A 72,089-nucleotide genomic window follows, 5' to 3' on the forward strand; every position below is an offset into this window, starting at 1 on the left:
GTGACCATCTGAAGTAGCATAACATAGGTCGTGGACCTGATGGAATTGGTAAATGCTTTAGGGAATGGGAAGTTCTCTTTTTCTTTCTCTTTTTTTATCAGGCCTATGCAAAGTATTTTTTGACTACATCCGCATTCACAGGGTATGGGAAGTTCTCGCCATCCATCGTTGCAAGCATTATGGAACCTCCAGAGAACACTTTATGCACAAAAAAGGGGCCTTCGTATGTCGGAGTCCACTTGCCTCGAGGATCTCCCTGAGGAAGGATTATTCTCTTGAGTACAAGGTCACCTGGCTTGTAGCCTTGGGGTCGCACCCACTTGTCGAAAGATTTTCTCATGTTCTTTTGGTACACTTGACCATGACCAACAACCGCTAGGCGCTTCTCATCAATGAGGTTCAATTGATCCAACCGATTTTGTACACATTCTGACTCATCCAGCTCGACGTCTTTCATAACCCTCAAGGAAGGAATCTCGACTTCAACTGGAAATACCGCTTCCATGCTATAAACAAGTGAGAAAGGGGTTGCCCCAATGGATGTACGCATATATGTGCGATAGCCATGCAAGGCAAAAGGAAACATCTCGTGCCAATATCGGTAAGTCACCACCATTTTCTGCACAATCTTCTTAATATTCTTATTAGCCGCTTCAACGGCGCCATTCATCTTTGAACGATATGGAGAAGAATTATGATGCTTGATCTTGAAGTACTCGCAAAGCTCCTTCATCATCTTGTTATTGAGATTCGATCCATTATTAGTAATGATCTTCTCAGGAATTCCATAACGGGAGATTATATTGTGCTTGATAAAACGAGTAATCACTTGCTTGGTGACGTTCGCATAAGATGCGGCTTCAACCCATTTGGTGAAGTAATCAATGGAAACCAGAATGAAGCGATGTCCATTAGAAGCAGTCGGCTTATAATCTTTGATCATGTCGATTCCCCCACATTGCAAAATTCCACGGAGAAGTCAAGACATTCAAAGGCACAGGTGGGACGTGCACTTTATCAGCATAGATCTGGCACTTGTGACAAATTCTGACATGGTTATGACAATTGGTTTCCATAGTGGACCAATAGTAACTAGCCCTCAAGATCCTTTTAGCCATTGTATGCCCACTGTAATGGGTACCAAACTCGTCTTCATGCATTTCTTCGATGATTTTCGAGGCTTTTTCCTTCACCACACATCAGAGCAACACACCGCCATGATGCCTCTTATACAACACCCCACCGTTAAGGTAGAACTTAGTTGTGAGCCTTCTCAGAAACTTCTTCTCAGTCACCGATACTTCGGGAGGATACTCTTGAGTTTCGAGGAACTTTTTGATATCATGATACCATGGATTATCGTCTAGTTCGACATCAGCCTCAAAGAAAAATGTTGGCTCGTCCAACCTATTGATAGTGATGTTAGGCGCTTCATTAGCCCGCTTCACTTTGAACATGGAAGCTAAGGTAGCTAGAGCATCAGCAAGATTTTTCACTTCTCTGGAAATGTGCTCGAAGGTGATCTCATCGAAATATGGAATGAGCCTCATCACATGCTCCCTGTATGGAATTAGATTCTGATGGCGAGTTTCCCAATCTCCATTGATCTGGCTAATGAAAAGATTGGAATCCCCATAAACTTTCAAGTACTTGATTTGCAAATTAATCGCAACTTTGATACCATAGATGCAAGCTTCATATTGAGCCATGTTATTAGTGCAATCAAAACAAATTCTGGCTGTAAACGGAATATGAAAACCTGATGGAGAAGTAATCACAGCTCCAACACCATTCCCGAGTGCATTAGAGGCACCGTCGAACACAAGCGTCCATCGTGATCCTAGTTCGTGTCCTTCCTCTGGGTCGGGAATGTTACAATCTCTGATGTACAAAACATCCTCATCAGGAATTCAAACTTTCATTCGTTCATAGTCTTCAACCGTCTAATGCGCAAGATAATCAGCTAACAGACTACCTTTGATGGCTTTCTGGGTAGTATATCATATATCATATTCAGTTAGAATCATCTGCCATCTGGCTACTCTTCCAGATAGAGCGGGCTTCTCAAAGACAAACCTAATAGGATCCATCTTGGAAATCAATAAGGTGGTGTGAACCAAGATATACTGCCTCAGCCGGCGAGCATCCCACACTAAAGCACAACAAGTTTTCTCAAGCAGTGAGTATCGGGATTCACAGTCGGTAAACATTTTGCTAAGGTAGTATATTGCATGCTCTTTTCGGCCAAACTCATTATGTTGACCCAACACACATCCCATTGAGTTTTCAAGAACTGTGAGGTACATAATCAAAGGCCTTGCTGGAACTGGAGGCATTAGTATCGGAGGTTCCTGCAGATAATCTTTCACTTTTTCAAATGCTTTTTGACAATCATTATTCCACCCGGCCGTCTGATCTTTTCTTAGCAATTTGAATATTGGTTCACAAGTGGCTGTAAGATGAGAAATGAATCTAGCAATCTAGTTCAACCTCCCTAGGAAACCACAAACCTTTTTTCTGTTCTTGGCCAAGCATCTCTTGTATAGCTTTTATTTTTGTAGGATCAACCTCGATACCTTTTCCGCTAACAACAAAGCCCAATAACTTTCCAGTTCACACCCCAAAAGTGCACTTATTTGGATTCAACCTCGGTCTGAATTCCCGAAGCCTTTCAAATAACTTCTGCAAATGAACCAAGTGCTCTTCTTTAGTGTGAGATTTTGCAATCATGTCGTCGACATACACCTCAATCTGTTTGTGGATCATGTCATAAAAAAGAGTCACCATGGCGCGCTGATATGTTGCCCCTGCATTTTTCAACCCAAAATGAATCACCTTATAGCAAAAAGTTCCCCAAGGTGTGATAAATGTTGTTTTTTCCATGTCTTCTCGTACCATATTGATCTGATTGTACCCGGAGAAGCCATCCATTTAGAAAAACACTTTGAAAGAAGCAGTATTATCCACTAGCACATCAATATGGGGCAGAGAAAAATCGGCTTTTGGACTCGCCCTATTCAAATTTCTGTAATCAACACACATTCTGACCTTTCCATATTTCTTTGGTATAGGGACAATATTTGCAACCCATGGCGGGTAGTTCATGACTTGTAGGAAAACAACGTCAAACTATTTCTCAATCTCTTTCTTAATCTTCTCAAACATATCTAGGAGAGTCCTTCGCATTTTCTACTTGACAGGAGGACTATCTTTCTTGAAGGCAGGCGGTGTACTACAATATTTGTATTAAGACCTGGCATATCTTCATACGACCATGCAAACATATCCGCATACTATTTCAACATAGCAATAAGCTTCTGCTTCACACTATTCTTAAGTGCAGCCCATATTTTGACCTCTCTGACCTGCTCTTTTGTGCCAACATTAACTATCTCAATTGCCTTTTGATGCGGCTGTATCGCTTTCTCTTCTTGTTTCAACAATCTGACCAACTCACTAGGGAGATCACAGTCTTCATAAGCTTCCTCCTCGGCATGGTAGATCGGATTATCAAAGTCATAATGAGCAATAGTAAAGCCGTTACCAATGGAATCCGGGGTGGTGAAACATCTGCATGATTGATGTTTTATTTTCGTTCTTTTTATGTATTATTTGTGCAAGTGTGTGCAAAAGGAAACATTTCCATTTTAAAGGAAAATGTTTAAAAAGAACGACGGGGAACAAAATATTTGAATGCAAAAAACGTCATTTTATTTCATGCATACTTTGAAAATGTGAAATGCATGGCCCTACAAATGATTTACTACGCCTTGGGCAGAGCGTAGGAATTATTGCATGATAAGAAAAGAAAAAACAATAAATTTACTCCTGAGTCTGTGTAACTTGAATGACATCTTTAACTATCGACTTGTTGAGTGCTCTTCCAGGAATACTTGGACGAATCCAACTATCAAAGTCACCATCGCGATCCTCCTCTTCACCATTGACGATGACATTGACCTGACCGTCTTGAATAACACCACCACTCACGAACTTGACCAGAGTCAAACCTGCTGCTGAGGCGCGAGACTTAGCCTACCAGGGCTGAAACCAAGACCATTCTTATTGAATTTGGGGCGCACATCGATCATCTATCCCCATCCTTCATAGTTACCAGTTTCAACAACAACTTGCACATCCTTCAAGGAAGACATAACTGTTTCTGGTTTCTTCATCTCATAAAGAGGAGCTTTCACCATATCTATAGCTTCAAATGCTTAAAACAGAGTTTCGTGTATCTCACCTTCAATCTCAACATACCGCAAAGAAGACAGGTGACTAACAATGTAATCTTCCTCACCACAAATCGTCACCTCCTTACCATCAATTGGATACTTCAACTTCTGGTGGAGAGTGGATGTCATAGCGCCAGCTTTGTGAATCCAGGGTCCCCAACAAGCAACAATAAGCAGGTTGAATATCCATCACATAGAAAGTCGTAGTGAAAACCTGAGGACCAACTTGGATTGGTAAGTCTACCTCTCCAAACACGGATCTCCTTGAACAATCAAAAGCACAAACTACCAGCTCACTGGGTCTCAACTCAACACCAGCATAATCAATTCTCATGAGTGTTGACTTTGGAAGAACATTCAGAGAAGAACCAATATCAACCAAAACACGAGACAAAGTCATCCCCTTACACTCTATGGAGATGTGCAACGCTTTATTGTGGTTTCTACCCTCTAGAGGGAGATCATGATCTGTAAATCCCAAACCATTTTTTGCTGAAATATTATTGGCCACCGCCTCCAACTGATTCACATATATCTCTTGCAGCACATAAGCATTATTCATAATTCTCAATAAAGCATTTTGATGAACTTCTGAACACATCCACAAGTGCAAGATGGAAATCTTTGATTGAGTCTGGCCCAACTGATCGACAATCTTATAATCGGACTTCCTAACAATTCTTAGCACCTCTTCCACATCTTTGGAAGACACAGCGTTATCGGATGCCGCATTCTAGACCGGAGGTTTCTGACTATCTGTCACCACTTGTTTGCCTTTGGCCTTCGCCAAAGCATCTGCATTGTCTTGCACTTGCTGTGGAGAGAACACCCTACCACTATGAGTAATTCTACCAGTACCAGCGAAATTATCATCATTTGCAACTGCGGCATCATCAAATTTATCTTTCAACAGCCCAACCTCTTCTTTCATGCCAAAGTAGTAAACCTCTGAGCCATGGTGACAAGGAACAACCTTCTCACTTTCATACAGAATCGGCCCAGGAACCGTAATAACCAATGGCACTGGCTGTTCCACATATGGAATATCAATAGGTACCTGAACATGCACCTGAATACTAACCGGTATGGATGGTTCATACGAAATATCAATTACACCCACCTCGTCATTCATAAATTTTCTGTTTTGCAACCTTCTGTAGAATTGGAGAGGACCCTCATCAATCAGCCTTTCTACCATGTCCTTCAATTCATCACAGCCCTCAGGTTGACTTTTACAATTCATACAATCAACACCATAACCCGGGAATACACCACTGTTGATAAAGTGTTGCTTCACAGATAGAAGTGGAAATGTCAAACAACCCACATCCGATACTACACTCATTCCTTCATCTTCAATAGCATTCACACCCGAGCCTCCATGAGTAGGCATCGGATTGTTGACAATGTTAGGCGTCGGAGTAAACTGAATGACTTTCTAGTCCAACAAGTCCTGAACCTTATTTTTCAAAGCAATGCATCTCTCAGTATCATGTCCGGCGACACCAGAGTGGAAAGCACAATGCGCATTCGCATTGTAATTCGGTGATTGCCTATCTGGAGCATTCAGAGTGACTCTCTGGGTAATCTTCTCAATCTTGAGCAGGTGTTGCAAAAACTAAGCATACATCATAGGAATTGGATCAATCTTCCTATCCCTTATGTGCCAGTACTGGTTATTCTGATGCCGAGGGCGCTGCCCCTGTTGTTGTTGTTGTGGCATATGGATCATAACAACATTAAATTGAGAATTCCCTTTTCCTTGACCATTTCACCCATACACAACATCCGTATTTCCTTCCTTTCTTCTGGCATAATCCTCTGACGGTTTCTTGCCACCAGGAGTACTAGCAACACCACCCAACTGTATGTTTCCCATTTTGAGTCCCATCTCAACTCGTTCGCCACATATAACCATTTCAGTGAAACTTGCAGCCGTACTATAAGCCAGATAATAGTGTCTTGACAGAGTGCTTGTGAACACATTGATCAGAGGATTTCCAATGCAATGCATGCCCAAGTCCTAATTCTCATGTTAAAGGATGGTGAAAGCGATAAAATGCGAGAAAAGATAAAACGAAACGAGATTAATACCAAACGAATTATGATCTGTAAACTGCAGCAAAATAAGAAGGAAAACCAGAGATCCCGCGAGCGAGCTAGCAAAAGCAATAGGCAAATTATCAGCACAATAATTAATTGCATAAGCCAAACAAGCATCGACGTCGTGAAAATAAATCACGTGTCAACATGTGCGTCGAGCACAATCAAAATACACCTGCAAGAGGAACAAGCAATCCAGACAAACAAGTATAAAGTAAAAACGCACATCTCCATGATGAGAACGCGTCCATGAGGGGATAAGATTGCATCCCGCAAATAAAGCAGAACACAAATGAGATAAGCGCCAACCGGTAGATGCCTTCGAAGTACCACGCATACGGAAACAAAGAAGGATGCAAATTAGAGAGAGTTCTGCAATTGGAGGGCGAATGGAAGAGAATCCGTCGGAATTCCGTGCAGAGAGGGAGCCGGCAACTCGCGGCTGCTCAAGGTGATGATCGCGGCGACAGAGAGAGTTGATCGGAGTGAGGCGCGCTTGCGTGGCTGGCCGTGTGGTGGTGGCGCGATCGAATAGTAGTGAGGGAGAGGGAAATTGATTCAAATTCTTGCTTTGTTCTTGAGTTTGCTATCAATTTGTGATGAAGATTTATGAGTATTGGTGGTTTTGATTCTTGAGAATTGAGAGAAGAGTTTTAATATTTTTGGGAGAATTGAATATATGAGAGAAAAAGAGGAAAAAATTATATATAGTGTGAGCGGTGAAATGTCCGAAATACCCTCAAGTATGTCTTTTTTACTCGTTTTCAGGGAAAAATGATTTGGTGCGAAATTCGGAAACAAAACCAACGTCAACTCGAAGATGACCAAATTTGTGACTCATAGGCGCGAGAATTGTCTCAATCCGACAAACTGTGAAGAAATTATGCGCGTTTGAATGACGGGAAATGTCGGTTCATCTGGCGCGACTGTACAGAATTTCATGAGTACCGCTCAAAGAACGCGATCAAACTTATCCTTCGGCTCGACATCTGAATGAACGCAAGTGATAAAGAATCGTAGCTAACGATATTTCGGAGAGAATGCCACCAAAATGGACTTCATACGATAAAAATCGAAGAAGTTATGAATTTTCAACCTTGCCGGGACACAATTGAAAACCCACTTTTTATTGAAAAATCACGACGTTCTTCAAAATGTTGGGCATTTTAGGTGCATAATTGGTCGACAGTCCAAACATAGGAAATTTCGGGGATAATGGCACGGAGCTGCAGTTGAAATTTCGAGTGAATCGGTCAAGTGGATCATGAGATATGAATTTTGTTTTGTCCGAAAACAACGGTTCAGCACCACCGACTACTCGTAAACCCCAAACTGGACGGCCTTCCTCAAAGAATTGGTCTCTGAGTCAAACACAAAAGTTGTGAAGAACGGTGAAACAGTCCCAGCAACGCGGGAACCAAGCTCATAACACCTTTCGGACAAGACTTGCAAATTTCTTTGTATTTTCCCCGTATAAACCGAATTTCACATCATATTTTCTTGAACCACAAAAACTCTTTATTATTTTTCTTCAATTTTGATTGAGAAGATAAACGTCATCCATAACTTATAAGTCAAATAAAGAGGGCACATTTTGGGGTGCAACAACTTTTGTATGGAAGTTCTGATACTCAGATAATATAAATACTTCCTTGATTGGAGTCTTTGTCTTTAGTTGGAAGTTCTAATAGCTTTTGTATGGAAGTTCTGATGGAGCTTTTAAGAATTCCTTCCAGTAGTTCCTGTTCTTTTCAATTAAATAAAACATTTTTTATGTTATATTAAAATGTTTGAGACTTGGTCCCGGCGAACTGTTATGATTCAAAATATTTTATGTTTCTCCCTCTTTTTGTCAATAATCAAAAAGATACAAAAAGTAGTAAAAAAAACTAAGAGCATAGATAGATAAGAAGCAACTAGTAGCAAAAAGTTTCATTCATTCAGAAGGATAAAACATGCATAACAAGTAAGCAGAAAAAAGACAAAGCATAGTTCAAGTTAGACTAAGATGGAGGGCCAGGTGGAAGTCTTGTGAACAATGCTGCCAAAAGATCTTTAATCTCTTTGCTTGATTCTTCTTGCTTGCCCAACATGCCTTTGATCTCCTTATTGGTTTCATCCTGCTTGTCCAGGCTTTCCCTTACAACTTCATTCTCTTTCTTTAACTCATCCAGAAATTTAAGAACCAGAGAGGATGAAGTGGTTTCAACAAAAGAAGTGGGAAGCTCAGAACCTACTGTCGCTGCTGCTTTCATAGAAGAAGTCTCAACAGACTTGCCTTTGTCTTCAAACACAACCATAGGTTGAGGTTCAGGAGATTTTCTTTAACTTATGTTTCCTGTGGCTCCATCCAGGATTAGTTTTCCAGATGATGAACCAGTTTCCTTTCCCAGAGACTCAAAACTTGGTCTTTGAACGCCTTCAGATGATCAGAGAAATTCTGCTGAGCAATGTCATAGCTGAGTTCCTTCATCTTCAATGATCCAGTGTTGAGTCCAGAGGTAGTCAGAAGCAGCTGGATTCAGATTATCCACACAAGCTTGCTTCAGGGAGTTAGCCCATCCCTGTATTTGTCTCAAATGCCATCAAGGATTTACCAACATCTAATTTGGATGACTTTTGTTTTGGTTTGGGAATGGCTAGTTTCTGAGAAGAGGTGACAAGTTTGTCTCAGACTTCTAGGTCAATGAATGTTCGAAGGTGATTTTCTGAAGTGAAATTCTGGTGCAGCAGACCCAGATGTCCTATAGGATGTCGGGATATCCGGTCTGTCATGAAATACACAGGCAAGGTAAACACAGTTTCACGCAGTACTGAAAGGTAAAGAATACAAGTGATTGTTAATCCAGTTCGGTGACAAACACACATACTTTATGGGCTACCAAGTCAGGAAGAAGATTTCACTATCAATAGTACTATTTTATGTAAACAACCTCCGGTTTACAGATAAACAACATCTGGTTTACCTAATCACTGTCCAATGCAACCTTTATCTTAGAAATCCATTTAAGACAATAGAACCTCCGCTCACTCTCTAGTTATACCTAAGTGTTACAACCATGCAACAGCCCTTAGGCCAGCCCTGATCATGAGATAAAATAAGACTTCAAAAATGAAAAGAAGAACACATACTACCCACCCAAAAGAATGCCAAGAGTGGTCCTTACTAGCCAGACTATTGAAAGCCATACTAATACTCTCTTGAATTTTTTAGTCCTATTTATAAATTTTTAAAAATTTTTAAAATGTATTTTACAGAACTTTAATCATATTAGATCATGGATTAAATATTCTTACACAAACATTAATTATTTTTTAAAACAAATTTCTAAAATTAAAGTAATTATTAAATGTAATATTTAAATAAACTTTCTTGAAGTATATAAATAAATGCTATTGACTTAAAACGAGTGGCACGTTAAGCAGTGTTTGTAGTAAACGCGTTTTTGTCGTCACAACTAGACAAGTCTCTTTCGGCTTTATTGCATTCCTCTGTAGTCAAAGAAACATAAATACATACATTCACCTTTATTTCCTATATGTTTCTCGTTCGGGGGAAAAAGACAGCTCTCCATAATACTCCCTCTAGTTCCATTTATAATAAAAAAATTTCTTTTAATATATATTGAATAAATAATGTATTTGGACCACATACTGTCTAAATATATTATTTATTTAATGTATTAAAAAAGAATTTTTTTCTTATAAATAAGACCGGAAGTAGTAATTATTAGGATTACATATGAGAAACATTCATTAAGAAAAACGCAAAAAAAATATTGGGAAATTTCGGCTTAATCTCTTATTATTTTTAATGAAAATAACAAAGACATAGAAAAGAGATACAACTCAATTGTAGGAATTAAAATGTCCACATAATCACATTGCACTGTCCGAGAGTTATGCCGGGCTTCTCTCTCCGTCTAATCAATTGACTTGACTTTTGAATATAATTTTTAGGAGAATTTCTTTATTGACCCCCTATGGGGTGACCCCCGCGAAAACTCCAATTTGCTTCTGCTTCGGAGATGTATCTCCGAAGTTTTTTTTTTTTAAATTTTCCTAAACTTCGGAAGTGCACTTCCGAAAACATCAAATGAGGGGTGTTTTCGGAGATGCACTTCCGAAAACACCTTTTTTCACATTTTAGGGGGTTTCGGAAATGCACTTCCGAATTATGCAGAAATTGTGTTTTTTTTATGTTTTTCTTAACAGCTCCGTATTTTTAATTAAACGAAAACGCCAAATAAAATAAACGACATATCAACATAAAATATTAATATAATAAATATAATCCGAATACTATATACAAGCCGAGTAATAGAGTGCGAAATATAAGCCGAATACAAGAAAAATAATCTGGAACCCCTACTGTGTATGCCTAACCCTCTCTCCCTGGGAACTCCTCTCGCTCCAACGCGTCCCGCCCAAGCATCTCTATCCGCTGGCATATCGGCAGGAGATCAATGGCATGGTCACCTCAGGCCTGCTGGTTCTCCAAGATCTCCTTGTATGCTGGCCTAGGAGCGCCGGGAGCGTCGGCTGTCATTAGAGGATGTGACACCCGATAGAACCATGTGACGTAGCCCTTTACACAATGTCAGTCCTGGGTGACCTGCATGCGACGATACTCCTCCGGGACCACATGACGCTCCCAGTCTGCAAATATGGAAGTGAGCTCCACTCAGGTAACTGTGTCGGGAGCAGCCTCAAACGGCGACCTCGGTATCATCTGCACATGTCCAAACTGCCGCAAGCACCGCTCAGGGAGATACCTCACCATGGTGTTGGTCCCGCATGCCAACCATCCAGAATATAACGCGATGCGGTCAAAGACGACAACAATAATATAGTCACAGAATGGCCTCCAACTAATGTCATCGTGAGCTGTGCGGTCGAGGTACCCACGATATGGTCCCACTGCATTGTTCCCCCTTTGGAGAACGTATCGGGCGGCCCTGGGCATGGCGTCCTCGTACATAGCATCAATGTGGAAGCCGTGGATGCGGGGGAAGTAGGAGATGATCCAGCCCTGAAACACAAACACAATAATGTATTAAAAATAAATACGAACCATAATAGGTATACCAGAATAGCTGACCCCTAGTTCCATTAGTGATCAGTAGTCAAGTCCATGAAGTAGTGGAGGTAGGTCACGTCGACGTACCTTGCACTCTTGTCCATAAAGAGTGCAGTGCCTACCAAAAACATAAACCAGTACCGGAGAGCGCAGGCACGGTGATACCCCATAAATAGGCCGTTCTCTGCATCCTCGGATTCGGCCGCCGCCACCAAGTGGTGCTCATAATAATCGCTCAATGTGGAGAACTGTATATGAGGCTCATTTGTCGTCCGACACTCAAAATCAGCCATATCTGGGTCCATACCCAAATAGATCGTCATCCAGTCGATCGCATCGACCCTCTAGATCCGGGAATGGTTCAGCAGCATCCCCCTAATCGGCAAATGGAGAAGACACTGCACATCGTGCAAGGTGATCGTCATCTCCCCAACCGGTAAGTGGAAAGAGGACGTCTTCCTATGCCACCTCTCCACAAAGGCCCCTTGCATGCCGTGGCTGATGGTGGTATACCCGGTCATGCACAACCCACCAAACTCGGAAGCAGTCACCGCATCATTAAACCACTGCGCCTCTGGTTTAAAGAGACCAAAAATCTTCCGCGCGTGGTTCACCATTTTTAAAGTCGGCCTTTCCTGTTACAACAAAAACAAAAACAAAAAACATTGTTAATTAGACCGTTAAGAAAATGTGGAATAAAAAGATAAATAAATAACGGTTAAATAATAAAGTCGGATAAATTATAAAAATTACCTCTCCATCCCAGACATGTCGAGCAACATGCTCGTGGTAGGAAATCAGCACGGACGTGTCACTAGGCCCTCCCGGGTAGCCCTCCTCCTCCTTCTCCTCCTCCTCCCTGTGTGGAGGATCAGCATCAGGTATCTCCTCCTCCGCCTCCTGGTATGTCACCACCTCCTCCTCCTCCTGACGGGAAGAAGATATCCTAGCCAGCCGACTCCTCGATTCAGACGAGGAACCAGGCTCATCTGTCTGTACGGGTGCTCGTACTCCACCCCGTCCCCGCGTCGATGCAAGCTGCGCCGTACGCTCGCGTCTAGGCGACGTTGTCTGTGTCTCTCTCCCCTGTCTGATACGTGATGGGTTGCCTACTATATTCCTGAAACAATTGAAATGCATAAGCGAACAGGTTAGAAGGCGAAACAATCAAGAAAAAAAACTTTCTGGGTCAACTTCGGAAGTGCATTTCTGAAACTAGTCAGGGAGGTGTTTTCAGAAATGCACTCCCGAAAACACCTGCGATTCCATTTTTGCAGAAAACCCAAAAGCTTGCCCTAAGTGCATCAAAACCCCAATTTTCCTATCTAAACAACACCAGTGACATGTAATAACTTAAATGAACTACACTATAACACCGCTAATATCAATTTCAATCCTACATTGAAAGTTTAGAAAACTTACAGATTTGAGTGTTGTTGGAGGTGCTTTAGAAGTAGTTTAAGAGCCTTTGGAGTAGTCTTTAATGATCTTTGAATTTGTCTTTGGTGGTTATGCAACTGGTTCAGACGAATTTTTTGAGTTTTGAATGATTTAGGGTAAATGATTTCTGGGGGGGAGGCTGTTTAGTTTAATCTGCAGAACGCGCAGTATTTGGGAAATGCACTTCCGAAATGTTGTTTTCGGAGATGCATTTCCGAAATAAAAAAAAATTTGAAAAAAAAGGTGTTTTCGGAGATGCATCTCCGAAAACAACAGTTTTTTGCACTTCGAAAATGCATTTCCGAAATATAGGGGCGTTTAAGGGTTTTCACCAGGGGTCACCAAGAAGATAGGGAGGTGGATAAAGAATTTTTTTTTATTTCTATCGAGTTAATAAAAATTTAAACACGCATTCAGCGCTAACTCTTCTTGCCACCAGTATTTAAGTGCATATAATTCTTTCTATTCTTCCATAACTATCCAACACAAACAATACTAAATACCATAAATCTCTTTCTTTCCAAACCAAATGAAGTCTGTTTCTCTCTTCTCACCTATACTTTTATACCTTCGTCTGCTTTTTCTGTTTAGCTTAACTTTAATGTCCTTTGGTTCAAACAAAATTGTGGCAGTGGCATTAGAAAACCAAACAGATCATTTGGCATTGCTTAAATTCAAAGAATTAATATCCCATGATCCTTATAAAATTCTTGAATCTTGGAATACTTCCATCCACTTTTGCAAGTGGTATGGAATCACATGCAGCCCCATGCATCAAAGAGTTACTGAGTTGAGCTTAATTGGATATGAGTTACATGGACCTTTGTCTCCCCATCTTGGCAATCTCACTTTTTTGAAAACTCTCAACCTAGGAAACAACAGTTTCTTTGGAGAAATTCCACGGGAGTTGGGTCAATTACTACAATTGCAACAACTTCGTCTCAACAATAACTCATTTGCAGGTGAAATTCCTGCAAACTTGACATATTGCTCCAATCTCAAATACTTGTATTTGGGAAACAACAATCTATCTGGCAAAATACCAATTGAAATTGGCTCTTTGAAAAAGCTTCAATCATTTAGTGTTTGGCGAAACAATTTAACCGGAGAAATCTCTTCATTCATAGGGAATCTTTCAAGCTTAGCGCGTTTTTCATGTGATCATAACAACATACAAGGAGATATTCCACCAGAAATATGTCGCCTCAAAAACTTGTCATTTTTACTTTTGGGATTGAACAAATTTTCTGGTACCATTCCTTCTTGTCTTTACAACATTTCATCACTTAATAAAATTAGCTTAACACTGAATAGCTTTCATGGCTCTCTTCCACTCAACATGTTCAACACCCTCCCCAATCTTCAAACTTTTCATATTGGTGCAAATCAATTTTCTGGTCCAATTCCCGATTCCATAATAAATGCTACCAGTATTACAGTGTTTGATATTAGTGCAAATGATTTTGTAGGACAAGTTCCAAGTCTAGGAAGTTTAAGAAACTTACATCTTCTAAATTTGGAAAACAACAAGTTAGGTAACAATTCAACTAAGGATTTAGTGTTTTTTAAATCACTGACAAATTGTAGTCTATTATATTTGAATTCTATTCATAATAACAATTTTGGAGGCATTCTTCCAAATTCTATTGGCAATTTTTCCACTGAGCTTAAGCAACTATATCTTGGGAGAAATATGATATCAGGACAAATTCCTGCAGAATTAGGATGTCTAGTTGGCTTAATCCTATTGGCCGTGGAACATAACCAATTGGAAGGAAATATTCCAACTACTTTTGGGAATTTCCAAAAGATGCAAGTGTTAGGTTTGAATGAAAACAAGTTGTCAGGAGATATACCATCCTCTATAGGTAATCTTAGTCAATTGTATCTTTTGAATTTAAAGCTTAATATGTTTGAAGGAAACATTCCTCGAAGCATAGGAAATTGTCAAAAATTACAATTTTTAGACCTTTCACTAAATAAGCTTAGAGGAACCATACCATTAGAAGTTTTTAATCTTGTATCTTTAGCAAACTTATTGATCTTATCACATAACTCATTCAGTGGTAGCTTACCAAAAGAAGTGAGTATGCTAAAAAATATTGATTCGCTAGATTTCTCTTACAATCATTTGTCGGGGGAGATTCCGATATCTATCGGTGAATGCACAGTCTTAGAATACATTGATTTGCAAGGGAACTCCTTCAACGGAACAATACCATCCTCGTTGGCTTCTCTCAAAGGTCTTCAATATTTAGACCTTTCATTCAATCAATTGTCCAGTTCAATTCCTGGTGATATACAAAATATTGTTGGTTTAAAACACTTGAATGTTTCTTTTAACATGTTGGAAGGTGAGGTACCAACAGAAGGTGTTTTTGGAAATTCAACCCAAATAGGAATAATTGGAAATAAAAAGATTTGTGGAGGTATTTCACAACTGCATCTACCAGCGTGCCCCATCAAGGATAGAAAACACATAAAACACCAAAAGTTTTTGTTGATTGCAGTGATAGTTGGTGTTCTTTGTTTTCTTCTCATACTGTCAATTTTTATAACTAGCTACTGGATGAGGAAAAGAAACCAAAAACAATCTTTTGATTCACCGACAATTGATCAACTTGATAAGGATTCACACCGAGACTTATATCGAGGAACCAATGGATTCTCAATTACAAATTTAATTGGATCAGGAAGTTTTGGGTCTGTGTACAAAGGAAATCTTGTGTCAGAAGACAATTTTGTTGCCATAAAGGTCCTGAATCTCCAAAAGAAGGGAGCTCGCAAGAGTTTTATTCTTGAATGCAATGCACTAAAAAATATTAGACATCGAAATTTAGTTAAGATCATAACATGTTGTTCTAGTTCAGATTATAAAGGTCAAGAATTTAAAGCTCTAGTTTTTGATTACATGAAAAACGGAAACTTAGAACAATGGTTGCATCCTGAGATTTTAAATGTAGAGAATCAAACAACATTGGACCTCACTCATAGAGTAAACATCATTACTGATGTTGCATTGGCATTGCATTATCTTCATCAAGAATGTGAACATTTGATCATTCATTGTGATCTAAAGCCAAGTAATGTGCTTCTTGATGATGACATGGTTGCTCATGTGAGTGATTTTGGCATAGCAAGACTTGTCTCAGTCATTGACGATACCTCTCATAAGAATACCAGTACAATTGGAATAAAAGGGACTGTTGGCTATGCTCCTCCTGGTATTATTTAAATTCTTGAATCTTGTATTATATTTTTGAATTTTCCTATGTTTTGGTGCTCACTTTAATAGTTTACTACTGATAAAATATTAATAACTTTTGCTGCATGTTTTTTAGAGTATGGAATGAGTTCTGAAGTGTCTGCATGTGGTGACATGTTTAGCTTTGGAATCTTGATGTTGGAAATTCTTACTGGTCGAAGACCCACAAATAAAGTTTTTGAAAATGGCCAAAATCTACATAACTATGTCGCAACTTCATTTCCTGATAAAGTTATAAAGATTTTGGACCCGCATCTTGTATCAAGAGTTGCAACAATAGAAATACAAGATGGAAATTGTGAGATTCTTATTCCAAATGTTGAGGAGTGCTTGATTTCACTTTTTAGAATTGGACTTTTGTGTTCAGTGGATTCACCAAAGGAAAGAATGAATATTGTGGAAGTCACAAGAGAGCTTAACATAATCAAAAAGAATTCTCTCGTTGGTGAGATGATATTTTTTATTGTTTATTTGAATCATTAGAAAGTCATTAACTTTTTTTATTCTCACATTATTGTAGGTGTTCACACTTATAATCAGTAATTCAGCATGATGCACAGATGTTGAGCTACTAAATCGTCTCAAAGAAAGCAGCATATGTGGCAATGTTTAGTTTACTATTTTGTGTTATTCAGCGAATTCAAATAGCAGCATTTGATTTTGTGTGTTTGTGTTCAATGCGCATTTGTCTGCAATCTATACTAGTCTACTATCTACCTATTACTAAGAAATTGACCAAACTGTCAAAATTACCCTTCCCACTAAAAAACATTACACTACAAATTGGACAAAATAGTAGCTAACAAAATCACCCAACCACTTTTCTATTGTCCAATGAAAATCAACTTTTTTGCCAAGTGTCAATCTACTATCTATCTAATATACAAACAATTAATAATAAATTGACCAATGTGACTAAAATGTCCTTTGCTAAAAAACTTTTTATACATAAAAAAGGACAATTTTGTAACTAACAAAATAACATAACACTTTTTCAACTTTTCAATAATCAAGCGCCAATTGTTGGTTTCTCATTGGTCCAACTTTTTAACTTTTCAATAACTAACTTTTTCTCCCCAACACACTTCTTCTCTCTCTTACTTAAAATTTCAAATTTCTTTCACATTTCATTTTCCCACACTTTCTTACTTTTATTTTAATTATTTTCCATTTATTCACATAAATTATTAATAATCTATTTTTTAATTTTAATAAAATTAAATATTTATTTATCTCACGGGTCACTATCAATACAATATTTAATTTATTTTAATCGATCATTACACACTTTCTCTATCTTAATTAAAATTTCAAATTTCTCTCAAATTTTCTTCCCACACTTTCTTACTTTCATTTTAATTTTTCCCCTCTATTTATTTATCATCTCTAAAAAAAATTTATTTTTTAATTTTAATAAAATTAAAAATATTGTAATCTCACGGGTCACTATCAACACAATACTTATTTTATTTTAATCAATCATTGTTTTTATTAGAGAGATAATATCATTATTTTTAATTTTTTTTCTTTCTTCATTTCACGATTCTTTTTTTTAATGATTATTTAATAATTAAATTCATATGATTATTGTTCATTTTACATTTGTATTTAAATATATTTATATCGCATCAAATAAATATTTTATTTCACGGGTCATTATCAACAAAGTATCTATTTTATTTTAATCAACAATTACTATAAATTGAGAGATAATTTTTATCTTTAAATGTTAACATTTTATTTTTTTATCTTTATCTTTCAGATTCTTTTTTTATATAATTATTTAATATGATTAAATTTATATGATATTTTTCATTTATAATTAAATTATTTATTTTAAATTTATACATATAATTTCATTCAATATTAAATAAATTTACCCGTGCGGAAGCACGGGTATCTTACTAGTTGCTATAAATAATTATTATTGTATTGCTTTCTAATTCAATAATGTGAGAATTATACTTCTTCCATATTTGTTGAAATGAGGATGCTGAAATCAACAAAAATCAAATGCAATATCATATTAGAAATTATCATGGTAGGCGTACAATATTTGAGATTAATATTAATACTGATTTATGATCACATATTTTCTCAACATTCAAGCTAAGGAATTAGTTTCTTGTTTATTTCTATTTCTACATAGAAAAAGATATAAATCCAAGCAAAGGAGTTAACTGTTGGAACATACGAATCAAATTAAGGTACTTTAATGGAGAAAATGATGAATTGAAAAAGATGAAGATTAGAGAATGGAGAGTAAAATAAGGGAGAGAGAGTAATTGAGGGTGAGATGATAAATTGGCATTAACAACAAATAGGAGTAGTGAGCTCCTTATATAGTGCACATTACAAAATGATTGGAATGAATTAAAACACCCAAAAACAAAACAGAAAAAACAGTTAAGCTTCAGTGTAACCGGTTACGGCAAACAACGTAACCGGTTACGCAGCTCTAACAACTCCAGTAACTCTGTTTCACGGGTTCGTAACCGGTTACGGTAACAGGCGTAACCGGTTACGCCAACTGAAATGGTAAAAACAGCAGTTTCAACACACCACCTCACTTCAGTTGGTCCAAGTCAAGCATGCTCAGCTTCATTCTCAGCCTCTTGAACACTTCATTTGTCACTCCCTTGGTCAACAAATCAGCTACTTGTTCTTCGCTTCGACAATATCCCAATCGTAACTTTCCATCGCTCACTAACTCCCGCAAATAATGAAACCGCATCTCTATATGCTTGCTCCTTCCGTGTGCAATCGGATTCTTCGCAAGGTTAATCGCAGAAACATTATCAACAAGGAGAGTAATAGCCTCACCCTCACTACTATTAAGCTCCTTCAATAGATTCATAAGCCACATGGCTTGGCAAGCACACAACGATGCCGCAATATACTCGGCCTCACAAGATGAGAGTGCTACCACCAGTTCCTTTTTCGAACACCAAGAGATTGGGGTTCTACCTAGCATAAAGATGTATCCAGCCGTTGACTTTCTATCATCCTTATCACCACACCAATTGGAATGGGTGAAACCAAGTAAATCACACTTTCGGCCCGTATCCGATGCCGGAAAGAGAATTCCACAACCAAGAGTCCCTTTAATATATCTAAGGATCCTCTTGACAGCTGCCATATGAGATACCTTTGGTCTCTCCATGAATCTACTCGCAATACCGACACTAAATGCCAAGTCCGGTCGCGTATTGCACAAATACCGCAATGATCCAATAAATCTTCGATATTGAGTTGGATCAACATCTTGCTCATCCTCACTCTTGGACAGCTGTAGCCTTGCCTCACATGGTGTAATGGCAACATTACAATGCTCCATTTCACATCTCTTCAAGATCTCAAGTGCATACCTCCTTTGGTGCATAAGCAGTCCCATTTTTGACCTTTGGAACTCTATGCCAAGGAAGTATTTCATGATACCAAGGTCCGTCATCTCAAACTCACTCATGAGTTCCTTCTTGAACCTTGAAATACTCTCCTCACAGCTGCCGGTAATCAAGAGATCGTCCACATATAGGCAAAGAATTATCACATCATCCTTAGCATTTGATCTCACATACATGCCATGTTCGGACACACACCGCTTGAAGTTAATGTCGACAAGAAAGCCATCTATGCGTTTGTTCCAAGCTCTTGGAGCTTGTTTCAAACCATACAAGGCTTTATGCAGCTTGTAGTATCTCATCTCTTGATTCTTCACTACAAAACCGGGGGGGCTGTCCAACATAAACCTCCTCATCAAGTGGACCATTCAAAAACGCAGATTTGACATCCATTTGATAAATGTTTCAATTGTTGTTGTTTGCAATACCAACAACCAACCGGATGGTCTCAAGCCTAGCCACAGGAGCAAACACCTCCTCAAAGTCTATTCCTTCACGTTGCAAAAACCCTTTCGCTACTAATTGAGCCTTATACTTGATTATCTCGCCTTTCGGATTTGCTTTCACTTTGTAGACCCAACGTACACCAACCGGCTTTTTACCATGAGGTAGATCAACTAACTCCCAAGTACCATTTTTCTCGATTGATTCCAGCTCCTCTTTCATTGCACTAATCCATTTTGGATCCCTTAGAGCCTCCTCCGTATTTACCGGTTCGGATTCGGCCATAAGCGCAAAATAGACGAAATCACCTTCATTATTAACTTCATTATCTTGGAATCTCTCGCATTCTTGTAGTCTAGAAGGCAACACCCTTTGCCTTGTTGATCTTCTACGGTTTTCTTCAGTTTGAACATCATTCGGAGGCTGCGGAACTGTTTCGGGACTGACTGGATCATCAAAAAACACTGTTGTTGGAACTATGTTCTGCTCGTAACCGGTTACGCCTGTTTGTACTGGCTGACCGTAACCGGTTATGCTGTTCTCTGCAGAATTCATGCTCTGTTTTTCCTGTCTGTAACCGGTTACGCCAGTTTGTACTGGCTGGCCGTAACCGGTTACGTTGTGTCTGCTGCTGTTATTTTCTTCAAAAATAACATCCCGACTAATCAGAATCTTCCGATTTCTCGCATCGAACAGTTTGTAACCGCCTGTAGAGTGATATCCAACGAATATCATTTCCTCTCCTTTGTCGTCTAACTTCTTTCTTAGTTGACCCGGCACATGTTTATAAGCCACCGAACCGAATATTCGCAAATGACTTAGATTCGGTTTGAATCCACACCAAGCCTCTTCCGGTGTAAGCTTCTCGAGCTTCTTTGTAGGACAACGATTCAATAAGTAAGTGGCTGTAGAGACCGCTTCTCCCCATAGTTCCTTCGGTAGATTTTTACCGCTTAACATGCTTCGAACCATGTTCATAATCGAGCGATTTTTCCTCTCGGCAATACCATTTTGTTGCGGTGTATAGGGTGGTACAACCTCACGTACTATACCCTCATCATCATAATACTTCCCAAACGCAACCGAGGTATACTCACCTCCACCATCCGTTTTGAGAGTTTTCAACTTGTGACTGCATTGCCTCTCCGCCATGGACTTAAACCTCTTGAATACATCAAACACCTCATCCTTTCTCTTGATGATGTAGGTCCACAACTTTCTACTAAAATCATCAATGAATGTGACAAAATATCGATTGCCACCGAATGTGTCCACTTGCATAGGTCCACACACATCGGAATACACCACCTCAAGGTGTGCTTTGGTCCTATGACCCGCATCCTTGCTAAACCTTCCTTTGTGTTGCTTTCCTTTCACACATTCTTCACACAACTCAGCTGGAACGTTAATGTGTGGCAGCCCAGTAACCATACCTTCTTGTTGCAACGCTTTGAGATCACGAAAATTCAAGTGACCGAGTCGATAGTGCCATAACCACTCCTCTTTACTTGCAGCTGTGGCTAAACACCTATGCTCCAATACTTTCAGCTCAACTTTGAAAGTCCTATTGGTAGCCATGGGAGCCTTTAGGATCAACACACCACTAGCATCAACAACTCGCAAGATCTTATCTTCCAACCGTATGTTGTAACCTTTTTCGAGCAATTGACCAATACTCAAAAGATTACACTTAATACCTGGAATATATAGCACATCCTTGATCATAGAATGTCCATCATCCTTTTTCTCGATCAACACATCACCGACACCTTCGGCCATGAGAGTGGAATCATCCGCAAACTTCACTTTATTTTTCGCCACTTGATTGATTTGCACAAACCAATCTCTTCTTCCCGTCATATGCGTTGAACATCCGGAGTCTAAGTACCACTCCTTTTTGCCTTGAGTTCCATCTCGAACCGAAATCATCACATTTTGTTCCGAACTCAAAACTGTCGCTTTTTCTGCACTGCTGCAGCTGCTGTCCCGTGACTTGCAGCTGCTGTCCAGCACCTCTGTCATGTCGTCGCACTCATCGGTAATCATCATTAAGAGTGTGGCTGCATCATCCACCTCTTGCCTAGCAACCTTGGCTTCATCCCCTTTAGATTCAAGCTGTTTAGCACCACACTTTGATTGAAAATGTCCAAGTTTCTTACATTTCCAGCATTGTATTTTGCTTATGTCTCTTGGTTTTCCACCTTTCACGTTGCTCCGATCACCATAACCATTTGAGTTGCTGCTCTCACCCTTTTGTCCCTTCGAATGTTTAGATTCACCATCCCCTTGCTTCCCTTTCGAAGGCCATTTCCCTTTTGAACCTTTACTCCTTTCATTGAAACGAGCTTGCAAAGCTATCTCCGCCTTTGCTTTATCGCTTCCTCTCTCGTCCATTCTTTGTTCATGTGCTTCTAGGGAACTTTGAAGCTCATCCTTGCTCAACGACGTAAGGTCCTTCGACTCTTCAATAGCAACTACAATGTTGTCGAATCTTGACGTTAACGAATGTAAGATTTTTGACACAACATTCTGCTCCAAGATAGTTTCCTCACACGACTTGATTTAATTCACTAAGCGCGTAATGCGCGTCACATAATCGTTGATCGTTTCCTTCTCTTCCATTTGCGTTAACTCAAATTGCCTCTTGTGAGTTTGTGACCTCACAACCTTCGCCTTCGCAGCCCCAGAATATGCTTTCTCAAGAATTAACCAAGCTTGCCTCGCGGACTCGCAATCATCGACCTTTTCGAAATTATCACCATCGATGCAAGAGTGTATCAAGAAGAGAGCTTTGTAATCTTTCTTTTTTTCTTCCCTGAATGTGGCTTGATGTCCTGCTGTAGGTTCAGCCCCAAGTGGTGTAACACCATTGTTGACGATATCAAGAACTTCTTGATATCCAAACAAGACCTTCATTTGTTTTGACCATTTGTCATAATTCTTCGAATCAAGAATCGGTAAATTGGAAGGAATTCGACCATTGAACTCATTGTTGCAGCGGAATCGGATCAGAACCAGTGCTCTTGATGCCAAATGTTGGAACATACGAATCAAATTAAGGTACTTTAATGGAGAAAATGATGAATTGAAGAAGATGAAGATTAGAGAATGGAGAGTAAAATAAGGGAGAGAGAGTAATTGAGGGTGAGATGATAAATTGGCATTAACAACAAATAGGAGTAGTGAGCTCCTTATATAGTGCACATTACAAAATGATTGGAATGAATTAAAACACCCAAAAACAAAACAGAAAAAACAGTTAAGCTTCAGTGTAACCGGTTACGGCAAACAGCGTAACCGGTTACGCAGCTCTAACAACTCCAGTAACTCTGTTTCACGGGTTCGTAACCGGTTACGGTAACAGGCGTAACCGGTTACGCCAACTGAAGTGGTAAAAACAGCAGTTTCAACATTAACTATAAAAGCATATTGCATTTTTGCAGCATCAAGAAATGCTTCTCTCTCTCTCTCTCTCTCTCTCTCTCTCTCTCTCTCTCTTTCTCTCTCTCTCTCTCTCTACCAAAAAACACATGTTACAGTTGAGGGATATTTATACAAGCTATCAAAAATAAGTGGAACACAAAACCACTACAACATTTTTGGCCTACGGCCATGCTAAATTTTTCCACAGCTCAAAAACTGTGGCCACATACATGATTTGGTCAGAGTTTTCAAATCGTAGACTTATGTTATAAAATATTGAATCCGGAGTGTGAAACTGTGGCCTTTCCTTCAATTGCAACGGCTAGGAAACTGCAGATATTTTAAGCAGCAAAGAAAATCCGCGCAAAAAATTATCCTGCCAGATTTTCCCTCTTTGATTTAGTTTCCCTCTTTCTATTATTTTGTGTTCAAATTTTTTTTAAGATTAAAAAAAGAAAAAAAATGTAAAACATAAAAAAATCAAAAACATGTTAAACCTCTTTCTCTCTAAAGCCTTTCTTCTTCCTCTCTCGCAAAGCCTTTCTTCTTTCTCTCTCGCGAAAACGTTCTTCCTCTCTCGCAAAAACGTATGTTCTCCGTTTTTACCCTAAATCAAAAACATCACCTCTGAAAAACGTCATCAATTTTTCCTCTCTACCAGTTAGCATTCTTAAACCCTAAATCAATTTCTCTTCTCTGCTTCTCTGTTTCTCCCCGTCTTTGCATTGTTAACCCTAAATCTATATTTTGCTTTGCAGTTTATATTTTGTTGAACCAACAGACGCTTCCATTACAGTCGATTATATGTGCTAAACGTAAGAAACTGGTAAGTGAAGTTTCCTTTTTTCCCAAATGGTTTTATAACTCCTCATATATGTTTTTCATGTATGTGATTTTCGATTATCTTTTGGTAGAGTTTCATCTTTACCCGTATTGTTATAACTGTTGTGTTTATTAGGGTTAGGTTTTGTTGTGGTGATTTGAAGTGGATAGATTTTGTTAGGGATAGATTTTGTTTGATCCATAGTGAACTGATCTTTATTAGGGTTAGATTTTGTTTGATACATAGTGAACTGATGTGAACTGGTCTTTATTGTACAAAAACAAGATTAATATTTCAGAAGATACAAAAACTTGAGTACTAACTGAACAATAGATGATATCATATTAAACCTTACACCAAAATGTGCTATATAGAATAGACTAAATAGTTAGTGCTAATAATTTCATGAAAGCTAACAAACATCTAGTTAAGGTTCTAAAAGGCTGTTGTTCTGATGAAGAGGGTTAAGTCCTGTTAGAACTTTTCTTGCTGAGTCTTCTACTGTCCCAACAGAAACACCAACTTTCTTAAACCTTGCAATTGCAACCTAACAAGAAAACAAACAGGGTTTTGAAATTTTAAAACTGAATAACCAGAAAACACAGTTTCCATCTTTTGTTTATTTCTAACCTCAATGCTTTTGCTATGTGTCTACTGGCTCCTTCAATTTTTGTTCGGTAAATACTAGCTGCAATAGTATCAAAACAATGGTTTTAGTTTAGTATAATAAACCAAAAAGATAAAAAAAGAAACTAAGAAGAGTGATTTGGTTGAACTTTAAACTCATAGCATTGAACAAAAGGAAGCGACACAAGAAACATTAGAATCATGAAGATCAAGAACAAAGTGTTAACTTTCTTCATCTTCATTAGGTAGAAGAGAGAAGAGAAAAGGGTAGCATAAATTTTATGTTAGTTTGTTGTTTCTTACAACCAAGACATCTTGTTCCTACCACACACACACACAAGTATCTTGTTCCTACCTATTAGGTTAATTTTAATGTTATTTTTCTTATGAATCAACAAATGGCTACCGTTCTGTTTAGTATTCAATTTGGTTAAACAGTAGCTTGTGCTAGTGTGTCATGTTGGATTCATTAGTTTAGTTTAGTATAAAACATGTTTTGGTGCTGTTAGTAAAGCTCCAAACATATTTGTTTTGTATATGTTCATGTATGGTTTATGTATGCAGTCAGGTTTAAATGTGTTTTGTGTTGTGTGTTTCAAATATTTAGATTATCAAGTGATAAACAAAGAGTGGACTAAATTTCCATGGTTTAGTCAATAGTACATCAATGGTGTTACTCAATTTTTAGACTTTGCCTTCACTAATGGAAGACCTCAAGGAGATGAGCTTCTATTCCCTTGTGCTAAGTGTAAAAATTTGTATTGGGAAACAAGAGAAATTATTAAGGGTTAAATATGTTTTTAGTCCCTATAAATATGCGACCCTGCATTTTTAGTCCCTATAAAATTTTTCTTCAATGAATGGTCCTTCTAAAAATTTTATGCATGCAATTTCAGTCCCTGTTATTTTCTAAAATTTTAAAAACTGTTTAATTACCCTTTAATTTTTAAATTTTTGAATATTTTTTTTATATATGTTTAGAATACTGTAAAATATTTATTTACCAAGTTTTATAATTTTTTAAAACGAGAAGAATTAAATATGATTTTCTCAAATTTCAAAATATAATGATAAAAGTAATGAAAATCTCAACTTAGAAATTAAATTTTGAGTTTCTTTTTTTTCCAGGAACTTTTTAAAATATTATGAACATGTCTACAAAACAATCAATCTAAAATACACATTGGTTTGATAGTAGGGACTGAAACTAGGTGCATAATAATTTTATAAGGACCATTCATTGAAGGAAAATTTTATAGGAACTAAAAATGCAGGGTCGCATATTTATAAGGACTAAAAACGTATTTAACCCAATTATTAAGGATCACCTAATAGCCAAAGGTTTTCTAAAAGGTTATGACGTATGGTTGCACCATGGGGAGAAACTACAAAGGTCTATGGAAATTGGTGATGGGGTGGAAGATCAAGAGGTATCACATGATGAAATTCCTGGCTTATTGCATGATATATATGTAGATAGGGCAGAAGCACACGGAGTTCATGAAGGTCCCAATGACGATGCTAGAACATTTTACAATTTGAGAAATAAGATTCTTGAGAAACTTCAATCCCTTTTGCATTTAGTAAGGAGGATACTGTAATACGGTGAACTGACTTTTTAGAAATGTCGCGGCTAAGCAAGAGTCGCCACCGACTTTTATCTATCCAAATTAACAGAAAGGCTAAAAGAACAGGAAAAACCTTTTAAATAAAAACTGAGTTCGGGGGGTAATTTATACAAAGGGAAGGTGTAAGGCACCCTTTGCATCCATGGTTTTCCATGGGCTCTTAATTGCTTTGCTCTTTGAAAGAAATGTAGAAGGAGAAGAAACAAGGACTCTAGCTCGTAAATGAGCGTAGCCTTGAGAGTGTTTTAGAAAAAGATGTAAGAAAAATATTTAAGCCAGAGCAAGGCAATTAGGGGCAATTACCTGGTTAGATGAAAAATGTTCTTTTTAGCCTTTCAGGGTTATCCCTACCATAAGAGGGTAAGGAAGTCCTTTGATTTGGAGGTTGAAGGGTCGTCAAATTATCGTTCGCCACAAGACTGTCCCTGCCATAGAGGGGCAGGTAGTCTACGGGAAGGATCAGAATAGCGAATTGAAGGCAGCACCATTAGGGACTTATGATCTGAATGAACCGAGGGCAACATTGCTGAGGTATCCTCGTATTCGAGGGACTTGGCTATTCTGCATTAAAAACACAAGGCAACAGGCAACAGGCAACAGGCAACAGGCAACAGGCAACAGGCAACAGGCAACAGGCAACAAGAGGGGTACCATAAAAGGTGCGTGGGTGCAACAATCATGTGATCAGATTCAGAATAAGTTATCTTATAATTAAGTGATTGTAGATTCAGTTCAAGGTTGCCACTCCCTAGGATTACTAACCACGCAGTAATATAATGCAGTTTTAAGTCCCTTCAAGGCCAAACAATACAACCTCGAAGTAGATACAGAATAAACCATGGGGATGGGGGAGGCAAAATAATAAATTTAAACCCCAATAGGGTTTGGTATAAGTAATAATTTAAAACAAGAAAGAAGAATGAATTAGGTTTTAGGGTTACCGACTAATCGAGCTTTGACGGTTGGCTAACCCTGAAAATTGGAAAAGAAAAATAAACACAAAAAAGAGTGAGTGTATGGCCAGTTCATTGATCGGAATATAAAACCCTAATTTTAAATTAACAAGGCAAAATAAATAATTAAATTAAAGGGAAAAATAAATATAAAAAGAATAGAATCGGGGACTTAGCTTTTGATCTGATATGGTTCGTAGTCGGAGGAAACCCTGGTGCTAACCCTGAAACTGCACAAAGAAACTGAAAATACTTAGTGTAGGTGTGATCTTCGTAAACCTGATTATGGTACGAATTAAATAAAATTAACATAATAAATAATCAATTTAATTAATTATTGTTTTTTCAACCTAATTAATTAAATCGATAGAAAAATAAATTTCGATTAAATATATGCCCTTACCATAATTTTTTATTAATTAAAAGCAATTAATTATGATTTTTACAAAAATATTTGAATAAAAGAGAACAATTTAATAACATAATTAATATAATTAAAATAAATATTTTATTATATTATTTGTAAAAGAAAAAGAAATTTAGTAAAAAAACTAGTTTGTAAAAAAAAACTATCATATTAAAAAAAGCATATAAACATATATTAAATAAAATAAATATAGGATCATGTAATTAAAAATAAAAAAAATTGTAAAAAACTTAACTCATGATCCTGTGTGGCGCGCGTTGAAGGAGTATGGTAGTCCTGCATGATCTGGCGCGTTAGATGAGTCTGGATGAGGATCTGATGGCTGGAAGAGTGGGAGCACACCATACGCGCGTGGACGAAGGCACACTGGATCTACCTGGGCCAACGAAGCAATGCGCGCGCTTTTTTTATTTGAACCGGCCAATGGTGTGGCGACACGTCTGAAGGATAGAAAAACACTTAGAAAGGGGGGGATTGAATAAGTGTGACTTTAAATCTTGGACGATAAAAATAAATGCACAAATATTTTTATCCTGGTTCGCTGTTAACGAAGCTACTCCAGTCCACCCCCGCAGAGATGATTTACCTCAACTGAGGATTTAATCCACTAATCGCACGGATTACAATGGTTTTCCACTTAGCCGCAACTAAGTCTTCCAGAGTCTTCTGATCACAACCTGATCACTCCAGGAACAACTGCTTAGTTCACTCCTAAGACTTTTTCTAGAGTCTACTGATCAACACGATCACTCTAGGCTTAGTTCACTCCTAAGACTTTCTGCTCAGCCAACTGCTAAGACTTCCTCTAGAGTATTCTGATCAACCTGATCACTCTAGTTACAAACTGCTCAGCCAACTGCCAAGACTTCCTAGAGTATACTGATCAACCGATCACTCTAGTTCCTTACAACTTAATGTAATCAATTCAAGAGTTTACAAATGCTTCTTAAAAGCGATAATCACAACTGTGATATTTCTCTTACAGTTTAAGCTTAATCTCACTAAGATATTACAACAGCAATGTAGTGAGCTTTGATGAAGATGAAGATTCTGAGTTTAGATTTGAACAGCGTTTCAGCAAGTTTGATATAAGTTGATTTTGTGCAGAATCGTTAACCTTGCTTCTCATCAGAACTTCATATTTATAGGCGTTGAGAAGATGACCGTTGAATGCATTTAATGCTTTGCGTGTTCCGTACAGCTTTGCATTTAATGTTATACGCTTTTGTCAACTACCTCGAGCCTTGTTCACGCTGTGTCTACTGACGTAGCCTTTAGTAGCTTTAACGTTCCTTTTGTCAGTCAGCGTAGTCTGCCACGTGTACTTCCTTCTGATCTGATGTTTGTGAATACGACGTTTGAATATCATCAGAGTCAAACAGCTTGGTGCACAACATCTTCTGATCTTCTGACCTTGAAGTGCTTCTGAGCGTGATACCATCTTCTGATTTTCAGTGCTTCTGATCTCATGTTCTTCTGATGCTTCCATAGACCCATGTTCTGATTCTGCTTCGACCATCTTCTGATGTCTTGCCAGACCATGTTCTGATGTTGCATGCTGAACCATTTGAGACATATCTTCTGAGCGCTGAATTATGCGTACTCTTTATATATTTCCTGAAAGGGAAATTGCATTGGATTAGAGTACCATATTATCTTAAGCAAAATTCATATTATTGTTATCATCAAAACTAAGATAATTGATAAGAACAAATCTTGTTCTAACAATCTCCCCCTTTTTGATGATGACAAAAACATATATAAATGATATGAATTTGCGATCAGAAAGAGTAGACGGCAAAAGACAAATTACACAGCTATAGCATAAGCATATGAATATGTCTCCCCCTGAGATTAACAATCTCCCCCTGAGATAAATAATCTCCCCCTGAAATAAATACTCGAAGAACTTTGATAAAAGACTTCCCTGATTATTTCGGTAGAGACGATCATATAAGCTTCTGCCTTCAGAGAATTCATAGCTTCTGACTTCTGCTTCCATTGGACAGCTTCAGAACTTGAATTTCTTTGATCTTCAGAACATTCACAGCTTCTGACTTCTGCTTCCATTCAGGACAGCTTCAGAACTTGAATTACTGGATCTTTTAGAACATTCACATCTTCTGATTTCTGCTTCCCTCGGATAGCTTCAGAACTTTGAATGTCTACCAACATCACTTCATGCTAGATTTGTATCAGAACATTGTTGAATGTACCAGAGCATCATCTGAGCATCTCTACATCCTGAAATGTTACAGAACAAAAACTAAACGACAAAAGTCAGCATGAACGAGTTAGAACATAAAATGTATATTCAAATACATGATATGTATCAGAGCCAAATGTATTAGAGCATTTAGGCTAAAAACATGTATCAGAGCAAATAATGTATCAGAGCCATAACATTATATGTATCAGGGCAAATAGAATTTTGTCATAACAGGATAGACAATGATATTCAAATTCTATTATCAGTGCTTCTGATTCATTCTTCTTTCTTGCTACTGATCTCTGAAGCTTGACAGCACTCAGCTTGCTTCAGTTTCCATGGTTTTGCTTCTAGTGTTTGCTTTGAAGATTCACTTCACTTCTCTGTACCTGCAAAACACTTAAACCATATAGAACTTGCAGTTCTTGTTAGTGAATGTGTGGGAGCCTTTACCCAGCAACTGATAGATTTAATCAAATCATTTATCATTTATCTTTCTCCCCCTTTTTGTCATAACATCAAAAAGAATATATAAAAAAAAGATTCAGATGTATAAAACGACAAAAGAAAACATGGACTGGAATGTAAAACACGAAGAAACTTTTTCATTGATCAGCAAAAGAGGAGTACAAGAAGAATGCAGAAAAACAGATGCAACAATGAAAGGAAACTACAAAGACCAAAAGACTAAGATCCTAGCCTACGCAAAATCCGCGCCAGAACATCATGAATCCCGTCAGTGCTTGTAGCTTGCCTTGTCATGAAGGAACGAAACTCAGCATTGGCTGCTTCTTGCGCGTCCAAACGAGAAGCCAGCATAGCTTGATTCTGATGAAGAGTTTCCAAGGTCTCCATCAGAGCTGAGGTTTCACCAGAAGAAGAAGCACCAGTATTTCTGCCCAGAGGGACAGCAATCTCAGCAGGGTGATCTTCTGGAAGATCTTCAGCTTGTGCATCTCCCATTTCCTCATCTGAGTTTGACTCAGAAGGAGCCTTGGCATATTCTGGTTCAGGCAGCTCAGAAGTTCCATCTTCCAATGCTTGAAGAATAGCTGCTAGGTTTGTTGGAGGAGTAGGACCAGCAACATCAGCACGATAAACCACTACTGGAAAGACCATGTGAGGTGCTTTTTCAGAAGGGTTCATTCTGAACCAGTTGAACAGCCACTGAAAATCTCCAGTCAGCACAGGAAACCAGAGCACAGAAGATCGGGGTTTCCATACCACGATATCTCTGCAGAGATTTTCTTCTTCCAACTCATCTGCAGGTATCTTCTCTTCAAGAACACTTCTGTTCCTGATGAGACAGTGGTGGCTGCTCTCACCAACTTCCAACCGGAGACCACGAACACCAGGAGCTTCAGACATAATCCTTCTCTGAGTGTCTGTAGCCTTCTCCAGAAAATCCTGACGAAAGGTATTCCAGAGGTTGTTTGTAGCATACTCATCCAGATGATTAAGGTGAGCAGCACCAAGAATCTCCAACCAGCCATTTACATCAGCATGTAAAAGCTCCAGATATGTTTGAGAGGTAGGGGTTGGAGGGTTGACAGTGAACCTTGCGTCGGGAAGAACAACACTATAGGGATTAGGTGTTCTGGTGGGAAAAGGATATGAGAGGGATGAAGAATTATCTGATGGAAGGGTTAAAGGAGAGGAGATATCAGATGGTGAAGAAGGTGGTTCCGAGAGGATGAATGAGGAGGAAGAGGTGGTGGAGGTCTTTGAAGAGGGAGGTGATTGACGGGAACCGTCAAAGGGTTGATACACTTTGAGAGGGTCATAGGAGATCCTAACTCTTTTAGATTTGGTTTCTGGTTCAGCAGATGCTTTTCTCTTTTGTTTCCTATCATTGTCTTGATTCCCAGAGCTTGACGATGGATTCATGATGAATTTTCAGATATTGGAAACTGCTAGGGTTTATGATATGAAAATAGAGAGATGAAAAAGAAACCAAATGCAGAGAGAGAGAAATATGAGAGGGAAAAGAAACGTTTGAAGAGTATATAAAAAAAACTGAAAGAGAGTAAATGATGAAAAGCATTTAATGTTACGTGACATGAGGAGAGATAATAATGACAAAAGACGTGATTTGCACAGTTACCTAAGTAGACGTCCCCTCAACTGCACGCACGCTTGTCCAGGAATAGTGAACACGTGTTTACCATCTGGATAGCCAGTTACAGCTGTTTTGCTTTAAAGAGAGATTCTGAATCAACTTAGACACTGAAACGTTAGTAATAACTGAATCACAATTTCTAATTGATTTCTATCAGAACTTCTTAACAAAAAATTTCATATCAAAGGATACTCATACTTAAGAATTTCTCATTTTCTCATTCTGAGCTTGTTTCTGAAGACCCAATTTTGTACCGATTATATTGAATCCATCTGGTCTAGGAACAAGATCCCAAACATCATTCCTTGTAAACTGATTTAGTTCTTCTTGCATAGCAATTATCCAGTCTGGATCTTCTAGAGCATGATCAACAGAAGTTGGCTCGATCAAAGATACAAGACCTAATTGACAGTCTGCATTGTTTCTAAGGAATGCTCTTGTTCTGATTGGATCATCCTTCTTTCCAAGAATGACATCTTCTGAATGACCAGAGATGAGTCTGGATGACCTTCTGACAGATGGTTCTTCATAAATACTTAGATCCTCCAGAGAAGCTGATACTTGATCTTCAGATTCTTTGCTTCTGAGAAGCTCTGCTTCTGATGCGTTGCTTCTTGGCTCAACAACTTCTGATATGTCAATATCACAACCTGCAAAATTATCAACTTGCTTTGGTTTTTCAGAACCAAGCTTATCATCAAACCTGATATTGATCGATTCTTCTACAACCAATGTTTCAGTATTGTATACTCTGTAGCCTTTTGAGCGTTCAGAATATCCAAGAAGGAAACACTTTTGAGCTTTGGAATCAAACTTACCAAGATGATCTTTAGTGTTCAGAATAAAGCACACACATCCAAAAGGATGGAAATATGAAATGTTGGGCTTTTTATTCTTCCACAATTCATAGGGAGTCTTATTAAGAATAGGTCTGATAGAGATTCTATTCTGAATATAACATGCAGTGTTTATTGCTTCTGCCCAGAAATGCTTAGCCATATTGGTTTCATTGATCATGGTTCTGGCCATTTCTTGAAGAGTCCTATTCTTTCGTTCTACAACCCCATTTTGCTGTGGAGTTCTAGGACAAGAGAAATCATGGGCAATACCATTTTCTTTGAAGAATTCTTCAAAGAGTCTGTTCTCAAATTCACCACCATGATCACTTCTGACCTTTATGATTTTACACTCTTTTTCAGATTGAATCTGAATGCAGAAATCAAAGAACACTGAATGAGTCTCATCCTTGTGTTTCAAGAATTTTACCCATGTCCAGCGGCTATAATCATCTACGATGACTAATCCATATTTCTTTCCTCTGACAGATGCTGTTTTGACTGGGCCAAACAGATCAATGTGCAAGAGTTCTAATGGCCTTGAGGTAGAAACAACATTCTTAGACTTGAATGCAGGTTTGGAGAACTTGCCCTTCTGACATGCTTCACAAAGAGCATCTGATTGGAATTTCAAATTAGGGAGTCCTCTGACAAGATTCAGTTTGTTAATCTGAGAGATCTTTCTCAAACTAACATGACCTAATCTTCTGTGCCAGACCCACTGCTCTTCAGAAACAGACATAAGACAAGTCACCTTCTGACTCATAAGATCTTGCAGATCTGTCTTATAAATGTTGTTCTTCCTCTTGCCTGTAAATAGGATTGAGCCATCCTTCTGATTTACAGCCTTGCAAGACTTTTGATTGAAGATTATATCATAACCATTGTCACTTAATTGACTGATAGATAAGAGGTTATGAGTTAATCCTTCTACAAGAAGTACATTAGAAATGGAAGGAGAGTTACCAGACTTTATAGTTCCAGAGCCAATTATCTTGCCCTTCTGATCTCCTCCGAACTTGACTTCTCCTCCAGACTTAAGCACCAGGTCTTGGAACATAGACCTTCTTCCTGTCATGTGTCGCGAGCATCCAGAGTCCAGGTACCATGACATGTTGTGCTTTGTCCTTCCTGCAGCCAAGGATATCTGCAATAGGAATAATCTTATCCTTAGGTACCCACATCTTTTTGGGTCCTTTCTTGTTAGATTTTCTCAAGTTCTGATTGAACTTGGGTTTAACATTGTAAGCAATAGGAGGAACAGCATGATAATTCTTAATGTGAGTTTCATGATATTTCCTAGGTTGTGTCACATGCTTCTTAGTGTGTGTTATGTGAAAACTTTGTGCATGAGAGGTGTGCCTAATATCATGAGAGTGGCCATACTTGAACTGATCATACAATGGCTTGTATGTAATTTTCATTTCATCAACAGGTTCAAGTTTGTATGGGGTTTCACCCTCATAACCAATGCCAACTCTTTTGTTTCCAGACACAGCATATATCATAGAAGCTAGCTGACTTCTGCCAATACTTCTAGATAAGAACTTTCTGAAACTTAAATCATATTCTTTCAGAATATGGTTCAGACTAGGAGTGGATTTTTCTGAATCAGAAGGAGATCCAACATTATTGGATAATTTTAAAAGTTTTTCTTTTAATTCAGAATTCTCCAACTCAAGCTTCTTTGTTTCAAATTCAAATTGCTTTTTCAGCTTTTTGTATTTGAGACTAATCTGAGACTTGAGTTCCAGAAGTTCAGTTAGACCGGAAACTAACTCATCTCTAGTAAGTTCAGAAAATACCTCTTCAGAATCTGATTCTGATGTAGATTCTGATCCGTCATCTTCTGTCGCCATCAGCGCACAGTTGGCCTGCTCATCTTCTGAATCATCTTCTGACTCATCCCAGGTTGCCATAAGACCTTTCTTCTTATGAAACTTTTTCTTGGGACTTTCCTTTTGAAGATTTGGACATTCATTTTTGTAGTGTCCAGGCTCATTGCATTCATAGCACATGACCTTCTTCTTGTCAAATCTTCTTTCATCAGAAGATTCTCCACGTTCAAATTTCCTTGAACTTCTGAAGCCTCTGAACTTCCTTTGCTTGGTCTTCCAGAGTTGATTTAGCCTTCTGGAAATCATGGACAGTTCATCTTCTTCTTCAGATTCTGATTCTTCAGGATCTTCTTCTCTGGCCTGAAAAGCGTTAGTGCATTTCTTGATATTTGATTTTAATGCAATAGACTTACCTTTCTTTTGAGGCTCATTTGCGTCCAGCTCTATTTCATGACTTCTCAAGGCGCTGATAAGCTCTTCCAGAGAAACTTCATTCAGATTCTTTGCAATCTTGAATGCAGTCACCATAGGACCCCATCTTCTGGGTAAGCTTCTGATGATCTTCTTCACATGATCAGCCTTGGTGTATCCTTTGTCAAGAACTCTCAATCCAGCAGTAAGAGTTTGAAATCTCGAAAACATCTTTTCAATGTCTTCATCATCCTCCATCTTGAAGGCTTCATACTTCTGGATTAAGGCAAGAGCTTTTGTCTCCTTGACTTGAGCATTTCCTTCATGAGTCATTTTCAAGGACTCATATATGTCATAGGCCGTTTCCCTGTTAGATATCTTCTCATACTCAGCATGAGAGATAGCATTCAGCAAAACAGTTCTACATTTATGATGATTCCTGAAAAGCTTCTTTTGATCATCATTCATTTCCTGCCTTGACAGCTTTACGCCTCTGGCATTTACAGGATGTTTGTAACCATCCATCAGAAGATCCCATAGATCACCATCTAGACCCAGAAAGTAACTTTCCAGTTTATCTTTCCAGTATTCAAAGTTTTCACCATCAAATACCGGCGGTCTAGTATAACCATTGTTACCGTTGTATTGCTCAGCAGAGCCAGATGTAGATGCAGGTGTAGGTATACTTCTTTCACTTTCATCAACCATCTTTTAAATGAAGCGTTTTTCTCTTCCTGAATCTTTTCTAAACACGGTTAAGTGCTTGCACCTTAGAACCGGCGCTCTGATGCCAATTGAAGGATAGAAAAACACTTAGAAAGGGGGGGATTGAATAAGTGTGACTTTAAATCTTGGACGATAAAAATAAATGCACAAATATTTTTATCCTGGTTCGCTGTTAACGAAGCTACTCCAGTCCACCCCCGCAGAGATGATTTACCTCAACTGAGGATTTAATCCACTAATCGCACGGATTACAATGGTTTTCCACTTAGCCGCAACTAAGTCTTCCAGAGTCTTCTGATCACAACCTGATCACTCCAGGAACAACTGCTTAGTTCACTCCTAAGACTTTTTCTAGAGTCTACTGATCAACACGATCACTCTAGGCTTAGTTCACTCCTAAGACTTTCTGCTCAGCCAACTGCTAAGACTTCCTCTAGAGTATTCTGATCAACCTGATCACTCTAGTTACAAACTGCTCAGCCAACTGCCAAGACTTCCTAGAGTATACTGATCAACCGATCACTCTAGTTCCTTACAACTTAATGTAATCAATTCAAGAGTTTACAAATGCTTCTTAAAAGCGATAATCACAACTGTGATATTTCTCTTACAGTTTAAGCTTAATCTCACTAAGATATTACAACAGCAATGTAGTGAGCTTTGATGAAGATGAAGATTCTGAGTTTAGATTTGAACAGCGTTTCAGCAAGTTTGATATAAGTTGATTTTGTGCAGAATCGTTAACCTTGCTTCTCATCAGAACTTCATATTTATAGGCGTTGAGAAGATGACCGTTGAATGCATTTAATGCTTTGCGTGTTCCGTACAGCTTTGCATTTAATGTTATACGCTTTTGTCAACTACCTCGAGCCTTGTTCACGCTGTGTCTACTGACGTAGCCTTTAGTAGCTTTAACGTTCCTTTTGTCAGTCAGCGTAGTCTGCCACGTGTACTTCCTTCTGATCTGATGTTTGTGAATACGACGTTTGAATATCATCAGAGTCAAACAGCTTGGTGCACAGCATCTTCTGATCTTCTGACCTTGAAGTGCTTCTGAGCGTGATACCATCTTCTGATTTTCAGTGCTTCTGATCTCATGTTCTTCTGATGCTTCCATAGACCCATGTTCTGATTCTGCTTCGACCATCTTCTGATGTCTTGCCAGACCATGTTTTGATGTTGCATGCTGAACCATTTGAGACATATCTTCTGAGCGCTGAATTATGCGTACTCTTTATATATTTCCTGAAAGGGAAATTGCATTGGATTAGAGTACCATATTATCTTAAGCAAAATTCATATTATTGTTATCATCAAAACTAAGATAATTGATAAGAACAAATCTTGTTCTAACAACGTCTGCGTCTTCTCCATGAAATTTTCAAAACTTGCCTTTTACAGCGCTTTTTGCAAGAACGCTGTAAAAGGATGGTATCTTCTACGCATGCAAAAACGTAACAACACCAAAACACCATAGAAATTTGGCGCGACCTCATCAAGAGGATCGTCCAATGTCACTGAACCTGAATATGGCCTTGATTTTGTCTAATTTGGGCTAAATCAAAAAGCCCTAATTTGAAGCTTTAAGATTCATCAATGGCGGATCCACTTTCCTGCGTTCAAACTTTACCAAACTTTCCAGAATTCTTCTATATATTCATACAAACATAAATATGCAATTGAATTTTACTGATGATACTTGTATGATGCAAATCGATGAAAAATAAAGAATGACAAACCGAGGGGTGTACGTGATGATTCCGAGTGCGTTCCTTGCGTGTGAGGATTGGAATCAATTCAGTGATGTCCAGGAAACGTCTTAGAAGCCTTGGATTGGATTGAATTCTTCCCAAACTCCAAAACCGAATCTCACTTTTCTTGAGATTTTTTGAACTCGAACTAGGGTTCTTGGAGGCAGAGATTTGTAACCCTTGCACTCTGAATCTCTTTGACACTTATAGGAGATGGATTAGGGTTGATAAAAACAGAAAAATCTTACTAAATCAATCAATGGAAATTTGATTGAAATATGATTTTTAAAGTTTCTAAATATAGTCAAATTGATCCAATCTCTTGCCAATCTTCTTATGCACGAAATTTGTATCATATAAAGTGTAATTTGATGATTGAATGTGATTGAAACTAAGAAAAAAAACCAAATCTTTTCAATTCTTTTTCCAAATATTGATTAAATCCATGATTTTAATGAAATAAAATTCAAATAAAATCAAATTTTAATCATATTTTCGTGGCTTATGGTTTGTGGGCTCTTAATACCACAAGGAAGGAGATTGGATCTTAAAAACATGGGCCCATTTGCAAAGAAATTTATTTTAAGGCCTTTTACTTCACATTTTTCCTTCCAAAATTAGTCAACTTTGACAAGGAATATCTCTCTCAATTTTTGAGGTATGGAGGAGTTCTAGGACTTTTCATAAACCTTGAAGAGTCATCTAACCAGTGTTTTTGGTCTCATGTCAAAATAATTTTTCATTCTCCTTGTGTGCTCTTTTGAAAAAGATGACTTTTGCTTGACTTTTGAAAAGGACCTATAATATTTTGATCCATATCTCTCAAATGAAGCATTTTTAGACTTGGCATGTGAGAGACAAATTTGTAGAGAATTCAATTTCCTTCAAAATGAGCTTTGGATAGAAAATTTCTGATGTTCCATGTGGGAGTTATGGCTGGTCAAAGTTCAGTTGACTTTCTCCAATGAAAACCCTAATTTAGAAACTTTTGAATTTGTTGATTTCTGATCTTTCCTTGATGAACCATGATCTGTAACACCCCAAATCTACCCCACAATTATAAAGGAAAATCAGAGTGCATTTAAAATTATTCATCAAACGATGGGATGTCACAATTCGACTTAACCAAACAAACATACTTATATTGCATTTAATAAAGATACATAGCATTCGGAACAAAACTTCATTCACCACTTAAACCTTAAACTTATAAACCCCTTTCATTTCAACTTAACACAAATGTCATCATGGAATACAATAATCATATAATAACGACTAATCCCCCTGAGTGCTACGTATCAGAGCAATGGACACCAACTCGACTTGCCATAAAGCAACATAAAGACTTCACATAGATAACCTCGGACATCCACGACTAATCTTGAGTACCTGCCCATTTCCCATGGTAGGGGAAATATCAGCAAAGGGGTGCGATATCTTACAATATAAAGGAAAGCATGATAAATAATATAGGAGATATAAATCATACATAATTTCATCACTTCGCATCACATAACATCTTACAATAAGTTTCACCGCAAAACAACTTATCAATATAATACAACTTTCAAAACGGCAACGATGTCAATAATCACATATTCAAATATACAAGTATGATATCAAATATGTCACAACAAACATATCATTATCACGTCACAGCAAACACCTCGTCATCTCAACAATCCAAACATAATTCAAATGCCATTCAAATGCGACTCGAATGTGACTCAAACTTATGCATATGCATGTGGTACCATTGGAGTAAAACTCCCGTCTCAAACAGTTTTCCATTGGGCCGTCTCAAACATTTTCCACAAGGGCCGTCTCAAACATTTGCCACAAGGGTCGTCTCAAACAATTGCCACAAGGGCCGTCTCAAACAATGCAATGGATGCGACCCAAATGATGCACATCCACAAACACAACTTAAACCACTTAGTCAACTTAAACGACATAATCAACTTGAACGACATAATCAACTTAAACAACATAACCACATCAACTAAACAACATCAACTCAATGCCAAGGTTCTATGGTAATAACCGTATCATAGTATTTTACCACATCTCAATCACGTCATCACATCATATCAACATACAACATCTATTCAACTTCATTCTTATCAACATAATACAACTTATCAATAGTGACCATAGGGTCTACAACAACAACGACACATTCCACATATTGCACACAACAACAATAAACACCAACATGTTACAACAATTAGTACGTAATCACACACACTCATTATGAATATCATATCACATATCATGCCAACAATGTTATTATCATTCAACACCAATTCACGTATTACATATATACGATTCAAGTAACATGTTATCCTTCGATTATAATCATACTCATAGTAATTACCAATTCAAGATATCATTAAACTTGTAGTAAACCATTGCCAATGCATTTGTGCACATCCTCATCAATTCATTACGGTATACAATATGGACAATTACAACGTATCATATCAATACATGTTATTCACATTTCATCAAGACATAACACATATTCACATACACGCATGTTATTAAAACAGCCACGTCATAATTAAGTCATCAAATAATCATTCTCCACAAGAACATTCAAATAACACATATTAACAACAAAACATCACATTACATAATTCAAGTAACGACGTAACACGGTTAATTCAACTGTTTAATGAAAGCATATTCATTGTTAATTCTTTATAAAGCATCATTATCTCATCATCAGGGAAATTCATATCATCATCTCAATAGCATGGTATCGTCATAAGGAAAACATACATCAAGTTATACCGCGACATGGTTACATCGATTCATAGCAAAGAACATAATTCACATGTTAACACAACATAGTTCATCACTTAATACTAATAAACATAATAGGAGAATATATAATATGAATAATTTCATTACATCATGGTATAGTTTGTTGCGTTAGCTTTCCAACGCTTCGAACGACGCATAAAACGGAGTTACGGATCAAAAGTTACACACATTCGAATTTTTCTCAAATCTGCCTACAGTCGCACCGCCACCCTACAGACGCGCCGCGAACTACAAGGCAGTAGCCTACCAAATACTCAGTTCGCGCCACGAACTATTGTTCGCGCCGCGATCGCAGTGCAGGAACATTTCCCTGTACGCGTTCAGCACATCCCCCTTCTCATCCCAACACCCAAATTCATGTTCTAGCTCAAAATTGCACACGAAATTCCCATACATATCATATATACAACACATAAGGACCTCTATAATCACCCAAACCTCATTAATCATGCAAATCTATGAATTTCACCCAAAATCCCAAAACTTAGGTTTTCACATTCTTTCCACCAAACATACTACAATTCAGAACCCACACATAGAATCATGATAAGAAGCATTATAACATATCATTTCCATAAATATATACAACATTACCCAAATGATTTCACTCAAAACCTAACATTTAGAACTCACACATCCATGGAGAATAACATACAATCTAACCCACCATAAACATCATCATGTCAACCCTTAGAAAGTAAGAACCCCACCCTTACCATAGCAAAAGCTTCACTTCCTTCAATGGAGCTCTTCCTCTTCATGCCATAGCTTTCCCTCTTCCTTCCCTTCTTTCTCTTCTTTCTCTTCTTTCTCTTCTTTCTCCCCAAAATGAGTTATGAGGTCAAACCTCTAAAACCCTAACTCTTACTATCATTCTTTTCTTAATTGGGCTTAGCCTACAATCCAATCTCTTATGTGATATTTGTTTCACTTAAGCCCAATTCATAATCTCTCTTTAATTACTCAATTAAGCCAAATAACACACATAAATAATTAACCACACAACATAACCGAATATTATTTCCAATAATATTCCACATTTACCATCGATCCATAACTTTAACAATACTAACTCGCAATTGTACTTCTCTGACTAATCCGACTAATTAATCTGACCATAACTTAACTGCTCAAATCAACATATTAATCCATTACGTTTGTAGAATAATACCGACAAACCTCGACTTCAACTAATTCCAATGAATAAATCCTCGATCAATTTAATTAATTAATTAATTAAATTCGGGGCGTTACTTGATCAATCCTTGATCAAATGGTGAATGATACTTTAATATGAGGATGTTGACAAAAAATCAGGAGTTTTGACTGTACTTTGACCACAATTGACTTTTAGGTCAAATCAGTCGACTGTTGACTTTCTGAGCAATTGAGTGATCAACCTTTTGAATTAAGCCCTGAATGTTGTCATGGAAGTAGTTTGGAATATCATATACCATATGAGATGCCTTGGAGCTTTTGGTCCATTGATTTTCTTCAGAACAACACAAACCCTAGTTTCTTGAGCCCTTGTTTAGGAGAGATGTCTTTGAGCTTTGTACCTTGATTTGAGTTTGTTAAGAGGAATAAGATGGGCAAATTTTGGGGTATGACAGCTGCCCATGTTCAATTTTCTTAAACCTGAAGATGTAGAGTGGTTTGTATGCCAGTCGGTATCTGAAGGTGGAAGATGATTGAACACTAGAATACCCAGAAATTTGTACCATCAGGGGATGGGCTTAGAGATGCCACCCAGATGAGTATGCATTAGACTATGTCTGAAGTGTTTGAGAAGTAGTTGTTTGAATGGTGATCGTGTCATTACTGTTCGTAGTAGATGAATTAGATCTTTGAGAGTTGGTCGTGTCAGCACCGTTCGTAGTAACTGAATTAGATTTGGGAAATAGTTGATTGTGTCCATACCGTTCGTGATAATGGAATTATATCCTTGAAATTTGATCATGTCAGTACTGTTCGTAATACCTGAATTAGATCTTGGAAAGATGATTGTGTCTACACCGTTCGTGATGATAGAATTAGATCCTTAAAGGTTGATCGTGTCAGTACCGTTCGTAGCACCTGAATTAGATCTTGGGAAGATAATTGACCGTGTCCACATCGTTCGTGATGATGGAATTAGATCTCTCAGAATTGATCGTGTCAGTACCATTCGTAGTAACTGAATTAGATCTTTGAGAATGATTGTGTCATTACCGTTCATGGTAAATGAATTAGATCCTTGAGCGTTGACCGTGTCAGTACTGTTCGTAGTAGCTGAATTAGATCTTGGAAGTTTGGAAATTTTGTTCATTTGTATGTACCTGTGTTATGCAATAGGTATAGTAATTCTTATGCAATGTCATGATGCATGTATTATGTAATGAGTCCCTCAAAATAAATTAGAAGCTTTGTATGTTATCCATGAGTTTATCATGAGATACTATATGCGATGTATGGATATGTATACGATGTATGATCATGATTCATATCATATGAAGTATCTTGATCGGGACCTTGATGTCTTTATCTTGTCTGGAAGATATACAGCTGGGGATTTATGATTTCTGCTTGGGGGATGAACAGTAACTTGATGTACCCTGACTGGGGATAAGAGATATTGATAAACCATGTTGGAGGAGAGCCAAGTGTCGGAGAACCGGCCGTGTTGAAGACGTGATTTCCGTTGAGGAGTTAAGTCTTTCTTGGGACGAGAACAGTTGAAGATATCTTCTTAATGATTACTCTGTGGGGATTCCTTCAGATTATTGACTCTGAGGGAGGACTTCTGGATTACTTTAGACATTTTCTATTTGCCAGTCCTATCTTTTTACTAATCATAGGATTTTTGCAAAAGGAAAGATAAATGATAATCATGTTCATATGCATATGTTCATTCAAAATTATCATTGGACGTTTGCGTATTCGAGAGAGAGAAAAACTCATAAAATAGAAAGAAAGATAACTTCTATTAAGAAAAGCCGTGAATAGGCAAAATAATAAGAGAACATTTGTGTGTTTTTAGAAAAGTACAGAAGTGAAGAAAAAGAAAAATAGCTATGTGGACAATCCTATTGAGTTTCAATTCTGCTATCGCTAATATGTCTTCGAGCATCTCATCCCTTGCTTGTTGGAGAAAGATGATTGAACTGGTCCGTGCCTTTTGAACTTGATATTGTTGATGGAATTGAATGATGGATGATCTGAACGAGACATAGTCGTATGCTTTAATCCTTAACTTTTGCCTAGGCCGCCCTTTCAGGTTTTCAGCCTATCAGGATACCCTTTTTTGCCCAAGTAGCCCTTTCGGGTTTTCAACTTGCCGGGTGTGTACATTTTTTATATATATATCCCTAAATTTTTCCCGAACCCTTTTGGTTTGTCGGGATGCCCTTACTTTTGCCTAGGTACGTCGACCTAGCGGGTCGTATTTATGCGTAGTATTTTTTGACTATGTCTGCGTTCACAGGATGCGGAAAGTCTTCGCCATCCATAGTAGTGACTATCATTGCTCCTCCAGAGAATATTTTCTTTATCACGAATGGTCCTTCATATGTGGGCGTCCACTTGCCCCTAGGATCACCTTGTGGTAGAATAATTCTCTTTATAACCAAGTCACCAGTCTCGTATGCTTGTTGCTTGACTCTCTTATTGAATGCCTTGATCATACGTTTTTGATATAATTGTCCATGACAAACAGCCGCAAGCCTCTTCTCGTCAATCAGGTTTATTTGATCTAGTCGAGTCTGAATCCATTCGTCTTCGTCTTTTCAAAATCCTCAGAGACGGAATCTGAACTTCAATCAATAACACAGCTTCCATGCCATAGACTGGTGAGAACGGGGTTTCCCCAGTGGAGGTACATGCTGAGGTACAGTAACCATGAAGAGCGAATGGTAACATCTCATGCCAATCTTTATAAGTAACGGTCATCTTCTGCACAATCTTCTTTATATTCTTATTGGCGGCCTCCACTGCGCCATTCATGTTTGGTCTATAAGGAGAAGAGTTGTGGTGCTTGATCTTGAATTGCGTACAAAGCTCAGTAATCATCTTGTTGTTCAAGTTGGTACCATTGTCTGTGATAATCCTTTCGGGGATGCCATATCGACAAATAAGGTTGTGCTTAATGAATCGAGCCACCACATTCTTGGTAACGGAGGCGAATGAAGCAGCTTCTACCCATTTGGTGAAGTAATCAATGGCCACAAGGATGAAACGATGTCCATTAGAAGCAGTAGGTTTGATTTCCCCGATCATATTAATGCCCCACTTTGCGAAGGGCCAAGGAGCAGTCAGAACATTCAGTGGAACTGGAGGTATGTGTACTTTGTCAGCATAGATTTGGCACTTGTGACAAGTTCTGGAATGCTGATGGCAGTCAGTTTCCATGGTGGACCAGTAGTAACCCGCTCTCAGAATCTTTTTAGCCATAGTATGTCCACTAGAGTGAGTTCCAAGGGTATCGTCATGCATATCTTCCATAATCTCTTCTGCTTCCTTCTTGTTCACACAACGAAGCAGGGTTGAATCATGATTGCGCTTGTATAAAGTACCATTGCTTAGGAAGAACTTGGAAGCAAACCTCCTTAAGTAATTCTTGTCATTGATAGATGCCCCTTCAGGGTATTCCTGAGCTTCGAGATATCTTTTTACTTCATGAAACCATGGTTTTTCCTCGACCTCGTCAGTAACTATCTCGTAGCAGTATGCCGGTTCGTCATGTATTTCAATAATAACTATAGGAGCCTTATTGTCCCATCTGACCTTGAACATAGATGACATAGTAGCTAGGGCGTCTGCCAGCTGATTCTCTTCTCGGGGAATGTGTTCAAACGTAATCTCTTTGAAGTGTGGAATCAAAGATAGCACTAAATCTTTGTAAGGCATGAGATTAGGATGCTTCGTGTCCCATTCTCCTTTGATCTGACTGATTACTAGGGCTGAATCCCCATATACTTCCAAGAATTTGATTCTTAAGTCAATAGCAGCTCTGAGACCCAAGATACATGCTTCATACTCAGCCATATTGTTGGTACAGTCGAAACAGAGTCTTGCTATAAACAGGGTGTGTCCACCTGCGGGAGAGATAATCACAGCACCAATACCATTACCAAGTGCGTTCGAAGCTCTGTCAAAAACCATAGTCCATCGGGATCCTGGCTCAGGTCCTTCATCCGGACCAGGTTGTTTATAGTCAGTAACAAGCATAACGTTTTCATCCGGAAATTCAAAACTCATAGATTGATAGTCGTCTACAGCTTGCTGGGCCAAATGATCTGCTAACACACTTCCTTTGATTGCCTTCAGTGTTGTATACTGGATGTCGTACTCTGTTAATATCATCTGCCATCTTGCTATTCGTCTTGAGAGAGCGGGTTTCTCAAACACGTAGTTGATAGGATCCATTCTAGAAATCAATAAAATGGTATGCTTCAACATATACTGTCTCAGTCGGCGAGCAGCCCATGCCAAAGCACAACAAGTTTTCTCGAGCAGTGAGTATCTTGTTTCACAGCCAGTAAACTTTTTGCTAAGGTAGTATATTGCATGCTCTTTTCGACCAGACTCGTCATGTTGCCCCAACACACACCCCATTGAGTTCTCCAATACTGTTAAGTACATAATTAGAGGTCTTCCTTCAACAGGTGGTATCATAATCAGAGGTTCTTGAAGGTATTTCTTGATTTTGTCGAAAGCTTCTTGACATTGGTCATTCCATTTCGCTGCTTGATCTTTCCTCAATAGTTTGAAGATTGGCTCACAAGTAGCGGTCAGATGGGAAATAAACCTGGCAATGTAATTCAAACGTCCCAAGAATCCTCTAACTTCTTTCTTATTCCGCGGAACCAGCATTTCTTGTATGGCTTTTACTTTCGCAGGATCGACTTCAATACCTTTGCTGCTAACAACGAAACCTAGTAGCTTACCAGACCTCGCACCAAAAGTACACTTATTTGGATTCAATCTCAACTTGTATTTCTTCAACCTATCAAACAACTTCTGCAGGTGGACCAGATGTTCTTCTTCGGTGTTGGACTTTGCAATCATATCATCAACATAGACCTCTATCTCTTTGTGAATCATATTATGGAATAGAGCTACCATTGCACGCTGATACGTTGCCCCTGCGTTCTTCAACCCAAATGGCATGACCTTGTAACAGAAAGTACCCCCAAGGAGTAGTAAAAGTTGTCTTTTCCATGTCTTCGGGTGCCATCTTAATCTGGTTGTACCCTGAGAAACCATCCATGAAAGAAAATATTTTGCATTGCGCAGCGCTATCGACTAGACTATCAATATGTGGTAGGGGAAAATCATCTTTAGGACTTGCTCGATTCAAATCTCTATAGTCTACACACATTCTGACCTTTCTGTCTTTCTTGGGTACCGGTACTATATTGGCGATCCATGGTGGATAACTCACAACTTTCAGGAAACCGGCATTGAACTGTTTCTCAATCTCCTCTTTGATTTTCTGAGCCATGTCAGGTCTGCTTCTTCGTAACTTCTGTTTAACCGGAGGACTGTTTTCTTTGATAGGTAGACGATGAACCACAATATCAGTATCGAGCCCAGGCATATCTTTGTAGGACCAAGCAAAGATCTCAACGTTGTCTCGTAACATCTGAATTAACCTCTGTTTGACAACATCCCCTAATTCGGCCCCTATCTTGATTTCTTTCTTTTCTTCGTCAGTACCTATATTTACAACCTCAATTGGCTCTTCGTGCGGCTGTATAGTCTTTTCTTCTTGCTCTAGTAATCTGGCAAGTTCTCTGGGCACTTCGCAGTCTTCCTCACCTTCGTCCGCAGCTTGGTAGATCGGATTTTCAAAGTCATATTTAGCAATAGCAGAGTCGTTATCAATGGGATCCAGGGTGGATATGGATCTGCAGTGCATTATGTGGGTGTGTGTAAGAACACATAGCTATGGAAAAATAAAGAAGAAAAATAAAAAGCGAACACACAATTTTGAATACGAAACGTCCAATGTTTTATTGAATGAAAATATGCTTATGAAATGACAAGCCCTAAAAATGGACCGTTATGCCCCGGGCAAGACACACGGCTTTAAAGTTTATTGTTTATTGAAGTACAGAAATTAAAATTGAAAACATAAAAGAAAACAAAACTAGAAACGGCAATTACTCCTGACTATATGAGATTGAGACAATGTCTTCGGTCTTCCAGTTGTCCAGTCCTTCGTCAGGTGTAGGAAAGATCCACTTGTATAGGTCGTAATTATCTTCATCTTCTCCAATGGCATTGACTCCTTTGCTGATGAAATGATACTTCAAACCTTCTGGACGAGGATGTTGTTCTCCTTTCTGATCTTTAGCAGTGCAGCCTAAACCCCATTTATTGGATTTGTACGGAATGTTAGGTAATTGCCCCCAGATAGTGCAGCCGCCTTCTTCTACCACAGCCCTAGCGTCTTTCAGAGAAGCCATTGTAGGAGGAACTCTAGCAACTTTAGGAACAGCCTTGACAGGTTTAGTCTCAGGAACCACTTGAGGGACTAATTCAAACGCTTGATGGGGAGATTCAAAAGCTTCTCCAGTGAACTCGACATACTTGGTCTCATCTATGAAGCTCACCACATACTTCTCTTCACCATACACAGTGACAATCTTGCCTTTTGCTGGATATTTCAGTTTCTGATGGAGAGTTAAAGTCACAGCATTTGCCCCATGTATCCAAGGACGCCCAAGTAGACAGGAATAAGCGGGACGAATGTCCATCACATAGAACACAGTATGGAAAGTCTGGGAACCTACTCTGATCGGGAGCTCCATTTTGCCATATACAGTACTCATTGTACCATCGAAAGCTTTTACTATCGCATCACTGGATTTCAGCTCAATTCCGTCAGGGTTGAGTTTATCCAGCACCAATTTGGGTAGTACATTCAGAGACGAACCATTGTCTACTAGCACGTAAGCTAGAGTGGTGCCTCCACACTCAATGGATATATGTAGAGCTTTGTTATGATTCTTTCCACTAGGACTCAGATCAGCATCAGAAAACCCAAGGTAGTTATCTATCGTCAGGTTTGCAATACAATTCTCGAGTTGTGTGACAGAAATCTCTTGTGGCACATGAGCAGCCTCTAGAAACTTCATCGTCGCTTTGGCGTGAGTCTTGGAACAACTCAAGAGTGACAGCATAGAGATCTTGGAAGGAGTATGCCCCATTTGTTCAACAATGTCGTAATCCCTCTTTGGCTTTCCTCAAAGGTCTCCGATATCTAGACCTTTCAATAAATTGGTTGTCTGGAACAATTCCTGAAGTTATACAGAATATCTCGGGTTTAACATACTTGAATGTTTCTTTTAACATGTTGGAAGGTGAGGTACCAAAATTCGGTGTCTTTGGAAATGCAACCCAAGTAGCATTGATTGGAAACAAAAAACTTTGTGGAGGTATTCCACAGATGCACCTACCGGCATGCTCCGTCAAGGATAGGAAACACACAAAACACCATAAGTTCATGTTGGAAGTTGTTGGCGTGTTTTCTTTTCTTCTCATACTTTCAATATTTCTAACTATTTATTGGATGAGGAAAAGAAACCAAAAACAATCTTTTGATTTACCAGTAATTGGTCAACTAGATAAAGTTACATATCAAGACTTACATCAAGGAACTGATGGTTTCTCAATTGCAAACCTGATTGGATCGGGGAGTTTTGGTGCTGTGTACAAAGGAAATCTTGTGTCAGAAGACAATCTTGTTGCCATAAAGGTCTTGAATCTCCATAAGAAAGGAGCTCATAAGAGTTTTATTCTTGAATGCAATGCACTCAAAAATATTAGACACCGAAACTTAGTCAAGATTATAACATGCTGTTCAGGTTCAGATTATAAAGGTCAAGAATTTAAAGCTCTAGTTTTTGATTACATGAAAAATGGAAGCTTGGAACAATGGTTGCATCCTGAGATTCCAAATGTAGAGAATCAAACATCATTGGACCTCACTCATAGAGTCAACATCATTACTGATGTTGCTTCGGCATTACATTATTTTCATCAAGAATGTGAACAGTTGATCCTTCATTGTGATCTAAAGCCAAGCAATATCCTTCTTGATGATGACATGGTTGCTCATGTGAGTGATTTTGGCATAGCAAGACTTGTCTCATTCATTGACGGTACTTCTCATAAGGATACCAGTACAATTGGAATAAAAGGGACTCTTGGATATGCTCCTCCAGGTATGATCTAAATTCTAGAATCTTGTATTGTTTCTTTGAATTCTCTTATGTTTTAGTGCACACTTAATAATTTACTAATGATACAATATCAACAACTTTTGCTGCATGTTTTAGAGTATGGGATGGGCTCTGAAGTGTCTACCTGTGGTGATATGTATAGCTTTGGAATCTTGATGTTGGAAATTCTTACTGGTAGAAGACCCACAAGTGAAGTTTTTGAAGATGGCCAAAATCTACATAACTTCGTCGCAATTGCCTTTCCTGACAATCTTATAAACATTTTGGACCCGAGTCTTATATCAAGAGAAGCAGAAGAAGAAGAAGAAGAAGAAGAAGAAGAAGAAGAAGAAGAAGAAGAAGAAGAAGAAGAAATACAAGATGGAAATCGTGAGAATTTTATTCCAACTGTTGAGGAGTGCCTAGTTTCACTTTTTAGGATTGGACTTAATTGTTCAATGGAATCACCAAAGGAAAGGATGAATATTGTGGATGTCACCAGAGAGATTAGCATAATAAGAAAAACTTTTTTCAAAGGTGAGACAAATTTATATTTTTATATGTTTATTTGAATCATTATTAACATATTGCTTATGGAATTATCATTTAATTTGATCATTTTATTGTGCGTTTCAAAATTTCTAAACTACAAAATACAACGGTAATAATGAATTTCTTCTTGATATGAATTGCAGGTATTCGAACTTAGGATTAATAATTCAACTTGATGTACTGTTGTTGAGTAATTAAATAGTTTCGCTGAAAGCAATGGATGTGGCAATGCTTAGATTACTATTTTGTTATTCACTGAATTCAGTTAGCATCATTTGATTTTGTCTGTGTTTTAAATATTCATTTTCCTGCAACCTATACTAGTTGCTATAAATAAGTAATGTTGTATTGTTTTCTAATTCAATAATGTGAGAATATATATTTCTTCCATATTTATCTTCAATTATAATTCATGTATTTCAAATCCCTTATAAATTGCAACTGTAGATGAAATGCAGTGCAAAATTGTTCAAGTATTTCCAACAAATAAAATGCAATATCATATTAGAATGGTGTCTCAATTATAATGCACCAAACACTACTCCTGCTTGGAATAGCGACTTTTACTTCCTTGGTTGTAATGAGCTTTCAAAATGGAATGTCCAATATCCTACAGAGATAAAGATATAAATCAATTGAGTACTTGGAATGACAAAAATATTTGATAATCCAAATTAAAGGGACTAGAACCATAGTTAAACTAAATCAATATAACATAGATTTTCAGAATTTGGAAGGAGAAAGGTAGAAATGTAAATGAAAAAGATAAAATCATAACAAAAAAGCTGCAGCATTTTGTCTTTAGTCAGAACAATTTTCTTAGTTTAAACATATTATGTTGTCTTATTTCATGTTCCATCAGATTACGAGTATTTTCTTCTTTATCATGTTTAGAATTGTGACCTACTTCTACCTTGTGATTATGTGCTATATGATGTACTTGAGCTACTTGATTCTAGTATGGTTGTTTGTGTATAGTTGTTGCTACTTGCTGAATTTGATTGAAGTTTGATATCCCTTCTTTCATTGGATGAGTATTTTGTATGTAATCATCATATTCTGATAAATTGCTAGATGGTCTTAATCCACTATATGACTTTGTGGCACCCGACTTTCTTCTTTATCCACCTCACCATGCCACGTCCATATTATATAATTTTGACATAAACCATCACAATAAAAGGTGCTGCCATGTTTCTTTCTTTGTACCCTTATTGATATTCGCGCAAACAACACAAGGACAATAAAAGATATCATTATTGTCGAAAAGATGTTTATCAGCGTATTCAAGGAATTCAAGAACTCCTTTTTCATAAACCGGACCTAATCTATTGGCTTTCATCCAACTACGATCCATAACAACTTCTGAAATTTATACACCTATAATAATGTGAATGACACACCAAAATCTAAACCTAAAGCATATGAAAAATGTACTCTCATAGTCACTTAAGCATATATACAAAGAAAAAAGTAATGAAGATGTTGAAGAATACCGTACTTCGAAGCTAAAGAATCTTATGCACGTAAGGAATGAAGATGTTGAAAAGTACCGTACTGATGTCTCACAATAACAATCCCAGTTACTGATATTGACGGCCCTTTACCTCAATCTTCAATTACAAGCGATACTAGATTAAGAACCTTTTAATCAAGAATAATACTTTGATCAAGAACAATAGCTTGAAATTCAAGCAACATATACTTAGAACTATGTATCAACGATACCTAAGTGACATGTGAAAATTCAATAATTAAAAACTTATGAACTTATGACAAAACTTACAACACCATGAAAAACAATCCTACGCAGCAAGGAGACTGCTCAAAATCTGCTAAAGCTTTTCCACAAAAATAGGTCTTCAATCATTAGTTTCCTAAATAATCTCCTTATTTAGAAACTACGAATATACCTTAAAAATAGATAAAATATTTTATTTTTAAATTAAGCGCCATATTAGATTGCATAATATTCCTAGTATTCTGCATTTGTAACAAACAATATAGATTTCAAAAGCCCAGCTTAACACACAGTCACGATGTCAGATGATTCTGGATAGGACATCACACTCGATATTTTATACAAGTTGCAGTTGATAGAACATTTTGTTCAACATATATTTTTTGCAAGTTAGACCATCTTATTTAACATGTTGCTGCCTAATTTGTTTTACTAAAATTAATGTCAATCATAAAATCAAAGAATTAACATAGGAGATTCGAAAAGTTCATGACACATATATGTTTCATTAGAAGTCAATTCGACCACTGTGTTTACTTCAGATTTCGATCTGGAAATTCATTTGTTATTTTATTGCTTTATGTGGATGATATTCTCATAGCAAGATACAATGTTAGGATTTAATGAAGAAATAGAAAGTATTCGAGATTATTCTTATCTCAAGAGATATACCTGAAGACGATTCTCGATAAATTTGCTATGTTGAATTCAAACCTGTTGTGACACCAACAAATCCTCAGATCAAGCTAAGTATAAATCAGTGTCCTAGTACTGAGGTTGAAAGAGCTTATATGAATAGCATTCCATATGCTAATGTAGTAGCTTCTTTGATGTATGTTATGGTCTGTACTAGACCCAATATAACATACGCAGTAAGTCTCGTAAGCAGGTATATGGCGAATCCTAGAAAGGATCACTAGCAAGCATTGAAATAGATTTTAAGGTACATAAATGGGTTTCTAAATAGTGTCCTAATTTATGGTGGATCCTGAGGTGAAGATAGTAAAGCAGTAATCAAAGGGTATGTCGACTCTGATTATGCAGGTTGTATGAATTCCAAGAAATCTATTTCTAGATATGTGTTCACGATATTTGACACAACAATTAGTTGGAAAGGAACACTTCAGAAGGTTGTTTCCTTATCAACCACTGAAGCATAATATATTTCCCTCACTGAAGTTGTGAAAGAAGCATTGTGGCTTGAAGATTTTGCTAAAGAGCTAAAACTTCAAGGTCGAGCTATCACTGTTAAATGTGATAGTCAAAGTACAATACACCTGTCGAAGAATTTAGAATATCATGAGCGAACCAAGCACATCGATGTGAGGCTGAATTTCGTCATAGGGGTAATCGAGCGTGGAGAAGTCCAAATTTTAAATGTTTCGACAGATTACAATGTTGCTAATATGATCACCAAAACCTTTACAAGTTACAAGTTTTTCCAGTATATGTAGCTGATAAAGCTGTAGGAAGAAATCTAGTTTGTTCCCTTGATGCTATAGAGTTTGTTCCAAGGGGAAGATTTGTGAGATATTGGATCGAAATTTAGTATGGTCGAAGGGTAGCTTTTTGGTTCAACAATTCGACAATATCTTATACCAATGAGGAAAATAATGGTATGATGGAAGATGATCAATAAACTTCTACCAAACCATGCAGGATTCCTACTCAGAAAAGTGAATTGAAGCAATGAAGGAGGAGTATAAGTCCATGCAATAGAATAAAGTTTAGGAACTTGTCCCGTTACCCGAAGTTATGAAACCTATTGGTCACAAATGAATTTTAAAAACCAATGGGGATTCTAAAAGTAATTTGAGAGGTATAAGGCTCATCTTTTGGCTAAGGGTTATACTCGAAAGGAAGAGATTCACTTTAAAGATACTTTCTCTATGATTTCATCAAAATACTCTTTTAGGACAATCATGACTCTTGTTGTACATTTTGATTTGTAACTCCATCAAGGTCCTATTTGTTAAGGAAGGTACAAAGTAGACAGATTTCCATAGAACACTTCGGGATAAACTCCATGGTAGAAGATCCTCGTATAAAAGGTCCTCCACCCAAGGTCGTTCATGAGCACACTTCTCACATGGGTGTTTTACGGTTAGAGCATAAAAGCATAAATGTCATGAAAGATAAGATTGTTGTGTATATACTATAAGTCAATATCTAATTTGACGAGAGGCTAAATTAGAATATTGAAAACTAAGACAAAAATCATAAGTTTATTTATATTGATTACAGTCTCTATTTATAGAGCGATCGAAATATTTGATTTATCAAGATTATCTCTTCATCGTCATCATAAGAGATTCAAAAGATCCTAAAAAGTTCTACAAATCAAAAAATCGTTTAGACACGTGACACAAGACTCAGGTAGCAAGGTGGGCCATATTGTTACCTCCAATTTGTTTGTCATCATTCTTTATTTTCTATTTTAAATTATTTTGCCATTCCATTGGAAAGTATAGTCAATTGTCTATTAACTTTTGCATTTTTTGTTGTTCATATACATTTGGAAAGTATAGTCAATTGTCTATTAACTTTTGTATTTTTTGTTGTTTATATACATTGGAAAGTATAGCCAATTGTCTATTAACTTTTGCATTTTTTGTTGTTTATATACATTGGAAAGTATAGCCAATTGTCTATTAACTTTGAGTCTGTTTAGAAATTTGGCACCTTCGAAAAATTTCCTTTCCCTCAGTCCCTCCTACCGCAGATGAGACCTTACTTTCCACACAAAAGTACATTTTTCTATACGGAGAAGAACGTACAAAAGGGTGCATGACTCTAAATCCTAATAGTATCCTTATTTGCCATTAAAAAAAAAAAGGACTTGTTACATATTATATCTAACATTAACTAATAAGACCTAATAAGACATAATCTGCATGCAAAAATAATATATAAAGTTAATTGTCCTTTATAAAATATTTTTAATTATGTGAGGTCTCAACGCATCTCAAAATACGTCAAATTGGTGATAAGTTGTGTATTATCTGTTAGTGTCCACGAAATTTGGTCTAGTATTATACATGTCACCCTCTTAAATTATGGCACTCTTTATTTTTTATTATTTTAGAATGTCTTTGATGAAGCGGTTAAAAAATTTTCGTTTCAAATTTTCGGTAAACAGAAATTTTTTGATAGTTCATATGAAATTTTCGGTACAATTAAAATTGTTGGTAGTTCATTTAAAATTTTTAGTAAAATTAAAATTTCTGATAGTTCATTTGAAATTTCAAATGATTAAATTTTTCTTGAAATTTCAAATGATTAAATTTTTCTTGAAATTTCAAATTTACCACTTAGTATCGGAAATTTAGTGGTATACTGAAATTGATTCATAATTTTTAACCAATAGCATTTTGTCGACATCTTTGGAGGGTTTTGATTGCACCGACAAATTTGTGTGGCCTAGAATAAATCACCATTTATATAAATAGGGGCATATGTTATAGAAAAAGGCATCTCAAAGAAATGTCTCTTCCTCAATTTATGATTAAGGCAGAAGTGTATTTCAACGGAAACAATCCTCCTGTTGAATTCAAGCTTCCGGATGACACCATATCTTTCGCCAATTTGGCAGACAAGTTGAATGAAATACTGTCTGATACTGATATCATAAGGGTGAGAAAGATCGAGATTTATGAAGATTGGATTGATAGTAATGGAATGGTGAAATACAACTTGGTTGAGTTGAAGACTGATGAAAATGTCAAAGCCATGTGGAAATCATTTTGCTGTAGGATAACTAAAAGACGGATCGAATTGGATACATAAATAAAAAGATCCATTTACGACATAATCAAGATGTTGAAACATCCAGAATCATCTGGTAGTACCTGAGTTTTCATGTTTAGTGTTTTTTAATTTATGCTTTTTGTAGTGTTTTATGTTTTCTCCATCTTTGAATAATGTAATCCCCAAAATATATGCAATAAATAAGTACAGTGATAAGAAGTCTCTGTCACAAAATACATATATACATAGGCAAAATATAATACAAGAAAAATATAATACACCTACATAGGTCCCCCATAGGCTATGTCGGCTAACCTAGATAATCCTATAAAATCCTCAACATCCGGGTTTACCTAACCTAGAACAGCAGTCAACTGGAGACGACTATCCTTGTCCCCTACGGAAGGTGGAAGTAGTGGTGGCTGTTGAAGCGGTAGAGCGGCAAGCAAAATATTTGGAAGTATTACTCTGAGAATTATCGTGTCCATAGAGAATGGTCTGGTTAGACTGCCATTCAATAATTTCTTTGTACACTACTTGTCAGACATGAATGTACACTACTTGTCACAAACTTAAACCTATCGATCAGTTGCACTCAACTTACAATACTCATCATTACCATCTCGTGTCTCTCACATTAGTGTTCATCTCTGAAGCATCTACGAGACGTATCACAACCGAGGTTATCTCTAATACATAGTTGATTTTAAACATTTGTATTATCGCGTCAGCGATCTCTTGTGCACAACTCAAACACGAAAGCATTAAGCTTTAACACACAAGTGATTGTTAGATTTAAATCTATCTCTATAGTCTAGAAACTAACAGATATCTATCCTTAACTAGAATCCATGACATACATTTCTCTAGCAACACAAATCCAAAAATAGAATGCAAGAAGATTAAGGAAGATAATAATAACGATTTGTAAAGCACATTGTATACAACGCCATGAGCGATAAATATATATATATATGTTTAGAACAAATACACAAACAAGCTCAACACAAAAGAAATACACAAGGTAGAGAAGAAATAAACCAAACATCTCACGGGTTGTCGGTTACGATTAATGAAGAATCAACCTCCGATCATCCAAGTGCATGATCCAGTGTTGTTTTCTAAGCTAATCCTAACCTAAGACTAAAATTGAAGGACTTGGGACACAAAACCCCCAAAACCATAACCCTAGAAATGTCTTGAAATGAAAATATAAACACAAATTTTGCAGACTGCGCTAAGCGGGCTCTCACTTAAGATCAAACCACCTTAAAAGCGCGCTAAGCGAGCTCAATTCTGCCAACTTCTGTTTTTCAGCTCACAGAGCACACCAAGCGGGATATACCGTGCTTAGCCCCTTCTGCAGCACATATTTTCTTCCAAAAATCACGCGTTTGAAGTCGTGTCTTCGACACCTTGTTTCTCATGCTCCAAATACGCATCAATACCTACAAAAATACATAGAAACTATCAAACGGTAGAAAAATGAATCGAAAACTCAAAGAATACGTAATATATACAAATACAACGAAAACGTGCGAATTCACGCACAAGTTGAGGAAAAAGAGACGATAAGTGCCACAAAACTATATACAAATATAACTACAATTTGGTACTTATCAAACTCTCCCCAACTTAAACTTTTTTGTCATCAAACAATAATCAATTAACTCAAAGAATCAAAATTAATAATCCAAAGAATCACGAATCAACAAGTTTCAAAAACCAAAAACAAATGTATGGTTCAACACAAAAACATACAAACAAAGTAAATACTTACCTACAACGACAACATGTAAACGAAACGAATCTTTAGTATAAAAATCATACCAAACATTCTAAAATAATACAAGCTCAATCATGAACCACACCTAACAAAAACTCGTCAAAGGATGAAAAACACACAAAAGTGAGGGAGTATGACACTCATCCAACAATCTTGCAAATAAAAGAATAAATTATTCATTCACCTACCGTCTCCGTCTAAATTCGTGAGTATGAAGGGCGGAGTATTGAGAAATAAGATTCTTGAGCAACTTCAATCCCTTTTGCATCTAGTAAGGAGGATACACTCTTTATTTTCCTAGTCTTCACAAAGACCTGGGCTTGATGATTCTAAGATTTAATTACAAGATTTAACTGACCCAAAGAAGTAGAATTTAGCAAAATAATTATGCTTTTAGTGTTCCAAATTGGGCATGAGTAGAATCTATTTGTTGGGCCCAGTAGGATTCACCCTCTTGTTTAGACAACAAATTCAAAGACCTAATAATTGGCTCGCCCCTCGAAGGTCCATTACTCACATTTTCGAAAGAAATAAGTTTATCCCTTTTATTCGTTGACTCGGTCTTGCTGCTAAGAGTACACCTATGAAAAGACTTACTAACCTTAATCCTAGGAACTTATAAGTTGATAGAGTAAGACAGAACTTTACACTATGCCTACTGACCAATCACCATATTGTTTTCTGAAGCCCTGACACTTTTTCCTACGCCTTCCACCTCCTTCCTAGTAAGGGAAACACCATCATCTCCTTTGTTCATCAATTCCTCCACCAAACCATTTTTAGACTGTAAGTATTGAGAGTGCGCCTAAGACTTTTTCGGTTATTTTAGACATGTTCTTAAGTTCTTATTTTTCTAGAAATATGTTGATGAACTTATGAAGTAAAATGTAGAATTTAAATGCAGTAAAGTAAAGAACACAAAGTTGTATATTAGTTCCTCTTATCAACCAAGGGTACATCTAGTCCCCTCAAACCACATGAGAGATTCTCACTATTGTTAGATCTTTGTATAAGCCTCACTTTATCAAGTGCAAATGAACATTTATACATGTTATGTTGCTGGGATCTAACTTGTTATGTCTCATACCATTAAAGACAAGTGCAAATTTATAATGAGCAAGATGTAATATGATTTTGAGATAGATATTGTAAAAATCATAACAAAGCTAAATAATGATCTTGTGTAGCAATGGATATATATAGAATTGACATTCATTTGTGTATTTATATAGAAATATTATTTAAAATAAAATAGGTATCGTGTTGATAGTGCCCGTAATACAAATAGAAATTTAACATTTGAAAATAAAATTTCATGTCCCAAATAAAGATAATTGTTAATTAAAATAAAAAATGTATTTTGCTGATTGTGATCTGTCTGTAAAGTAGAATTTTTGACATTTGAAAATGTTTTTTTAATAATTGGGAATAATTTTTAAATAATCATAAAATAATTATGTTTTCGGTTGAGTAAATTTTTACGTGTTCCTCTTTGTTCAATTAAAAAAGATTCAACTTATTAATTTATGTTGAGAAAAATAAAAAGGGAAAAAGAAAATTGAGGGAGAAAATATTAAAATGAAAGTGAAAATATTAGAGAGAGAGAGAGAGAGAGAGAGAAGAGTGAAACATGTGAAGTAAAAGTGAGACAAAGAATAACTCAATGGTCAATAAATGTGGTGTTTGGACATTTGTTTGAAATGTTAGAATATTTGCTTGATTATGAAAAGACAAAACAACCGTTTTTACTTTGTAAATTTTGAAAGAGTGGAGGACATTTTTGGTAGAATGACGGAATCTTCCAATAATAGCTAGATAGTAGAAGACAAAATAACTCTTTATTTTGTAAATTTTAAAAGAGTGAATAACATTTTTGGTAGAATTGTGACATCTTTCAATAATAGCTAGATAGTAGATAATAGAAGGCAAAACAATCCTTTTTATTTTGTAAATTTTAAAAGATTGAAGGACATTTTTAGTAGAACTGTAGCATCTTCCCATAGTTTCTCATGGTTCACATAGTTTGTTGTTGGCTTATTTTTCTTTTTCTTTTTTTTTTTTGTTTTAAAAATATTTTTATTATTGGAGACTTGGGCAAACTCAGTATTAACTATCTTGGCTTTCACATGTGTTCTACTTCTAGATTCATTATATTTGCTGAATTTAAAGATGAATTAAATCAAATCACCATGACCACTTATTACTATTTAAGTATAGAATGCTGTTATTTATTTATTCCCTCCTTTCATATCTTTTAAAGAAAATAATTAATTAAATTGATTTCAAAGATAAAATAAGTCTCATTTATTAAAACAATCTTTTTAATAATAGATATCATGAAGTACTTGTATGTTTGGTTCAAATGAGGGGGAGGGAAGGGAATTTAATGGAGGGAAGGGAAGGGGAGGGATTTTTTGTAATTATATATGTTTGGTTCAAACGAGGGGAGGGGAGGGAAGGGATTTTGTTTAAAAATATGTTTGGTTCACGAAGGGAGGGGAGGGATTTTAATTATAATTTACAAATTTATCCTTGTAATTGTATATAAGTGATATGATATTCAATTATAAAAATTTCATAAATATTTTCTAGGAAATAATTTTTGTATAACTGAGTGATTAAAAACTCATAACTTATCGCATAATATTAAAAAAATTGAGTACACTTAATTCGTATTATAACTCTCGACACAAAATAAACTATGCGTTGATAACAACTTTTGAATATATAAAATAAATTATAATAAAAAACAAAATTATAGTAATTATAAATTTTATTAAATAAAAAAAAATTTGAAGATGAAGAATAATTATAATAAGTTGAGGGAAGCAATAGAGAAAAACCACAAAAAGAAAAGTAGGAACATGAAAGAAAATAATATTTTTAAAATGATAAAATAAAACTGAGGATATTTTAATAAATCTATTAATTACATAAATATTAAAACTCATATCCCCTCCTCTCCACTCCGAATCCCCCCGATTCGGGGGAACGCTGTTTACCCAGAAAAATGGTAAACAAGCGCTAGTTTCCTTTTTAAAGGTTACTTTTGCGGAATCAACTAGAATACTCCAGGACTAATTGCTTTATTTTGTTATATTATGTGTATCTGGTTTGTATTGAATGCAATAGTGACTTTAAAGTAAAAGTAAACACTGAAATTAAAGGCTTTAAAGTAAATCAAAGCAATAAAAAAAGCAGTAAATGTGCACTGAAATATGAAATATAACGTAAAATGATTGCATTAATTAAACTGGTACGCATACGTACATTCCAAAGTTGCACTCTTTACTCATTTTTGCACAGAGATTTGAGTTTACTTGTGTTTATGTAGAAAATGCGGACCCCTAAACTGTTCCTATTGAACTTTGTTCCTATTGAACTTGCTTAAATAGTAAAATAAAATAACTACTAATAACGGTTGACTGATGATCAGTCAACACGTGTCTTCGGCATGCAAGATCTTCAACTGTGAGACCTCCACGCGTCTCTTGTAACTGCTGAAAACCGTCTCCTTTTAACTTCTAATGCCTCTCGACTTCCACTTCAGTTTCTGCAACAAAATTCTTAAGTCTTCGCATACTTTTGGTCGAACGCTGAAGCCTCTAATAATCTTTCTAGTCGAACAGCTTCGACTACTAAGCATTACTTAGTCGAACCACTGCGACCCAAATGGCAATGTAGTTATTTAATTGAGGCCCAATTACCAATTTAGGGCCTTTTTACCAAATTGAGGCCCAATTACCAATTTTAAGCCCCAGTTGCCCATTTATTGGTAAGTCGAAATCCTAGGGTAACAAATTGCCCCCCAAGCGACTTCTTTCGACTGACTTTAGGAAAGAGGAAGATGGTGTTTCATTTCCTTTTCAGGTTTCGACTTCCTTAATTCCCATTACGCCATGATTACATTACATTTTCCCAGGCACTAATTATTACCTAAACACTAGGTAGTGGGCTGTTTACCTGTTCCCAACTTGCTTGTGTCAGTTTCCAAGATATTTAATACGACCTTTGATTTTCTAACTTCCTTTCCCACGTTTGTCTTGCTGAAGTAACTACATATTCTCTATATATATAGCCTCATTCCTTCCATTTCCTTTTGCATTTCCCTACGCACAACATCTTAAACATTTTCATCCTTCAATCTTTGTCTTCAAACCATGGCACAACCTTTAACAAACGCCCACATAAGATCCTGCATCAAGAAAGAATTTAAACTTTCTGAAGAAGAGTTTGATGCGAACCACATCAATGTTCGTGCTCTTTATGCTGGTCAGGGACTTGAGTTTTATCCTGAAATTTTAGATGGTAACATCTATCCCTGCATGCTGACTGAATTTTGGAGGTTTGCATCTTTGCGCATAGATCCAGAAGGGAGGACTACTATAACCTCCAACATTCGAGGGGCTCATGTCATCATCACTCCCTCAACAATCTCTGATTTGTTGAAATGCGGTAATACTGGTGAAACTTTTGGTGACAATATTTTCAACATGAACACTTCTAATATGTTAAGGGATCTCATGGACAATGACCCCTTTTGTACCAAAGTAATCAAAATTTGGCACCAACTTTTGGTGGGCAACTTTCGTCCATGCAACCATGATGAAAATAGCATCATGGTGGAAGACTTGGAATTCATATTCTGTGCCCTTCAGGGGAAGAAAATCAACTTTCCTCTATTGATTTTTAAGCAACTTGTGGAAGCTGTCTCTTTGACTGCCTTACGTCAAGGAATGGTGACTTGTCTTCCTTATGGAAGATTATTATCTTACCTATTCCTCAGGCAAGGTGTGGTGAGGAAAATGCGCAAGACTGGACGTATGGATATGTTCGAAGCCGAAAGTCTGCCTCTATTATCCTTGGAAGACATCGACCGAAGGGTTAACTAATATTGGATACTTTAGTGGCTTTGGTTTTTTTTTTCTTTTGTATTCTTCGATCCCTCTGCTTCTTTATGATTATTTTTGTAATAGTTGGCTATTTTTATAGCCATCTTTAATCTAATATTTCAGCTTCAGTCTATTATGCGTATTTCTTGAAGTGTAGGTTTATATTTTTTCAAATATTTACCATTCACCCTCAAAATTCGACCATCTGAATTTAATTCTTCAATTTCATATGCGTTGTTTGAAAATACTTGCAGAATTTTAAAAGGTCCTTCCCAACTTGGGGACCATTTACCTAATAACTTATTCCTTTGATCCATGGGTAAAATAACTTTCCATACATAATTACCTACCATGAATGTTTTCTCTTTGACTTTCTTGTTGTAAGCTTTCGCCACTTTTTCCTTTTGTCTTATTAACCTATCCAGCGCTATTAATCGTTCTTCGTCTAATTCTACTAATTCATCTAGCATCATATTCCAGTATTCGTCAGACGAAATACTGTTTTGTCGTTGAATCCTAGCCGATTGTAGATGAATTTCTGCAGGCAATACGGCATCATGCCCAAATGTCAAACGAAATGGGGTAGTCTTTATTGCTTCCTTTGGTGACGTCCGACAAGCCCAAAGGATTTGGTCGAGTGTTTGATGCCAATTTCTTGGCTTTTTCCCCACATGCTTCTTTATCAAATTTATAATAACTTTATTAGCAGCTTCGACCTAACCATTGGCCTGAGCGTAATATGGAGTGGATGTTAGCAATTTAAATCTTGTCTCTGCTGCAAAAGCTTGCATCTTTCGACCAACAAAAACTGATCCTTGATCAGTAGTAATAGTTTCTGGAATCCCATATCTGTAGATAATGTGTTTTTGTATGAAACTAATCACTGCTTCTTGATCAGCATTAACTAGTGGGATTGCCTCTATCCATTTAGTAAAATAATCTATTCCTACTAAAATGAATCTTTGTTGCTTAGAAGATGCAGGTTTGATTTCTCCTATTAAATCCAAAGCCCATCCTCTAAAAGGCCAAGGTTTGACAATGGCATGCAATTCACTGGCTGGAACATGTTGAATGCCTGAAAATTTCTGGCACTCTTGGCATCCTCTTGCATATTCAATACAGTCTTTTGGCATTGTCGGCCAATATAAACCTTGTCTAAACAACAGCCATTTCATCTTATGGCCTGACTGATGAGCTCCACAAACACCACTATGTACCTCTGACACAACCAAATATGCTTCAGTTTCACTTAAGCATTTCAACAACACACCTTCAGTTGTTTTCTTGTATAAATCATTTCCTAATATCACATAGTTTAGAGCTCTGTAGTTAATCTTTCGATCAGTTCCTCCGACTGGATTATTTAGGTACCGGACCAATGGGTTTCTCCAATCAGCATCAGTCATATTGTCGATGGCAAAAATTTCCAAGGCATACAAATCTTTACTTTCAACATTATCACCTACCCCCTCGAATTTTGACGTTGACAATTGACCTAACTTGTCTAACACTTCATGGGTTTCTTTATTCTTGATCTCGACCATATCTTCTAACTTGTTTTTAGAAACTCTATACCCAGAAGCAATTTGTGCCAATTCATTGGCAATGTAATTGTTAGATCTTGGTACATGCAAGATCTCAACATGTTCGAATTTTTCTAATAAGCGTATCACAATTGCATAATACGTTATTAGATTTTCTTTGATGCATTTATACTCTTTTTTGATTTGTCGAATTACTAGCTCAGAATCACCTCGAATCTCAACTCGTGTTGCCCCTAAATCTATTAGGGCCTTCAAACCAGTTATCAAGGCTTCGTATTCGACCTCATTGTTAGAGCATACTTCTTTCATTTTATAATGGAACTTTGTTGGGAGTCCTTTGGGAGAAATAATCAAGACTCCAATGCCTGATCCATTTTTGTGACTAGACCCGTCAAAAAACAGTTTCCAGTTAGTTCGTTCGACTTGATTTACAGACAACTCGACTAACCCATGGTCGACTATAAAATCAGCCACAACTTGTCCTTTCATAGCTTTTAAAGGAACATATGTTAAGGAAAATTCAGTTAGCGCTAAGGCCCACTTACCAATTCGACTATGCAAAATTGGTTTAGATAACATATGTTTAATAACATCAAAATGAGAGGACACATACACATCAACAGGCTTTATATATTGCTTAAGTTTATTACATGAGAAGTACAAGCATAAACATAACTTTTCAATATCATTATACCTAGTTTCAGCATCTACTAGGGTTCGACTTAGATAATATATAGCTCTTTCGACGCCATTATCATCTTCTTGGGCTAACATACTCCCAATTGTCGAGCCTGATGCAGCTATGTATAATTTCATACTTTTTTTCCTATTGGGGGGTAACAAAATAGGAGGCTTAGTTAAATAAGCTTTTATTTGGTCGAATGCCTGTTGATGTTCTTCCTCCCATTTGAATTAATCTTGGTTCTTGAGCTTCACAAGTGGTGAAAATATCTTCGTTTTGCCACTTAGATTTGAGATGAATCTCCTCAAGAAATTAATCTTCCCCAACAATGACTGGATTTGTTTCTTTGTTTCTGGCGCCTTTAGCTCCAAGATTGCTTTCGTCTTATTTTGGTTTATCTCAATGCCTTTCTTGTGAACCACGAAGCCCAGGAAATCCCCTGCATGTACACCAAAAGCACATTTTAAAGGATTCATTTTGAGTCCATATTTTCTCATTCGTTCAAAAGACTGTCGAAGATGGTCTAAATGACCATTTTCAGAGTTAGATTTTATTACAATATCATCAATATAAACCTGCATAAACTTGTCAATAAAATCATGAAACATGGAATTCATGGCTCGTTGGTATGTAGCTCCAGCATTTTTTAAACCAAAGGGCATCACTACCCATTCATAAGTTCCTAAAGCACCTGGGCATCGAAACGCCGTCTTAGGTACATCTTCGTCAGCTATAAAAATTTGGTTATAACCTGAATATCCATCTAATAAGCTGAGATATTCAAACCCGGCTGCGGAGTCAACTAACATTTCAGCAACCGGCATGGGATATTCATCTTTAGGGGTAGCCTTATTTAAATCTCTGAAATCTATGCATATACGAAGGCTACCATTTTTCTTTATGACAGACACTATATTAGCTAACCATTCGACATACCTCGCAGTTCGAATAAACTTGCTTCTCAGCAATCTTTCAATTTCTACTTTGATTTTTTCCATAACCTCTGGCGCAAATCTTCTAGGAAGCTGATTGATAGGTTTTTTACCTGGGTTTAAAGGTAGTCGATGCTCCACCACCTGTCGACCCAAACCAGGCATCTCATGATAATCCCAAGCAAAACAATCTTTGTATTCTCTTAGGAGTTGAATCAACTTGGTTTTTAGATCACCCGCAAGCTTCGTGCTTACATATGTAGGCCTTTTACGGATTCCATCACCCAGATCGATTTCTTCCAGGGGATCTTGAGCTTGCATTCTTTTTACTGATCCTGCTGGATCCATTTCGAAACCTAAAGGCTCGTCATCGTATATTCCATCAAATCTTTCAACCTGGTGATCGACTTCTTGATTGTTTTCATTTTTTACTATCATGGCCTCAATAGCCATATTTTTCTCTAGTTCGGCTTCTAAAGTCGTTCTTTCTTTGTTTTCAGCCAAATACGCCGTTATTCGAGCCAGGTATTCTGACTCAGTGGTCATCATCTTTGACTGTTGTCCTCTGCTCTGGAGGACTTTCATGATTCAATGGTTCATTAGGATCTTCTTTATTCCAAATGAAACCATAATTTGGGTCTAAGTTCAGATACTTAGACACACTTTCATCAGAAGGATACACATCTTCTGCTTTGTAACAAGGAGCTACATTTGCCAGATGCTGGTCGAAGTGTCTGCGACCACTTTCAGTTTTGTAATAACTTTGGTCAGCTTCAATATTCTCCACTATACCATCTGGTCTCCAAATGGCCACACGCTGATTAAGGTGGAAGGAACTGCCCCAATACCATGGATCCATTCCCGACCCAGGAGCAATTTAAAATTTGCCTGAGATGCGATCACCATGAAGATGGTTGACCTGACAGTCGAACCAACAGCTAGTTTTACTTGAATTACTCCAAGTATTCCACTTGTCTTGCCCTCATAATTCGACAGTACCATATTATGGGGTCTTAAGTCTTTATCAGACTTTCCCAATTTCTGGAGGGAGGAGTAGGGCATTAGGTTCACGGCAGCTCCACCATCGACAAACACTTTTTTTATCGGTACCCCATCCACTTTTGCCCTTATGAATAGGGGTTTCAAGTGGTACTTCATCCCTTGACCTGGCCTCTCAAACACAGCCTTCTGTTCTTCTACCACTCCTTTCTCCATTACATAGTAACAGACATGCGTTTCTTCCACATTCTCGTCAGGAAGAAAACCATCTTCGTTCTCAGATACCTCAGATACCCTGTCGAACTCTGCTGGAAGTACATAGACGATTCCACAGTCAATCAACAACTCATCTGACTCTATGTCAAAGTTGTCGTCGACTTCTTCGTCCGACATTGGAGAATATTCAGGCTCTTTCTCCGTATTGAGAGCCGGAGCATCATCATCAACTAGTTCTTTGATGAGTTTTTTTCCCAGTATCATTCCAGCAGCTAATCTTTCATTTGCTATTTTAGCCTGTTCCTCAGTCAACTTCCTGTGAAAAGGTTTTGACTGATAGTGAGAAAATCCTGCCTGCACTATTTTCGAACCTTCTTGTCCATTCTTATGGCTTCTTTGGTAACGCCTCCACTGCGTTCGAGTCATGGGGTTCTTTCCTTTGTAGTTTGGAGATATGTAATATTTTCTTTTAGATCCACTATCCGTCCAAGAGCCTTCAGCATTGGTCCCAGCGCCTTGAATCTGCCATTCTGGACGTTTACCTCTGAAGTTAATGGGTTTCACCCATTTGTCTTCAGGGACATCCGTCTTGGGACGGAAAGTCCTTGGTTTTTCAAACATCTTCCTGTATTCTCCAGCCCTTTGACCACTGTTTTCTCCTGTATACATGAATTGACGATTCTTGCCTCGACGAGGGTCGAACCTCACTTTGTTTGCAGCATCGACATTGAAAACAGCATCACACCTTGGGCATAATCCAACTTGAGAGTTGTTATTGTGGCATCTCTCAAGGAATTTCAAAAGACTTTCTTTTGGTTCAGGATAAACCATGTTCAAAACTTTGCCATCAGTAGCGCCGTTTTGCTTTCTAACGAAACCATCAGTAGTCTCGACCATCATCACATCAGCAAGCTCTGTATAGTGACCCTCTTCGACTTGCAAAGGATCAGTATCAACTTGCATTGATGACTTTGGCTTTTCTCCAAACTGTAGCCTTCCTTCTTTCAAAGCTTTTTGCACCAAATCCCTGAAAAGGACACATTGAGAAGTTTTATGACACAAGAAATTATGAAATTTACAAAATTCCCTTTTTTTTCTTTTGTTCAAGAGGAGGATTTTTAAGTCCTGGGGGTACAATGATTTGCCCATCAGAAACCAACAAATCAAATATTTCATCACATTTTGTTATATCAAATGAATACGTTTTACTAGAAAAATTTTCATTTTTACTTTCAACCAGATTTTTATCTTTTGAAGGTTTGAGCAATTTACAGATATATGGTGGCCCTGGCTTTAATTCAGCCACGTTGACCTCTCCCTCTTCGTATTCACTATCGCTATTAGAGTCGAACTCACTTGTAGTAACATAAGCTATTTTTTCTTTCTTATGATATTTACTAGCTCTGGCTTTTTCAGCTTTTAGCCTTTCGACCTGGCGTACTCTATCTGCCAGTTGTGCCATATCTCTCAAATGTTGGGTGTCTAATTTCTTCCTTATGGAATAATCTAACCCACCTGCAGCCATTTCGACTAACTCATGTTCAGGAATTTGTGTGAAACATCTAGCTTTCAGTAACCTAAAACGGTTTAGATAGTCATCGACTGGTTCTGTACCCTTTCGCCTAACTCCAGTTAATTCTTTCAAACTAATTTTCGACTGTCCCATATAAAATTGTTCATGGAACAATCGTTCTAATTGGTTCCATGAGAACAAAGATTGGGGAGATAAGGTCGTGAACCAAGTAAATGCATTTTTTGTTAAAGAACTTGGAAAATACTTCATCTTTAGATTTTCATTGTTTGCTATTTCTCCAGCCTCTGTCTGGAACCTAGTAATATGTTCGACCGTGGACTCGCCAGTCTCACCAGCAAATTTGGTGAATTTTGGGACTTTCCACCCCCTAGGCAACTCTGTTTTCCTTACATATTCTGACAACGGGGAAACGAAATTTGGTCTATGCAAACCTACATTTATTCCATTCTGAACTAAAATTTGTTCGACTACATTAGAGATATTATTGTGTCCAACATTGACATCTTGCTGGATGTTCCTAAGAACCTGGTCAGCATCTTGATGCCTTTGTACTAATCTAGGGACCTCTTGCTCAATTTGGTCTCCTTGTCCTATAGGTTCGACCCCTCTCACATTCGACCCTTGAGTAGTCGAAAGGTTTGGTTGTGGGGGCGCTCCAAAGAAATCTGCAATTCTGGCCATTTGTCCAGCCAATATTTCATAACTTTGGTTCGTGTTATTTATCATGGGAGTAAAAACAGTTCCCATTTGTTGAGTAAGGGCATTCACCATTTCATGACTACTTTCGTCTATTTGTTGTCGAATTGACAACATTGACGTAGTACTTAAAGATGGCAAAGCCTGGTGATTATATCCTATGCCTATAGGTCGACCTCCTGGATTTGATGTGCTTGTAGCCATCATGCTGTCAGAATATAATGAAGGATTTGTGTGCAAACCTTGCATCATAGACGTGGGCATTCCAAACTGAGGGTTAAAACCTGGTGGAGGCATCATTCCATGAAACGGCGGTCGTAATGGATTAAACGGTGACCGTACATTCATTGGTGATGATACCAATATTGCTGCCGTCGATCCACCAGTATTTGTTGTTCTAACTGGGGATGAATCTGCGGCATTTTGTGGTGTTGTTCCGGTCAGAACAACCCCTTGATTTCCAGAAAGATCAGAATTATTTGTATTAACTTCAGCCATGTTAGTTAATTTCCGACCACTTCTTAATATCATACATAACTATTATACTAACAAATATAAAACAAACAACAATTGACGTGTCCCACCGGGTGTGCCAATTTGTTTACCCAGAAAAATGGTAAACAAGCGCTAGTTTCCTTTTTAAAGGTTACTTTTGCGGAATCAACTAGAATACTCCAGGACTAATTGCTTTATTTTGTTATATTATGTGTATCTGGTTTGTATTGAATGCAACAGTGGCTTTAAAGTAAAAGTAAACACTGAAATTAAAGGCTTTAAAGTAAATCAAAGCAATAAAAAAAGCAGTAAATGTGCACTGAAAGATGAAATATAACGTAAAATGATTGCATTAATTAAACTGGTACGCATACGTACATTCCAAAGTTGCACTCTTTACTCATTTTTGCACAGAGATTTGAGTTTACTTGTGTGTATGTAGAAAATGCGGACCCCTAAATTGTTCCTATTGAACTTGCTTTAATAGTAAAATAAAATAACTACTTATAACGGTTGACTGATGATCAGTCAACACATGTCTTCGACATGCAAGATCTTCAACTGTGAGACCTCCACGCGTCTCTTGTAACTGCTGAAAACCGTCTCCTTTTAACTTCTAATGCCTCTCGACTTCCACTTCAGTTTCTGCAGCAAAATTCTTAAGTCTTCGCATACTTTTGGTCGAACGCTGAAGCCTCTGATAATCTTTCTAGTCGAACAGCTTCGACTACTAAGCATTACTTAGTCGAACCACTTCGACCCAAATGGCAATGTAATTATTTAATTGAGGCCCAATTACCAATTTAGGGCATTTTTACCAAATTGAGGCCCAATTACCAATTTTAAGCCCTAGTTGCCCATTTATTGGTAAGTCGAAATCCTAGGGTAACAAACGCAAAAAGTGTCATTTGGAGGGATTTTGCTCCCCTCCTCTCCCCTTCTAAAAATTGAACCAAACACATTTCATTTTAAATATTCCATCCCCTCCCCTCCCATTCCCTCGCTCTACCTCGAACCAAACACACTCTAAGTGAATTAAAATATAATAAATAAGATTAACAATATTTATGCTATTTATAAGTCATTTCTTTTTTTAATTATAAATTTACAAATAATAATAACTTATGAACAATTATTATTTTTTATAAAAAAAATATAAAAAAATGTTGCAAACACCTGGTAGCCATATGTTGTGACGAAGAGACAGGAACAAATGAAAAAGACATCGTTGAAGCTTTTCCAAATCAGATGACAGTCCAAGTCAATATGCTTGTTAGCAATATGTCTAGCACAGGCATTGTCACAGTAGAGCAGAATTGATTTAGTGAACGGAATGTGCAGATCTTTTAGATTGTTTGTGAGCCATTGGAGCTCACAAACTAAGGAAGCCATTTCTTGGTACTCTACTTCAGTGAAGCTTTGGGAGACTGTTGGTTGGTTCTTTGGTTTACATGAAATCGGAGAATTGCCTAGATAAATACATAAAACACTGATGGTCATGGACCTTCATGTATCTGGTGGTGTGGCCCAATCAGAATTGAAAAATGCCTTCAATTATAATAGAGAGGAAGAGTAGAAGAAAAGTCCTCGAGGTGGAGATAGTTTAAGGTACCGGAGGAATCAAATTTCTGCAATATAGTGAAATTTTGTTGAGTTGCTCATATGTTGGCTCAACTCTTGGACAACATAGGCAATGTATGATTGTTGAGAAGAAAAATTAGTTGGCCAACAATTCTCCTATACACGGTGTTGGATCTGATAAATGGTTATCTTCATTTTGATTTAAACGAGTGTCTCTAGCCATTGGGGTGTTGGTAGGCTTTCATCCAAGGAGACATGTGTTAGAAAGAATGTCTAAAACATATTTCTTTTGGCAGATATTAATTCATTTCCTTGATCTTGCTACCTTAAAACCAAGAAATTACTTGGGAGTGCATATGTACTTAATGTTGAAATGATGATGCAGGGTGTTATTTATTCTTTCACTATTACAAAATATACATTTTATAATATCTTCTTACTTCATAACTTATTCAATTGAAGTAATAACTAATCTTTAGGCTCCTTTATTTTTGTTATTTATTAAACTACTTTTCATCACGATCCAACCTAACAACCGCATTGATAGGTTAAGGAGGAACATGCTTTCAATAATAACACCAATAATTTTTCATTTTTTTTGTTAGAAAAATAATGTGTCCCGTTAATTTTTTTATTTATATTAAAATTAAACTACATTCACGCCCATCTCTGGTTGTTGTACCAGTTTGGTAGAACACCCAGCTTGTGACAGGAGGTTCACGTCGCGGGTCTAAGATCTTGACCGATATCTTTCAACCGTTGTTAGTCTGGAACCCAACTCCGGTCACTCATCAAGTCCGAAGGTGGAAAATTGGTGAAGCCTGGTGTGATTGTTAAACAAATAATGGATACATGGAATCGTATTGTTAATTCTTCGACAAAAGAATTATATGTCGATTCCGTGATTCAATTTCAGAA

General features: G+C 37.3%; 1 protein-coding gene across 1 annotated transcript; it reads left to right on the top strand.

Moving 5' to 3' along the window:
- Positions 1-13,367: 13,367 nt before the first annotated feature.
- On the top strand, positions 13,368-50,483 carry LOC131635888 (putative receptor-like protein kinase At3g47110). Its single transcript, XM_058906526.1, has 4 exons — positions 13,368-14,388; positions 14,503-16,082; positions 49,892-50,311; positions 50,470-50,483. Exons 1-4 carry the CDS (start codon positions 13,388-13,390, stop codon positions 50,481-50,483), a joined length of 3,015 nt encoding a protein of 1,004 aa, XP_058762509.1. The 5' UTR covers positions 13,368-13,387.
- The last annotated feature ends 21,606 nt before the right edge of the window (positions 50,484-72,089 follow it).

This window comes from Vicia villosa, unplaced genomic scaffold (assembly GCF_029867415.1).
Source record: "Vicia villosa cultivar HV-30 ecotype Madison, WI unplaced genomic scaffold, Vvil1.0 ctg.001584F_1_1, whole genome shotgun sequence".
Classification (NCBI taxonomy): Eukaryota; Viridiplantae; Streptophyta; class Magnoliopsida; order Fabales; family Fabaceae; genus Vicia; species Vicia villosa.

Excerpts from the sequence above, each read along its gene's own strand:
- LOC131635888 (XM_058906526.1), top strand. The coding sequence starts at position 13,388 with ATGAAGTCTGTTTCTCTCTTCTCACCTATACTTTTATACCTTCGTCTG. Across the intron at positions 14,389-14,502 it reads CTAAATTTGGAAAACAACAA|TATTGGCAATTTTTCCACTG; the intron begins GTTAGGTAACAA and ends TCTTCCAAATTC. Across the intron at positions 16,083-49,891 it reads TGTTGGCTATGCTCCTCCTG|AGTATGGGATGGGCTCTGAA; the intron begins GTATTATTTAAA and ends TGCATGTTTTAG.